Source organism: Oncorhynchus nerka, linkage group LG28 (assembly GCF_034236695.1).
Source record: "Oncorhynchus nerka isolate Pitt River linkage group LG28, Oner_Uvic_2.0, whole genome shotgun sequence".
NCBI classification, from domain to species: domain Eukaryota; kingdom Metazoa; phylum Chordata; class Actinopteri; order Salmoniformes; family Salmonidae; genus Oncorhynchus; species Oncorhynchus nerka.
In genome coordinates, this window is record NC_088423.1 from 37497761 (window position 1) to 37569849 (window position 72089).

Here is a 72089-nt window from a genome sequence, read left to right on the forward strand (position 1 = left end):
TTTTCAACCGTTCGCTGACCGTACCCGCACGCCCGACTAGCATCACCACCCTGGATGGTTTCGACCTAGAATATGTGGACATCTATAAGTACCTAGGTGTCTGGCTAGACTGTAAACTCTCCTTCCAGACTCATATCAAACATTTCCAGTCTAAAATCAAATCTAGAGTCGGCTTTCTATTCTGCAACAAAGCCTCCTTCAGTCACGCCGTCGAATTTACCCTAGTAAAACTGACTATCCTACCGATCCTCGACTTCGGCGATGTCATCTACAAAATAGCTTCCAATACTCTACTCAGCAAACTGGATGCAGTTCATCACAGTGCCATCCGTTTTGTTACTAAAGCACCTTATACCACCCACCACTGCGACCTGTATGCTCTTGCCGGCTGGCCCTCGCTACATATTCGTCGCCAGACCCACTGGCTCCAGGTCCACTACAAGTCCATGCTAGGTAAAGCTCCACCTTATCTCAGTTCACTGGTCACGATAGCAACACGCACGCGCTCCATCATGTGTATCTCACTGATCATCCCTAATGCCAACACCTCATTTGGCCGCCTTTCCTTCCAGTTCTCTGCTGCCTGTGACTGGAACGAATTGCAAAAATCGCTGAAGTTGGAGACTTTTATCTCCCTCACCAACTTTAAACATCTGCTATCTGAGCAGCTAACTGATCACTGCAGCTGTACATAGTCTATCGGTAAATAGCCCACCCAATATTCCTACCTCATCCCCATACTGTTTTTATTTATTTACTTTTCTGCTCTTTTGCACACCAGTATCTCTACCTGCACATGACCATCTGATCATTTATCACTCCAGTGTTAATCTGCAAAATAGTAATTATTCGCCTACCTTCTCATGCCTTTTGCACACAATGTATATAGACAGTTTTTTTCTGTTTTCTACTGTGTTATTGACTTGTTTATTGTTTACTCCATGTGTAACTCTGTGTTGTTGTCTGTTCACACTGCTATGCTTTATCTTGGCCAGGTCGCAGTTGTAAATGAGAACTTGTTCTCAACTAGCCTACCTGGTTAAATAAAGGTGAAATAAAAAAATAAAAAAATACTTTCTGAATGCACTGTATAAGTATGTGAATGGTGTGTATAGACATAGACATTATGACAGTATGTGAATAGAACAGGGAAGGGTGTAGGCCACCACAAGTTATAAGACCAGACTTTTCCTTTGTTCTCTCTCTTTTGTCCCGACAGTGCATGTTTAGTTGTTGCTGTTTCTTTAGGGTTTTGTTTGGCATGGGCCATGGCCTGTGAGAATTTGGTTCAATAAACCATTTTCATTCGAGAACTCAAGAACTGTTGTGGACATTCGCTCATTTATGATGTATCGAGGTCATTACAATAATATTGAAGCATCTGTGACGCTCCAGGTACAGATCTGGAAGAGACAGAGCTCTATTTACTCTCATATCTATGAACAGATAAGAGAGGCAAGGATAAAAGCTGTGCTGGCCATTATTTAGTTCTGAAGCCACTCTCAGGAATGGGCTTACTGAACCGTGAGTTTAGGTGTAGACTCCGTGACTGCCACATACCTGTTAAGACTGCCGTTGGGGATGGTCTGTGTTGATTGACAAAATACAATTGAAAGGCTCAAATGATTGACAAAATAAATTCAGAATCTGTTCCAAGATAGGTCGTTTTGACATGGACCCGCTACTCGTAACAGAGAAAGCTTTGCCATACTCTTAACTACAGTACAACAGTGTCACATGTGCTACTTTCCACACACAAACACTGCCCAAATTTACGTTTCACGAGATTACCATAATAGATTCTTGTATGACCACAGACACACTGAGAAATTCTGATTGTTCTTGCTGTCCTCTCCTGGCAGCGATATTCAAATGATTCAGTAGATAGGCTAGATTTAGCTCAGCCCCATTCAATATTTACAACAAAGCACGCAAATCACTGAGCGACTTAACTCAGGGGAGAGAATAGGCAGTCATGCGTCTCTGTTAATTCCCTTGCACCTGAAAGACCCCTTTAATGTCAACGTGCAGCACTTTAAAATGGCTCTGTGAATTGTTTTACAGCCCTTGCCAAGCCAATTAACCTCAATCGCTAACCATCTCTATTCATCTCGATTCCTCGCTCTCAGATTTTAACATGCACATATTATGCATCCTGAGGTACATGTACATGTGAGGGAAAATCCTGCTCCTACTCTTCCAGTTACAGTAGAGTAGGCTATTTAAGCACAGGCTTCTTGGAATCATGACATTGAGACTGTTTTACTGAGATCTGAGGGTATGTGGATCTCAACCCTGAGACAATTCTGATACTCCATATGCGACCTCTATCTGGACACTCAGATCGGATTTTATTGCCTTGAAGGTTTTTTTTTCTCGCAAGTGATCTGCTGTTACCATGACAACCACCCCAAAATGTAAAGAGGAACAGACAGAGTTTTAACTACTTTGCAGATATGAAACAAACAGACAATCATAACATCAGCAAAAATAAATACAGTTTATTCTACAAAACCAACTTCATGAGGTTTTTTAAAATAGGTTATATTTGACTGAAAATTCCATGTCGTATAGTAAGGCATTGTTGGCAGAATAGATGGATGCAGTTCAATGCATGGTTAATATAATTCACCAGTAAATGTCTTGGAAGTCAAACAAATATTGTTAGCAGGTTGTAAATCACAGCTGGCCTGGTACATGGTTTGCTTCCTCCAGTCATTCGGGATGCACTGTTTCAGTTTCAATGACTCAATATTTTGGACAACAATGGGCGGATGGAAATGTCCAATACAATGAACCAAGTCAGTGATAATGTGGCTAATATTCTAGCTCATATATTTATGAAGCTATTTATTTACCAAGCTAAAAACACAGAGCATAACGTTAGCTAGCTAGCTAGCTGCTGGGAGGATGTTATGTCATAGGACGAGTGGGTGAATGGCCGACTTTTCCCCCCATAGAGTTTTTCTGTGGCTACAGCTAGAGATGTGTAATTTGGTTAGCTAGCATGAAATGTGAATAACTTTGCTAGCTAGCTATATTGAACTTGAACAACTGTTATCCACAGCTAAAATATCTCTTAGTCTTCAATCAGATGTATTTGGCATTGCTCAAATGGGCAGACAGGCAGGCAGGCAAGTTCACATTCAGTTGTCAAAACGTGGTTTGGGACAAGCATGCGTTGTAGGCAGGCTGCAGACAGAAGAGCAGGCTACTATTCCCCATTGTTTATCAGTGCAATTTTGGTTGACAAGCTGAAACAGTTTGAGAGGGTTTATCTACTCTTCCCTCATTAGATTTTAGCCTATCTCCCTCTGGCTAACACTAATTGTTGATCTTGTTTTAGTGCATATACCGGACAGCCGAGTGTCCAAAACGTAGTTAGATTGTGTGACAGTATGAGCTGATTAAAATTAATGAGACTTTGGAAACATTTCTACTGTTAGAAAATTTGAATAGAGTTCATCTTTAAATTTTATTCAAAGTACATGTCATTTTTCTTATCAGAGTAAAAAAAAAATGAATGCAAAGAATGCCTGGCCATTCTTAAATCCTAAAAGCTTTGTGTAAATATTTGTCTGGAACTTGCGTCATTTCAACAAAGCTTAAAGCTAGAATCCTTAATTGAAACAATAACAAAGTGGGCAACCGCCTCTGTTTTGGTAAAAAGCTGAGGGATGGAGAAATGTAACCACTCTCAGATTCATAGACAGACCTATGGATGCAAGGATGCATGATATCAAAATTATAGTTTTAACCATGTTTTGAGGCTATACAGTGTTTAGTTACATTTGAATTGTTTACAAACATTGGAGTAAAACAAGCTTATATGTTGGAATCTGATGGGAAACGACAGTTGAACTAATCTCATGAGGAATTCATAAGTTATATTCTTTGAGAATCAATGGGTATATATAATGAATGTAGTAGTCCAAAACATGTACTGTATGTAGCAACTAACTAAGCAACAAAGGATTCTAGCTTTAAGATGAAGTGATTCTGGCTGAGCAACTATGACAGCTTCCACACGAGCCCCCCCCCCCCCCCCCCAAAAAAAAACTATGTGTATTCATACAATAAGGACATCTGCACTACCTGAATTTTTATGTTATGTGAGAACAGAATGAACACAGACCCAGCGCTGGGACTGGGGTCTGTTGTGCAGTCAAATTAAGAAGCACGATGGGATTCCTTTAGGCTGAAATTGAAGTCATACACACAGTTCAACCATGACAGATTACTTCTGCTCTGGCCCAGTGGAATACAAAGATTTATCTCTTTCTGTTTGTCCCTGATAATGAGAGATGCTGCCTTTTGATGAGAATATTGTTATTCAAGTTAATATTGTTAATATTGTCTTCAAGTCATGTGTGGTCGAGGCGGGTAATCAAAGCAAGCACAGACATAATTGGGACCAATCCTGTTTCCATACCTGACTGTCCTAATCAAAGGCTGTTCTGTTCCTGTCCTGGGTCTACCTGGGTCTATGGTTATAATTAAGCACCAGACCACTGGTTACTCAAGGGTCCCCAGTTTGACTGCACAAATAACTGATATCCCAAATACCTGACATGAATCTGTGATATATCATATAACTATGGTCACAAATCACAATTCTAATCACTTTTTTCAAAAAGTGACTACATTTTCCAATGCAAAGAATGGGACTTCCATATGTTTTGTAATAAACTAATGGCAATTGTCAAAATTAGTCAGATTCACGTCTGTCTCTCGCTCGCTCTTAGCCCTCTGGTGATGGGCCATACAATTTAATTAATAGGGCTGACTGCTATCTGAATCACTGAACCAGATAGAAACGTTGGGCTGTTCCCAGCAAGTATGACGTCATACTTAAAATGTTAGCAAAGAATTGTCTGAAATTAAATTTGAATTTGGTTGATGACTAACATAATATGCCTCCAAACCTTGTAAAAAGCCTTTTTGGCACACTGTTGTCATAGAGGTTTTTTTATTCTTATTTGTTGCTGATAATTATCATTGTCATAATTAATGTCAGCATAGCTGGGGAATAATCATCATCATCAACATTGTTGTCATTGTCATCATCACCATCATCATCATCATCGTTATATGTGTTTGGTGGCTTTCTCATCCTAAACCTAACTAGATAGAAACTCACTTTCATACACTTTTTCATGTGCAATTTAAAGTACTACTAATGTGGTTCTTTGTTTAGTTGGTAACAACTCTAAAACAAAAGGAAGCCTGATGTTTGATTAGCTGGATCAACTATGCTGGTTTTCCCCCCTCATTGTGTGGTTCCTATCCCCATGACAACATCTCTAGCCTGCTCTGTGCTACACCATATTTCTGATAGTGTTAACAAGTGGAATATCCACCTTTACATGATAATAGCCAGAGAAGACATGCTAAGCTGCTGCTTGGACTTGGATGGGCTGAAGGGATGCACTCATGTAACATGGAGGGCAGATGACTGGTCATAAAATATTAAACATGGTCTGATAAATATTTATTTAATAATTTTCCAAAATTCTGATTCACATTTATTGTGAATCTGTATTGTATGGTATTGTATTGTATGAAGTTTTCAAGTTTAATCTTTCTCTGTTCGCCACACATTACTCAGTTCTCTTGTTTCTCTGGATCTATTATAGGTCCTATATGTCTCTTTAAAATTGTCAGCAGCTATCAAGTAATCTTAAACATTTTGAAGAGTAGTATGAAGTTAGAAATTGTTCTTTAATGGCAGCCTAGACTTCCTATCAATTGATCTTCAGTGGCCTTCAAATTACTTGAACGATTTTCCTGTTCTTTAGGCACTTAATTGTATGTTTCAGTACACTACTGGATGAGACAGGATGGAGAGTAAGTGGTACTTTGAGAAATATAATTGTGTGACATTTGGGCAAGACAACTTTGAGTTGTCTCTCTTCAAGACATACAGTAACATTTACAGGTGAGTCCGAACATAGACACAACAATACAGACATTTGGTACTAAGGTACTTCCATACTTACTTGGGTAAATTAGAATGGGTATTTCTAGTGGATTAGAAAGAGGAAACAGGGCCTCCATTTTGTCCTGAGAAGGTACAGTACAGTCACCAATGCATGACATACCTCTATAAAAGGATTATTATTATTTTTATTTTTTTCCACCTTTATTTAACCAGGTAGGCTAGTTGAGACCAAGTTCTCATTTACAACTGCAACTTGGCCAGGATAAAGCAAAGCAGTGCGACACAAACAACAACACAGAGTTACACATGGAATAAACAAAACATACAGTCAATAATACAATAGAGAAAGTCTATATACAGTGTGTGCAAATGAGGTAGAATAAGGGGGGTGAGGCAATAAATAGGCCGTAGTGGAGAAATTATTACAGATGATTTATTATTAAACATTGGGGTGATAGATGTGCAGAAGATGAGTGTGCAAGAAGTGGTACTGGGGTGCAAAGGAGCTAAATAAATAAAAAAGAACAATATGGTGACGAGGTAGATGGATGGGCTATTTACAGATTGGCTATGAACAGGTGCAGTGATCTGTGAGGGAGATATGAGTTTCCAGCTTCAGTGATTTTTTGCAGTTCATTCCAGTCATTGGCAGCAGAGAACTGAAAAAAAAATCCACCAAAAAATCCACCTTTCCAGAAACAAGTCTCTCACCGTTGCCGCTTGCTATGGGCCACCCTCTGCCCCCAACTGTGCCCTGGACACCATATGTGAACTGATTGCCCCGCATCTTTCTTCAGAGCTCGTGCTGCTAGGTGACCTAAACTGGAACATGCTTAACACTCCGGCCATCCTACAATCTAAGCTTGATGCCATCAATCTCACACAAATTATCAATGAACCTAACAGGTACAACCCCAAATCTATAAATATAGGCACCCTCATAGATATCATCCTAACAAACTTGCCCTCCAAATACACCAAGATCCAAATTTCAACCAAGATCTCAGCGATCACTGCCTCATTGCCTGCATTCGTAATGGGTCTGCGGTCAAACGACCACCCCTCATCACTGTCAAAAGCTCACTAAAACACAAACTGTCAAACACTCACTACAGCAGGCCTTTCTAATCGACCTGGCCCGGGTATCCTAGAAGGATATTGACCTCATCCCGTCAGTAGAGGATGTCTGGTCATTCTTTAAAAGTGCCTTCCTCACCATCTTAAATAAGCATGCCCCTTTCACAAAATGTAGAAACAGGAACAGATTTAGCCATTGGTTCTCTCCAGACCTGACTGCCCTTGACCAGCACAAAAACATCCTTTGGCGTTCTGCATTAGCATCGAACAACCCCCGTGATATGTAACTTTAGAGGGAAGTCAGGAACCAATATACTCAGGCAGTTAGGAAAGCTAAGGCTAGCTTTTTCAAGCAGAAATGTGCATCCTGTAGCACAAACTCAAACAGTTCTGGGACTGTAAAGTTCATGGAGAATAAGAGCACCTCCTCCCAGCTGCCCACTGCACTTAGGCTAAGAAACACTGTCACCACCTATAAATCCACAATAATTGAGAATTTCAATAAGCATTTTTCTATGGCTGGCCATGCTTTCCACCTGGCTACCCCTACCCCCGCAGACTACCCTGCACTCCCCACAGCAACTCGCACAAAGGAGGCCGAAGGAGGAATTGACTTTGGGGGTGACCAGTGAAATATACCTGCTGGAGCGCGTGCTGCTATGGTGACCAGTGAGCTGAGATAAGGTGGGGCTTTACCTAGCAAAGACTTATAGATGACCTGGAGCCAGTGGATTTGGCGACGGATATGAAGCGAGGGCCAGCCAACGAGAGCATACAGGTTAGGTAGTATATGGGGCTTTGGTGACAAAACGGATGGCACTGTGATAGACTGCATCCAATTTGCTGAGTAGAGTGTTGGAGGCTATTTTGTAAATGACTTCGCCAATGTCGAGGATTGGTAGGATAGTCAGTTTTACGAGGGTATATTTGGCAGCATGAGTGAAGGATGCTTTGTTACGAAATAGGAAGCCAATTATAGATTTAATTTTGGATTGGAGATGCTTAATGTGAGTCTGGAAGGAGAGTTTACAGTCTAACCAGGCACCTAGGTATTTGTAGTTGTCCGCGTATTCTAAGTCAGAACCATCCATAGTGATGGATGGGTGGGTAGGTCTGGGCAGCGATCGGTTGAACTGCATGCATTTAGTTTTGCTTGAATTTAAGAGCAGTTGAAGGCCACGGAAGGAGAGTTGTATGGCATTGAAGCTTGTCTGGAGGTTAGTTAACACAGTGTCCAAAGAGGAACCAGAAGTATACAGAATGGTGTCGCCTGTGTAGAGGTGTATCAGAGAATCACCAGCAGCAAGAGCGACATCATTGATGTATACAAGGAAGAGAGTTGGCCCAAGGATGGAACCCTGTGTCACCCCCATAGGGTCTGCCAGAGGTCCGAACAACAGGCCCTCCAATTTGACACATTGAACTCTGTCAGATAAGTAGTTGGTGAACCAGGCGAGGCAATAATTTGAGAAACCAAGGCTATTGAGTCTGCCGATAAGAATGTGGTGATTGACAGTGTCACGATCGTCGTCGGGAGAAGGAGAGGAGGACCAAAGTGCAGCGTGGTACGTATCCATAATACTTTTAATCAAGAAAGAATACACGAACAAAAAACAACAAAATGATAAACGAAAGGTTCTGAAAGGTGGAACAAACACTAACCAGAAAATAACTACCCACCCACCCACATCAAATTAAATCAAATCAAATGTATTTATATAGCCCTTCGTACATCAGCTGATATCTCAAAGTGCTGTACAGAAACCCAGCATAAAACCCTAAACAGCAAGCAATGCAAGTGTAGAAGCACGGTGGCTAGGAAAAACTCCCTAGAAAGGCCAAAACCTAGGAAAAAACCTAGAGAGGAACCAGGCTGTGGTGTGGCCTGTCCTCTTCTGGCTGTGCCGGGTGGAGATTATAACAGAACATGGCCAAGATGTTCAAATGTTCATAAATGACCAGCATGGTCAAATAATAATAATCACAGGCAGAACAGTTGAAACTGGAGCAGCAGCACGGCCAGGTGGACTGGGGACAGCAAGGAGTCATCATGTCAGGTAGTCCTGAGGCAAGGTCCTCCGAGAGAGAGAAAGAAAGAGAGAAAGAGAGAATTAGAGAGAGCACACTTAAATTCACACAGGACACCGGATAGGACAGGAGAAGTACTCCAGATATAACATTTACATTTACATTTAAGTCATTTAGCAGACGCTCTTATCCAGAGCGACTTACAAATTGGTGCGTTCACCTTAAGACATCCAGTGGAACAGCCACTTTACAATAGTGCATCTAAATCTTTTAAGGGGGTGAGAATGATTACTTTATCCTATCCTAGGTATTCCTGAAAGAGGTGGGGTTTCAGGTGTCTCCGGAAGGTGGTGATTGACTCCGCTGTCCTGGCGTCGTGAGGGAGTTTGTTCCACCATTGGGGGGCCAGAGCAGCGAACAGTTTTGACTGGGCTGCGCGGGAACTGTACTTCCTCAGTGGTAGGGAGGCGAGCAGGCCAGAGGTGGATGAACGCAGTGCCCTTGTTTGGGTGTAGGGCCTGATCAGAGCCTGGAGGTACTGAGGTGCCGTTCCCCTCACAGCTCCGTAGGCAAGCACCATGGTCTTGTAGCGGATGCGAGCTTCAACTGGAAGCCAGTGGAGAGAGCGGAGGAGCGGGGTGACGTGAGAGAACTTGGGAAGGTTGAACACCAGACGGGCAGCGGCGTTCTGGATGAGTTGTAGGGGTTTAATGGCACAGGCAGGGAGCCCAGCCAACAGCGAGTTGCAGTAATCCAGACGGGAGATGACAAGTGCCTGGATTAGGACCTGCGCTGCTTCCTGTGTGAGGCAGGGTCGTACTCTGCGGATGTTGTAGAGCATGAACCTACAAGAACGGGCCACCGCCTTGATGTTAGTTGAGAACGACAGGGTGTTGTCCAGGATCACGCCAAGGTTCTTAGCGCTCTGGGAGGAGGACACAGTGGAGTTGTCAACTGTGATGGCGAGATCATGGAACGGGCAGTCCTTCCCGGGAGGAAGAGCAGCTCCGTCTTGCCGAGGTTCAGCTTGAGGTGGTGATCCGTCATCCACACTGATATGTCTGCCAGACATGCAGAGATGCGATTCGCCACCTGGTCATCAGAAGGGGAAAGGAGAAGATTAATTGTGTGTCGTCTGCATAGCAATGATAGGAGAGACCATGTGAGGTTATGACAGAGCCAAGTGACTTGGTGTATAGCGAGAATAGGAGAGGGCCTAGAACAGAGCCCTGGGGGACGCCAGTGGTGAGAGCGCGTGGTGAGGAGACAGATTCTCGCCACGCCACCTGGTAGGAGCGACCTGTCAGGTAGGACGCAATCCAAGCGTGGGCCGCGCCGGAGATGCCCAACTCGGAGAGGGTGGAGAGGAGGATCTGATGGTTCACAGTATCGAAGGCAGCCGATAGGTCTAGAAGGATGAGAGCAGAGGAGAGAGAGTTAGCTTTAGCAGTGCGGAGGGCCTCCGTGATACAGAGAAGAGCAGTCTCAGTTGAATGACTAGTCTTGAAACCTGACTGATTTGGATCAAGAAGGTCATTCTGAGAGAGATAGCGGGAGAGCTGGCCAAGGACGGCACGTTCAAGAGTTTTGGAGAGAAAAGAAAGAAGGGATACTGGTCTGTAGTTGTTGACATCGGAGGGATCGAGTGTAGGTTTTTTCAGAAGGGGTGCAACTCTCGCTCTCTTGAAGACAGAAGGGACATAGCCAGTGGTCAGGGATGAGTTGATGAGCGAGGTGAGGTAAGGAGAAGGTCTCCGGAAATGGTCTGGAGAAGAGAGGAGGGAATAGGGTCAAGCGGGCAGGTTGTTGGGCGGCCGGCCGTCACAAGACGCGAGATTTCATCTGGAGAGAGAGGGAGAAAGAGGTCAGAGCACAGGGTAGGGCAGTGTGAGCAGAACCAGCGGTGTCGTTTGACTTAGCAAACGAGGATCGGATGTCGTCGACCTTCTTTTCAAAATGGTTGACGAAGTGGGGGGGAGGAGGATTCAGGAGGGAGGAGAAGGTGGCAAAGAGCTTCCTAGGGTTAGAGGCAGATGCTTGGAATTTAGAGTGGTAGAAAGTGGGGGGGAGGAGGATTCAGGAGGGAGGAGAAGGTGGCAAAGAGCTTCCTAGGGTTAGAGGCAGATGCTTGGAATTTAGAGTGGTAGAAAGTGGCTTTAGCAGCAGAGACAGAAGAGGCAAATGTAGAGAGGAGGGAGTGAAAGGATGCCAGGTCCGCAGGGAGGCGAGTTTTCCTCCATTTCCGCTCGGCTGCCCGGAGCCCTGTTCTGTGAGCTTGCAATGAGTCGTCGAGCCACGGAGCAGGAGGGGAGGACCGAGCTGGCCTGGAGGATAGGGGACATAGAGAATCAAGGGATGCAGAAAGGGAGGAGAGGAGGGTTGAGGAGGCAGAATCAGGAGATAGGTTGGAGAAGGTTTGAGCAGAGGGAAGAGATGATAGGATGGAAGAGGAGAGAGTAGCGGGGGAGAGAGAGCGAAGATTGGGACGGCGCGATACCATCCGAGTAGGGGCAGTGTGGGAAGTGTTGGATGAGAGCAAGAGGGAAAAGGATACAAGGTAGTAACAAACTGACCCTAGCCCCCCGACACATAAACTACTGCAGCATAAATATGGCCCCATCCGATGACACCCCCAGACAGGACCAAACAGGAAGGATATAACCCCAACCACTTTGCCAAAGCACAGCCCCCACACCACTAGAGGTGTGTCTGTCACACCCTGACCAAACTAAAAACAGAAATATACAAAGCAATCTACGGTCAGGGCGTGACAGTAACCCCCAAAGGTGCGGACTCCGGTCGCAAAACCTAAACTCATAGGGGAGGGTCTGGGTGGGCATCTGTTTGCGGTGACGGCTCTGGCGCGGGACGTGTACCCCACTCCACCATAGTCTTGGCCCACTTAAGTGGCGCCTTTGGAACGGCGACCCTCGCCGCCGACCTCGGACTGGGGACCCTTGCAGCGGGCCCCAAATAGACGGGAGACTCTGGCATCTCCGGAGTGAAGGGCGACTCTGTTAGCTCCGGAGTGAAGGGCGACTCTGGCAGCTCCGGAGTGAAGGGCGGCTCTGGCAGCTCCTGACTGACGGGCGGCTCTGGCAGCTCCTGAGAACCGGGCGGCTCTGGCAGCTCCTGACTGACGGGCGGCTCTGGCAGTTCCTGACTGACGGGCGGCTCTGGCAGCTCCTGACTGACGTGCGGCTCTTGCGGCTCCTGACTGACGGGCGGCTCTGGCAGCTCCTGACTGACGTGCGGCTCTGGCAGCTCCTGACTGACGGGCGGCTTTGGCAGCTCCTGAATGACGGGCGGCTCTGGCAGCTCCTGACTGACGGGTGTCTCTGGCAGCTCCTGACTGGAGGGAGATTCTGGAAGCACCGGACAGGCGGGAGAACCTGGAGGGAGGAGACAGAGAGACAACCTGGTGCGTGGGGCTGCCACAGGACCCACCAGGCTGGGGAGACCTACAGGAGGCCTGGTGCGTGGAGGAGGCACCGGATGGACCGGGCTGTGGGGGAGCACTGGAGCCCTGGTGCGCAGCCTTGACACCACTCCTCCAGGCTGGATGACCACTTTAGCCCGGACCCTCCAGAGTGCAGGCTAAAATCGACGCCACTCAGCTTTCGCTGCCTCCAGCTCTTCCTTGGGGCGACAATATTCCCCAGCCTGTGCCCAGGGTCCCTTGCCGTCCAATATCTCCTCCCAAGTCTAGGAGTCCAGAACCCTCTGCTCCTGGTTACCACGCTGCTTGGTCCGGTTGTGGTGGGTGATTCTGTCACGATTGTTGTCGGAAGAAGGAGAAGAGGACCAAAGTGCAGCATGGTACGTATCCAGAATACAAGAACAAAAAACAACAAAACGATAAACAAACAGTTCTGACAGGTGCAACAAACACTAACCAGAAAATAACTACCCACCCACATCGCACCCTGACCAAACTAAAAATAGAAACATACAAAGCAATCTACGGTCAGGGCGTGACAGACAGGGTCGAAAGCCTTGGCCAGGTCGATGAATACAGCTGCACAGTATTGTCTCTTATCGATGGCAGTAATGTTATCGCTTAGGACCTAGAGCGTTTCTGAGGTGCACCCATGTCCAGCTCGGAAACCAGATTGCTTAGCGGAGAAGGTACGGTGGGTTTCGAAATGGTCGGTGATCTATTTGTTAACTTGGCTTTCGAAGTCCTTTGGTTGGCAGGGTAGGATAGATATAGGTCTGTAGCAGTTTGGGTCTAGATTGTCTCCCCCTTTGAAGAGGGGGATGACCGCGGCAGCTTTCCAATTTTTGAGGATATCAGACGATACGAAAGAGTTGTTGAACAAGCTAGTAATAGGGGTTGCAACAATTTCTGCAGATAATATTAGGAAGAGAGGGTCCAGATTGTCTAGCCCTGCTGATTTGTAGGGGTCCAGATTTTGCAGCTCTTTCAGAACATCAGCTCTCTGGATTTGGGTGAAGGAGAAATGGGAAGGCTTGGGCAAATTGCAGTGAGGGGTGCAGGGCTGATAGACTATGTATCTTTAAGAAACAAAATTATGTCCACGTTTTCCTTTACCAGCAAATGCAATTGACACATTGTGAAAAATTAAGTTTGCTTACCTTACTTTTTTTTTAGCTAAGTGGCAATGCAATGAATCATATACAATACACCATGGTTAATTCAGTGATGGGAATATAAACAATTTATTCAGCCTGGCTGCTATTTTTGTGCTGCGCTGCTGTTTGTGGTGAAATACATTTGCATAATTCTTCATGATATTATTTACCGAAAATGAGACCGAAAATGCAAAATAGTCTCTCTGAGCTAGACTTCTTGATTTGATCGTGGTGATCAAGGTCCCGCACCTCCTATAGAATATGAGGAATTCCTGCACCTACTGTAAATATAAATGATACCGGCACCCAAAATGCGTATCGGAACCTATTTCAGTCCAAGTCAAGCACTGATTATTATTTATGCTCCTTAACTTTTAAAGTCACTGTAAACTGACATAAATAGGCACAAGTCTTTGAAAACACTGTACAGCAAGGGTCCTAAGTAAGGATGCCATGGGACATTTAGAAGTGGAGCCATGATTTTTTATTGACCAAGTGACCTGACCAGGAAAAAATTCTGGCCCTATTTGTGGGCCTTGTCCCTATGATAAGCAAGACAATAAGTCCTTCAATTGCAGTGCATAATGTACCTGTCCCCTCCAAATACAGTGATGACTTTTTACATGACCAGCATAATGATGAGCAGTAATTGTGACTCCTCACCCTTGGTACGAGACATGAGTATTGTTTGACGACCTAATGACAACCTCATTTTATGACAACCACTAACATATGAATCACTCTTGCATTACAGTGTTATAGGAAAACATTTGGACTGATCATATAAAGGGGAGGATTACTGTCGAGAGGGCAATCAACCACGCTTCACTTCTGCTTCTTCACTCACCACTGTAGGAGGAGAGTTTTGAGGAAATGCCACCATCTATCCATGGTTTCTGGTTAGGATAGGTTTTAATAGTCACAGTGGGTACAACATCTCCTATACACTTCTTATAAACTCAGTCACCGAATTAGCATATACGATGATATTATTCTCTGAGGCTACCCGGAACATATCCCAGTCGGCATGATCAAAACTGCTGTTTATGTTGTGTTTGTGTCTAATTCATGTCTTTCAAGTTGGTGTATTGGGGTGACCTGTTCTGTCGTCTGTCGTCTGTATTTCAGACCAAAGCAAGACGATGTTTAAAGCTCACTATGGATCTACAAACAGGTTCGCCTCTATAAAGTCTTTGGGTGTATTTGCAGTGTGATTATTGTTTGTTCTGGTAGTCCGATGTCTTTGTATGTTCAAATACCAACTGAATGGTGAATTAATGTATTTACAGTCAATCAATCAATACAGCGTGATTATTGTGTGTTCTGTGTAATTCCTTTGTCTTTTCCAAAGCTAACTAAATGGTGAATGTCTGGTGTCAGTCTGTCTTATTTTTGTATGTGAGAAGAGAAGTTGTTTCTTAAAAGGGAAAGGAAATGTTTCTTTTCCATTCTGTATTATTTGAACAAAATGCAACTCCAGTTTAAGAACTGGGATAAATTACAAATATCATTGTGGGGTAGGCCACATGTTATAAAGATGGCTAAACTCCTAAACTGAATTATGTCATCAGCATGTTTCCACTGTCCATACCTGCCTACTACACCTGTAACACCATCGTCAAAATGATTACTCAGTTTACTTGGACTATTAAAAGGGCAAGGAATAACCTAGCTAGATTACAGGCAAAGACATAGAAGGGAGGATTAACATAATAATTATATCAAGAAGCCTTTATAACTGCCCAAATAGGCTCTCTTTATTGAGAACTCTTGTATGCCAATTTGGGTTGACATGGAATAAGAACTTAATGCCCCATTTGGAGCATCAAAATATCTGAGTCAACACTTAAATGTGTGACTTCAGAATCCCATAATGTCCCATACTAAGATATATGGGGTCAGATAAATAAGAGAGAGAGACATCTTCACCTTTCCTGACCAGTTCTGCTTCATTATGGAACAACCAAAAATACAAATCAGAAGGACAGGTGGTTGTCTGGAAAGAGTGGTATCAGGTTTTGTTTAGCCTCAACACTAAGAAATCTCACTTCAACATGGATTTGAGTGTGGCTGTGGAAGACTGGTCCCTAGATGATGTCTGCAAGTGGCTGAGAAAGTATGTTTGTTGCAAAGTGGACAGTTGAATAGAGTTGCCCGTCTGCAGACAGATTTTTGTTGTTACTCAGTGTCCAGACTACTCACACATAGCTGTATTGGCCTCAATCACCAGCATGAACCACATTTTCTAATTACCTGTGGACTTAATGGGTGTGGGAAAACAAAATAGATTTTTCAGCACCTATCGGCCACACATCTACCAGAACCACAGTGCTTTTAAGCTCCAGCTTAGGTGAGAATTGCCCTGATGATGAATTTGAGACTGGGACTGATTCCATTGAAGATGACGTGAGCGATGTAGAGAGTCTGCCAGAGGCTGAACATGTTAAGCCACAGAGAGCAACACTGAGCAGCTAATTGAAGTTCTCAAACAGAATATGTCTTTGTATTTTGAAAATCAGGGAAGGTCAGCACGGTACAGAATAGCATTGTTGAGGACCTCAGAACCATTTTTTATGCATTTATGACACACTACAGTGATGCCACAGGTTTCACTTTCACTTTAAATGTGGATGAAGATGACAATCTCAGGGACTTGCTTAACGACTCAGCCGTATTTGAGGAATGACTTAGATGCATAAGCTCTGAGTAGATGCTGGAGTATTACTGTGTGAAATAATTGGGCATGTTCAGGCCAACTGAAGTACCCCTGAGCAACAAAAAAGGTTATACAACAAGGTCATTTCAATACATCCCATTGGTCAGCATACTGCAAAAAAAATGCCAAGTAATGAAGAAGTCTGGGCCACCTTGAATCAAAGACCAAAAGCCACATAATGATGAAATTATGGAAGACTTTACTGGCGGTGAATTGTTCAAATCAAATCCCAACCTAACAAAGCATAGCCTGTCTGCAGTTCTATGTAAATTAATTTGAAGTTGTCAATCCAATGGATTCTAAAAAAGGCAAGCACAAATTGACCACAGTGTACTTTAGAAGGAGATGTTGACTACAAGGGTACTTCCCATCTCCAAACTATATACCTCTCCACACTGGTTAATCAACAACAAGTCACCACTTATAAAGAGGTATTCAAGCCTTTGATTTGTGATATCCAGGAATTTGAATTTCACCAGGCGTGACCCAGACAACTGCAAGTACCATCTGCAGACTGTGGAAGAAAATCCTGACAACACATCAATGTATGGCATCAAAAAAAGCCTGTTGCTTCTTTCTGCTGAATCATGTGCCATCTCCAATTACCTATCTGTTTCTACCAGACGTCATGCATGACCTTCATAAGGGCACCATACCCAGAGTGCTCCGACTAGTCCTGCAACAACTGGTTCAAGAGACGCAAATGACTCTTACCCAGATTAACTATGAGATTGAGAACTTGTGTTATGGCAAACGAGATATGTCTTCTAAACCTATGCCACTATCTGAGAGAGTCCTAAGGAAGAATGGCCATCAGAAAAATGTACACTTTTACGTTTACTCCCCCAAAACAACTGCTCTGGAAACACAACAACACACTGTGCAGACACAAGAGACGTCCCACTGCATGCGCTTCCAAACTCTGCCCTTGCAGTACTAAGTGTCAGATTCGGAGAAGCTATCAGAGGAAGTCCATTGCAGTGAACAACACGCAATACAATGTAGGAGACTATCTGGTCATCGACACTGCTCATTCTGAAGAGATCCCTGTGTTCATGGAAGTGTGTGGAAGTGTGTGGAATATTACAGATTCCTTGGTATTTACTGTGTATCTATAGAATGTACTGTATATCTGTCCATATTGTCTTTTTAAACGTGTCATAACTTATTGAGTATCTATAGAATGTATATCTGTCTATATTGTCTTTTTAAAAGTGTGATAACTTTAGAAGTTTCAACAGCCATTTCAACAGCCATCACCATGCATACATGGTTCAACACAGTCAACAATGGATTGCTATAAGGCCTGGTTGGTGAGGAGATGGATTTCCATGAGATAGAGGGAAACGGGGTGGCCAGCGGGAAGAGTGTCCATTCCACTCCACCACTGGATTGCTATAAGGCCTGGTTGGTGAGGAGATGGATTTCCATGAGATAGAGGGATACGGGGTGGCCAGCGGGAAGAGTGTCCATTACACTCCACCACTGGATTGCAGTTAGTGGAAATTGATTTATTAAGCACAACACACTTTTGTTTTCACATTTTCAAATGTGTTTCCTGTTCTGATATGCACTGACTAGAACACTGATCTTTTTTGGACACATTGATGGAGAGACGTTGATGTCATTGGACCAAAGAATGCTAGAGCAACTCGTTCCAAAGTTGAAAAAAATTCACAAAATAAATTGAGAATCTAAAAGCTATAAATTGTTAAGTCAATATATGATTGTTATCATCATTCATTCTATCACATTGATCCTATTCCAATTTTCGGCTATTTAATTTTTTCTGAAGATGAAACCACAAAATAAAACGATGTTATTGTTACTTCACAGATGCAGCAAACAGCCCAGCAAAATGACTAAGCACCTGTCCGTCAAAATGACACACCAAATGGCCTTCAGCATGACATCTCACACGGCCAGCAACAAGAAACATCAGTCAGCCAAAGAATCTGGCCATCTGTGTTTAGACTTCCACAATTTCCAGCCGTATTAAAATAAAAACTTGAGGGACAAAAATGCATGCTCTCCATTGTGCTACTGTGCACTCGAAGTGGAAGTCTCCGATTGTGCAGGTGTTGGTCGACTTCATGTGTACCTACACTTGGTAAGTATAGTTTTGTATATATACAGGTATATAGTTATATACTGATCTTAGCTTCATGTTAATATTAGAAGTTCCTCAATTATGAATCACAATGTGTGTGCGTCACCCTGAGCCCTTCTCCTGTCCCTGTCCTCCATGCTGTTGATATAATCACTGCAGCTGATAGAATAGCACATGCTCAACTTTTACATGATGATAATCAACGTAATCAATCAATGTCGCTTGTATTACAAACAGAATTGTTAGTCTAAATGTAATGTTTTATGTTTCTCGTTTGCTTTAGGTACCGCACTACGTGGCATTAAATGGATGTGTGCACAGCGCTCATTCAAACGTACCCCTCATTGAGAGACCAGAACGGGAAGGGATACAGTGTGTAAGAACTCTTCAGTTTTCCTACTCACATTATTGCACACTAATAATCTTTTTTTTGCACCATTTTGCCTACCCAGACCCATTGTTAAACCTTCACATTTCTAGCAGCATAACAAGACTCTAGTCTGCTCCTCTGACCTCAGTCCCAATAATCTGTCATGACATTTCTCCTCTCCACATGTCATTTTTTAAGGAGTCATGGCACGGCATGATACAGAATAAATACAAAAAAGAATGGCAGCCTCTTGCTCACGTTGCACACATACAGGAAATGCAGAAGAGGTTTGGGAGGCAAGAGATAAAAAATAAGCCCAGATGACACCAAAAATGAAGACCCGACCAAAATGGCCAATGTAAATGCATAAAAAATGATGGCCCATATTCAGTGTTGAACCGCTGTTGAACCGCTGACCCCGGATCCGTTTTTAAGATCATAAATAAGATTGGGGACCTGGGGACCTGATCCTATATAATTTTGCCTTTTTCAATAGACTTTGATCGTGTTTAATGCTGTATGTATCAATATTTAATCATATTTATATTCGCTTTTCAGATTGAGACGGATGCGGATTCCTTCAGTCAGAAATTACACGTTGAATAGATGAAGGTGGAGTGCCAAGAAATGAGACCGAACATATGTTCCTTACAACACAAAATGAAAAGGACTGAAAAAGAGAGACAACAAGGCACAACTGTTACATAGCCAAGTACTGTCATCTGAGTCCAAGATATACTGATGATGCATTATGAACAAATTGATTGTCAGATATTCTCCGATATGATAAGCAAATTCGGTATGGATGTGGACAGAAAAGGGAGTGGTATGGCCATGGAGTTGCTGAATCTTTACAAGATGGCACTTCTCTCACACACGGAGGAGGCTCACAAAAGTAGTTTTTTTTAATCAATGTCACTGCATGTAAAATGTACCCTTAACAGAATGGAGCTGTTCTCATCCAGCATTTTTATTACACATCGTCCAATTTAAGGTCTGAAGATCACTGCAGCCAGTTTGCTCCTCCCCTACTTCCTCAAAGAAGATCCAAGTGGGCTGTACATTACAGACAGGGTATGTATTTCCCAGTATGGCGAATAAATAAATGCAAAGTTAGTAGTACTATGTAAGGAGTGCTCAGTCGTTAACTTACTGTTTGAAATATGACTTGAGTAACCTTAAAAAATGTATTTACAGTGTTTAAAGTTCTCCTCATCGACCATAAGAATAGAGGCGAATCCCTTTGCAGATCAGAGCCACATCCAACTCTTCCTGGATGGAGAGGAGCTACATCTCCATGCGATTGGGAGTAGCAATGGGGGGTCCATTTCCTTTTTAATATTGAGTATGCAGCATCAGCATCATTGGGAATTGATGAGGGGGTGTAAATGACCAACAAATGTACAAATGCCAAACCTTTTCTGTAGAGAGGGACCAGATATTTCTGTGACTTTTAAAGTCAATAAAATGAATGTGACTTGAAGTTTGCCACTCAATATTATTTTGTATTATTATTGTCAATATTATTATTATTATTCATAGTGGACTACATCGGACATAAAAGGTTCCTACAGGAACCTTAAAACCCTAAACTGTCATTTGAAAGGTTCCTGGAAGCACCTTTAGGGGTTCCGCCGGTGTTGCAATATGAGTAACCCCTAAAGGTGCCTCTAGGAACCTTTTCTTTTTAGAGTGTGGCACAGAAACCCATTACTGTAATTATAAATATGGCATCAAAATGTTTAAAATCTGATTTCCCCCTAGCTGATCGTTGTCTGCACCTGGCTCTGATCATAGTGTAGGCCTAATGAAACAGGAGGGGGAGTGAGGTCGTCCGTGGTGGTCAGCTAACCCTTAACCTACTGGCCCGTAATCATGCGTGGCATTGACTGTGCCACAAAAGTATGCTGAAGCAGCAGTCAATATCCACGTTTATAAACACAGGGTCACTACATTTGTTGTTATTTGTGGCCGTAAACATTATTTTGAGTTAATTCTATGAGTGGCGTGTACATTTCTAACTGTTCCTAAGCATTAAGTCGAGTACTCTAGTACGACAATGAACACTTCAAAAACACTTCAACGCCTGTGCTGAGACATTCAACATTGACTAGAGATTGTAGTGGGTGGCTGGTAAGCTAGGCTTAATGCTTGATTTTATGTCAAATGTGTCCACGTACAGAGTGTGTAAAAACATTGAAAATACTGGAAAATATCAGTTAGAAACAAACAGGCCAGACTTTGGTAAGGAGATAGGTTAACATGATGTTGGGAAATGATAGATTCCATACTGAGTCTTTGTGGTTCTGCTGCCCTCTGGTGTGAGGACGTGTACCAATGTGTGTCTAGGGCAGTATAGAATGGCATCTATGCTCAAACACAAATTTCATGTGAAAAAAAGCAGCTCATGACCATTTGTTTACGTCTTTAACATTTAATACATTTAATATAGTTAAAATGAACATTGTATGGCCGTAGAAACAGGGTGTTTCATGTTTGTTTTTAAAGGTTAATAGAATAGAATAAAACTTTATTGCCCATCCAGGATGGAAATGTTTCTTTGGCATCACCTTCCATTACTTGAAGGCAACGTCATCTGATAAAATCCATTGTGCTGTTTGCTCCAATATTGTTTCTTACAGAATTATTTCACAATGACTGCAATTGAAATGCCCAGTGGCATACAGCAGTATTTTCAACTCCAGTCCTCGAGTACCCCCAACTGCACGTTTTTTGTAGCCCTGGACAAGCCCACCTGATTCAACTTGTCTATTAATCATCAAGCCCGCAATGATTTGAATCAGGTGAGTTTGCCGAGGGCAACAACAAAAAGGTGTGCTGTTGGGGGTACTCGAGGACTGGAGATGGAAACACTTGCATACAGTATATAAAAATGATCCATCATTAGCATTGTGAAGGCTCTCCTTTCACTCTCAGTATGTGTCATATGGAAAGCTTCCCCACTAGAGGGAGTAGTCCACCAGGTTCTATCCCAGTCATTTTCCTGGAGTCTCCAACAAAAAGCGAACTCTTCACCAACATGAAAGGGCACCGCCGTGAAACCACACAAAAAATGATATCCTCCCGAGTGGCGCAAAGGTCTACGGCACTGCATCTTAGTGCTAGAGGTGTCACTACAGGCCCTGGTTCAATTCCAGGCTGTATCACAACCGGCCGTGATTGGGAGTCTTGTAGGGTAGCGCACAATTGGCCCAGTGTCACCCGCATTAGGCTTTGGCCAGGGTAGGCTGTCATTGTAAAATAATATTTTTTTCTTAACAGACCTGCCTAATTAAATAGAGGTTATTTAAAAAAGTACTAGACAGATGCATTGTTCAGTACCTCAGCCATTTTAATGTCTATACATTCACCCATTGTGACATGTAATGTCCATGGTTTATTCCACTTGACAGTTCATCTCATAGGACTCATAGGACCATGGGGGACTTACTCCTCAGGATTGTATCCATCTCTGATTGAGACATTCCTCATGTCTCTGTCCAGTGGAAGGCCTTGTTGTCCAGGACTGTGGCCAGTTTGTGGTTGAATGGCCGGTGGAACACCCTGAGGAGGTCCCTGGTGCTGGGCAACATGGGGCCCAAGATCCTGTCTGCTGCCCTCCGTGTGTTGGACATGGGCCTTTTGGTGAGTACTGCCTCAATCTGCTCAGATAAAGGCCCTATGCAAAAGACAAATTGTTGTTCAATATTTTGTTTATAAATAGATGATTGTGTTTCTATCGTCTGCCTTGGTATAGGCTCTGAGATTAAATGGGCTACGATGTCACGCTCCTAATCCTATCGCACAGCAATACTGTAGTATAATCATACTGTCACATACTGTCAACGCTACCGGTCTATTTACTTTCAAGCATGCTTGATTGATAAATGGTAGCCTACTATTTGTTGTGTAGCAGGAATAATTTAAACCAATTATGTCAGAAAAGGACCGACTTGGAACCGGAATCTAGTTTTGATTTACATCCAATCAGCGTTGATTCAATGTCATCACATTGAATGTTTTGATTGAAATGACATGGAAACAACATTGATTCAACCAGTTTTTTCCCAGTAGGTAGAAACATGTACTGCAATATGATTATGATTCAGGCCTAGTAAAATAAACATATTAGACAACATGCTGCAATGCAATCTCCTTACCAACGGCAGATGCGTCTGTTTTAATATTTTTATTTGCTTACCATTATAATAATTCTCAAGCATCAAACACCTCCCCATTTCCCCCAAATGAACAATAAAGCTTATTTTCTTGCAATTCAGTTGATCAACCTTCTAGAAGTTGTGCACACACATCATTTGAGATTTGTGTGGAGATCGGCACACTTTCCCATCATGTTCAACATTAATACATACAAATCTTTGTGGCGCATTCAAGGTATAGAGTCTTTTTTATGCACACACACCTTTGATAAATGAGGCCCCAGATGTTGAAATGCACACAGAGGAAGAAGCAGACATGTACATGCATCCACAATATTGTGTCCCAGCTCTGAACAAACCTAGGATGTTGATGTAGAATTTGAGCTGATAACTGTGTTTTTCCAGTACGTACCCACGTTTAGGAAGTCAAAGACTTTATTTATGGTGAGTCTCAGATTGGCAGCGTAGTCTTCTAACTGCAGAATCAGGATCTGATTCCTGTGGAAGACAGTCAACCAGTCCAGCAGGAAGACAATATATAGTCCCAGGTTCAGTCTGACCTGGAGAGGACCACAACAAACACTGAACATTAGACTATCATCACATTTACATAACTATTCTACCAAGGCTTCATTGTTAAGGTGGAGAACAAGGTACATGCTATAAGAATACTGGTGATAAAGAGTTACAGCATGACTCGTACCCAAGCTTCCCTGCAGAGAGTGCTGGAGAACAACCGACAAAAGTAATTATACTTCTGTAGATACAGCAGAGAGAGAGGAGGGACTATTTTTTAAACGATCATAAGCTCAACAGCATGGATTCAGAAGTCAAATGTAAACAGGGAGCTACTTTAGGTCGACATCCATGACGCTGCTGTATGTCAAATAACTTATACTTTGTTCATATTTATTTACCTTAATAGGTACACACGGATCTCCAAAGGTACATTACTACCACAAATCAGGCTGAGAGGTATGTAGAACAGTGTGAACAGTAGTGTTTATCTCTGGCTGTGGGTATCGTGATTTGTGCTTTTCCTATGTAAACTAGCTGTGCCCCAGGCTGTGACAGCTGCAGCCAACCTGGTATGCTACTGTGTGACGAGGGTACAGACAGAGCTAACTCAGCTCAACCCCGCGGAAATGCTGCTCGGTACATTACAGCATCTGGACGGTTTACAATTTACAGAGGGCATTTGGCAAGCCTTTACTTAGCTTTGCTGAACTCTGTCCAATAAGGAAATGTTTACAGCATTAAAGCTTGTGGACCCAAGAAAGGGTAGCTGCTGCATGTGCAACAGCTAATGGGGATCATCATAAACTAAACAAAGCACACATACCTGTATAAAACGGAGCCAATGTCAATGTAGTAAAATAGTTCAAACAGCAAGAAAATGTATTTTCTGAAAATAAATGACAATATTTCTAGAGACTACTTCCTAAATAACTTCCAGTAAGTGCATCTCAGTTCAATCAGTTCTGAAAGGAAACTTCACAGTTCCTCACTAATCAAATCAGTGGCATATGTCACAACACATTTTCACCAGCCTCAAGGAAGTAGCTGTGATTTTAATAAAATATCCCATTAGACATGGAAATAAAGGCCTGAGTTATGGATCACAAGTTGGCATGGAATCAATCTAGCTAAGACATGGAAACTGTATCACAATTTGGCATAGACAAAGCCATCTCTGAATAACTTAGTATGTACTTTGATGACATGCCACTGGGCAAAAAGTGTTTAAATCCAGTGTTCCCATGTCATTTCAACAAAACAAAAAAATGGGATGATGCTGAATCAACGAGGATTTGTAAAAAGTCATCAACATAATAATGGGGATTTCGCACTTTTTTCACCCACATTTTAACCCAACGACATACTGACATTTTGGGTTGATTTCACATTGAATTCAGGTTATCTGACAGCTCAACCAAGCGTAAATCAAACTAGACATTGAACTGCCCTCTGTGCCCTGTGGGATAATGCTCTTTCAATAAATGCGGTCAAAATGAGTGTTTCTTCTTGCTCTTGCACATTAATTCTCATCTAGACAATACACTATCCACCAAAGATAGTGACACAATAAACATAATAATGGAGACCATCGCTGGAGGCTCTGGACTGGAGACCGTCGCTGGAGGCTCTGGACTGAAGGCCGTCGTTGGAGGCTTCGTGCCATGGAACATCACTCGAGGCTTCTTGCCATGGATCATCACTGGAGGCTTCTTATCATGGACCATCACTGGAGGCTTCGTGCCATGGATCATCACTGGAGGCTTCGTGCCATGGATCATCACTGGAGGCTTCGTGTCATAGATCATCACTGGAGGCTTCGTGCCATGGATCATCACTGGAGGCTTCGTGTCATGGATCATCACTGGAGGCTTCGTGCCATGGATCATCACTGGAGGCTTCGTGCCATGGATCATCACTGGAGCGGAGAGACACACAGGAGGTCTGGCTCTGGGAGCAGGCACCGGACTCACCAGGCTGGGGAGACATACAGGAGGCTTAGTGCGTAGAGCTGGCACAGGGCTTACCGGGCTGGGCAGATGTACAGGAGACCGGGTGCGTGGAGCTGGCACAGGATATACTGGGCCGTGGAGACGCACCGGAGGTCTGGAGCGCAGAGCTGGCACAACCCAACCTGGCTGGATGTTTACCCTAGCCCGGCAACTGCGGAGTGCTGGCACAGGATGCACAGGGCTGTGGATGCGTACCAGCGACACAGTATGTGTAACCTCAAAGCATGGTGCCTGAAGGGTCACATGCTCCTCAAAGCGACTGTCTTGCTCCACACTCCAACCCCTCCAAACTCTTTCGTCCCTCTCCACTGCCAACCACTCCTCACTCAAACGGTCCAAGAATTCCTCCTCAGTCTCGGACTCAACCCTCAGCACCCCCCGTCTCTCAGGTTTCCGTCGTGTCCTCTCATCCTGACCACGCTGCTTGGCCCCTTGGTGGTGGGAAGTTCTGTCACGGGCATTGAAAGAAGAGGACCAAGGGGCAGCGTGAGCGTACATTTTCTTTTTATTTGAAAAGACGCCAAACAAAACAATAAACACTACAAAACAAACCGTGAAGCTAACGGTTATGTGCCATAAACAAGTCAACTTCCGACAAAGACAGGTGGAAAAAGGGCTAACTAAGTATGGTTCTCAATCAGAGACAACGATAGACAGCTGTCCCCGATTGAGAACCCTACCCTGCCTAAACATAGAAATACAAATATTAGAACATAGAATACCCATCCCAAATCACACCCTGACCAAACCAAAATAGAGACATAAACAGGATCTCTAAGGTCAGGGCGTGACATGTACATTTCCAATGCCAGGACTAAAAATATGCATGCATGACTGTAAAAGTGTTCTGCTAAATGGCATATGTATTATTATTTTATTTATTTATATGTTCCACTCACCGGCATGGCATTGGAAAGTCTAGTATTGTAGACACAGGAACGCATGGAGCTCTCTGCTAAACAAGCCTCAAACAGCTGTAAGGATTCTGAGACCCTCTGGTCAAAATCCTCCACTGACTTGTTAGCCATGTTGAAGTACAGATAGTCTGAATACAACCTAAACCACACGGAGACAAAAACCAGAAAACATACTTTCATTAGATACATTGACCAAATGCACTATAGTGAAAACTATGTCGGACTTAATTTGATCACCCTGGTGTGTGAGAATAGTGTATTCAATGTTTAAAAAGGATTCTAAGGTTTGTAATTTCCACTTGAATATTTCAGACTTGATTTGCAAAAACACAAAAATGGATCAACCCCGAAGAAAATGTCCATTAATTATAATCCACATGATAATGTACTGCAGTTGCTGCAGGATTGTTTCCTGCTGTGAGAAACTGGTCAAATTACGATCCCACATCTGTACCTCTCTACTGGGTCTCTGAGCATGACGATGATTTTAGCGTTGGGCTGAACAGTGTGGATGAAGTCCTGGGCCAGGAAAGGAGGCTCCCCATCCACCCGGTTGTCATAGAGATAGCTCCAGGCTTGGTTGTCCCACATTGTGGATGCGCTTGCTTCACCTGTCAATCCAACAGAAGTGTGATGCCCATTTAAGTGATAATGCCAGAGAAGCTGGTGTTTGGAGGCAAACTGTGCCAATATATCCTCCAGACACCGGATTTGAGGGAATTATCACTTTCATACAACGGGTTACCAACATATTACATTTACATTACATTTAAGTCATTTAGCAGACGCTCTTATCCAGAGCGACTTACAAATTGGTGCTTTCACCTTATGACATCCAGTGGAACAGCCACTTTACAATAGTGCATCTAGGTCTTTTAAGGGGGGGGTGAGAAGGATTACTTTATCCTATCCTAGGTATTCCTTAAAGAGGTGGGGTTTCAGGTGTCTCCGGAAGGTGGTGATTGACTCCGCTGTCCTGGCGTCGTGAGGGAATTAAATTAATGATTGACCTATTTTCATTAAAAACTTAATTTTTATGAATTTATTCATACTATTTCATCCTTCTACGAGATATAGTCCCGACAAAAATGTAGGGTTGCTAACCAAGCCAACTGGTTGTTCATTCTATCGGTTAGGTTGCCAGAGACGCAACCCAGTTGTGAAGTCTTTTTGTTGTACGTCTTTGGATGTGACCCAGTAAATTGTTCTAAATGTTCAGCATGGCAACGTTCTTATCCCTTGCTTGCTAGCTAGCCAACTTCAGCTAACACAGTCACATCGAACAGTGCAGCCAGAATAACAGCAAAGTAGCTGCATTAGCATTTCTTGAAGGTTTTTTCAGGTGACATTTATTTGGATATATCCATAACAGTATCTACGTTTCCATCCAATTAGCGGAAGATTTTCATGCAAATATTCAAAAATCTGAATGAAGACAACATGCACATTTTTCCACCGAACTGACTTGTTGCGTTAAAAAAGATCTGTGCGTGATGATGTAGTGCACACAAAATGTACTTTTTTACTTAAAGATGCACTATGCAGAAATTACTCCGGGATTTCCTGTTTGCTAAAATTCTAATAGATAAATTCTAATAGATTCTAATAATCTGCCTAATGTCAGATTATGTGACAACACAAACAAGCGTAGTGTAAGGAATCATTGTACATTCAAAATAAAATAAAATTCTATTTGTCACAACAGTTGTAGACCTTACCGTGAAATGCTTATTTTCAAGCCCTTAACCAACCAGTTCAAGAAATAGAGCGAATAAAATATTTCCTAAATAAACGAAAGTAAAAAAATCCTAAATAAAATCCCAAAGTAACAGGTCAATGTAAATAGTCCGGGGGCCAATTGATTAATTGTTCAGCAGTCTTATGGCTTGGGGGTAGAAGCTGTTAAGGAACCTTTTGGTCCTAGACTTGGCACTCTAGTACAACTTGCCATGCACTAGCAGAGAGAACAGTCTATGACTTGGGTGACTGGAGTCTTGAAAGATTATATAGGTCCTGGATGTCAGGAAGTTTGGCCCCAGTGAAGTATTGGGCTGTACGCACTACCCTCTGTAGCGCCTTACAGTCAGATGCCGAGCAGTTGCCATACCAGGCGGTGATGCAACCGGTCAGGATGCTCTTGATGGTGTAGCTGTGGAACTTTTTGAGGGTCTGAGTACCCATACCAAATCTTTTAAGTATCCTGTGGGGGAAAAGGTGTTGTCGTGCCCTCTTCACAACTGTCTTGGTGTATTTGGACCATGATAGTTTGTTGGTGATGTGGACACCAAAGAACTTGAAACTCTAGACTGGCTCCACTTCAGCCCTGTCGATGTTAATGGGGGCCTGTTCGGTCCTCCTTTTCCTATAGTCCACGATCAGCCTCTTTGTCTTGCTCACATTAAAGGAGAGGTTGTTGTCCTTGCACCACACTGCCAAGTCTCTGACCTCCTCCTTATAGGCTGTCTCATCGTTGTTGGTGGTCAGGCATGCCACTGTTGTGTCGTCAGCTAACTTAATGATGGTGTTGGAGTTGTGCTTGGCTACGCAGTCATGGGTGAATAGGCACTAAGCACGCACCCCTGAGGGGCCCCCGTGTTGAGGATCAGCGTGGAAGGTGTGTTGTTGTCTACCATTACCACCTGGGGGCGGCCCGTCAAGAAGTCAAGGATCCAGTTGCAGAGGGAGGTGTTTAGTCCCAGGGTCCTTAGCTTACTGATCAGCGTTGTGGGCACTATGGTGTTGAACGTTGAGCTATAGTTAATGAACAGCATTCTCACATATGTGTTCCTTTTGTCCAGGTGGGAAAGGGCAGTATGGAGTGCAATTGAGATTTCATCATCTGTGGATCTGTTGGGGCAGTATGCAAATTGGAGTGGGTCTAGGGTTTCCAGCATGATGGTGTTGATGTGAGCCATGACCAGCCTTTCAAAGCACTTCATCCCTACCAACGTGAGTGCTACGGGGTGGTAGTAATTTAGGCCGGTTACCTTCGCTTTCTTGGGCACAGGGACTATGGTGGTCTGTTTGAAACATGTAGGTATTACAGACATGGTCAGGGAGAGGTTGAACATGTCAGTGAAGACACATGCCAGTTGGTCCACTCATGCTTTGAATACACGTCCTGGTAATCCATCTGGCCCTGAAGCTTTGTGAATGTTGACCGGTTTAAAGGTCATGCTCACATCAGCTACAGAGAGCATATGCTTCAGTGTTGCTTACCTCGAAGCGAGCATAAAAGGCACTTAACTCGTCTGGTAGGCTCGCGTCACTAGGCAGCTCACGGCTGGGTTTCCCTTTGTCATCCGTAATATTTTTCAAGCCCTGCCACATCCGACGAGCGTCAGAACCAGTGTAGGATACAATCTTAGTCCTGTATTGACGCTTAGCTTGTTTGATGGTTCGTCTGAGGGCATAAGTGGATTAGTGTGCAACAGCTCCAGCCTTTAACTCGATGCGGATGTTGCCTGTAATCCATGGCTTCTGGTTGGGAAATGTACGTATGGTCACTGTGGAGACGACGTCGCCGATGCACTTATTTTTTAAGCCGGTGACTGAGGTGGTATACTCCTCAAAGCAATTGGGTGAATCTCGTAAATGTTTGATTTGTTCGATAATGTCCATCATTTTTGCCAAAGAGCTACTCTTGTTAGCACGTTTGGTAAACAAATCCAAAGTCATGAAAGTTCCGACATGTCAAAAAGTTCCGTTACTGTCCGTAGAAACATGTCAAACGATGTATAGAATCAATCTTTAGGATGTTTTTAACATAAAACTTCAATAATATTCCAACCGGAGAATTCCTTTGTCTTCAGAAAAGCAAAGGAACGCAGCTACCTCTCATGTGAAATGCGTGTGACCAGCGTGTGACTGCTGGCAGACCTCTGGCTCATTCCTCTCTCATTCGGTCCCACTTCACAGTAGAATCCTCAAACAAGTTTCTAAAGGTGGTTGACATCTAGTGGAAGCCTTAGGAAGTGCAACATAACCAATATCCCACTGTGTATTCAATAGGGGCTGGGTTGAAAATCGACCAACCTCAGATTTCCCACTTCCTGTTTGGATTTCTTCTCAGGTTTTTGCCTGCCATATGTGTTCTGTTATACTCACAGACATCATTCAAACAGTTTTAGAAACTTCAGAGTGTTTGGTATCCAATACTAATAATAATATGCATATATTAGCAACTGGGACTGAGGAGCAGGTAGTTTACTCTGGGCACCTCTGGGCACCTTTCATCCAAGCTACTCAATACTACCCCTTCAGGCATAAGAAGTTTTAACCAACCATGCTATTTTGTTTGTCTTTTCGTGTTGTTCATAACTTGTTTTGTACATAATGTTGCTGCTACCGTCTCTTATGACTGAAAAGACATCCTGGACATCAGAATTGGGATTACTCACCTCAAATTGGATGAGGAGTTCTTCTTCAATGAGTCGAACGCAAGGGATATACTACGGACGCCCTACCAGGCCCAGATCCCCGTGATTCGCTGGAAAAGGAAACGTAGGTTTCGCGAAAAGAGATTGGGATGCCTTGTGAGGATCAGGCAACGAGGGGCTAATCTGCTCTTGCTCACATTCAATCGCTGGAAAATAAATGGGATAAACTGAAAGCACGTATATCCTACCAAAAGGACATTAATTATCTTATGTTTCACCAAGTCATGGCTGAACAAAGACATTAAGAACATACAGCTGGCAGGTTATACACTATATCGACAGGACAGAACAGCAGCCTCTGGTAAGACACGGGGCGGGAGCCTATGCATTTATGTAAACAACAGCTGGTGCATGATATCTATGGAAGTCACAAGGTTTTGTTCGCCTGAGGTAGAGTATCTCATGATAATATGTAGACCACACTATCTACCGAGAGAGTTTTCATCTGTATTTTTCGTAGCTGTCTACATACCACCACAGACCGAGGCTGGTACTAAAACCGCACTCAATGAGCTGTATTCTGCCATAAGCAAACAGAAAAACGCTCATCCAGAGGCAGCACTCCTAGAAGCAGGGGACATTAATGCAGGGAAACTTAAATCCGTTTTACCTCATTTCTATCAACATGTTAAATGTTGCAAGTAGAGGGGAAAAAATTCTAGACCACCTTTACTCCACGCACAGAGACACGTACAGAGCTCTCCCTCTTCCTCCATTTGGCAAATCTGACCATAAATCTATCCTCCTGATTCCTATTTACAAGCAAGAATTAAAGCAGGAAGCACCAGTGACTCGGTCTATAAAAAAAGTGGTCAGATGAAGCAGATGCTAAACTACAGGACTGTTTTGCTAGCACAGGGTGGAATACGTTCCGGGATTCTTCCGATGGCATTAAGAAGTACACCACATCAGTCACTGGCTTTATCAACAAGTGCATCGAGGACGTTGTCCCCACAGTGACTGTACATACATACCCCAACCAGTAGCCATGGATTACAGGCAACATTCGCACTGAGCTAAAGGGTAGGGTAGAGTTGCCGCTTTCAAGGAGCTGGACTCTAACCCGAAAGCTGATAAGAAATCCCACTATGCTCTCCAACAAACCATCAAACAGGCAAAGCGTCAATACTGGAATAAGATTGACTCGTAGTACACCGGCTCTGACTCTTGTTGGATGTGGCAGGGCTTGAAAACTATTACAGACCACAAAGGCAAGCACAGCTGTGAGCTGCCCAGTGACACGAGCATACCAGATGAGATACATAACTTCTTTGCTCGCTTCGAGGCAAGTAACACGGAAACATGCATGACAGCATCAGCTGTTCCAGACGACTGTGTGATCACGCTCTCCGTGGCCGATGTGAGTAAGGCCTTTAAACAGGTCAACATTCACAAGGCCGCTGGGCCAGACGGATTACCAGGGTGTGTACTCCGAGCATGCACTGACCAACTGGCAATGTTTTCACTGACATTTTCAACCTCTCCCTGTCTGTGTCTGTAATACCAACATGTTTCAAGCAGACCACCATTGTCCCTGTGCCCAAGAACACTAAGATAACCTACCTAAATGACTACCGACCCGCAGCACTCACGTCTGTAGCCATGAAATGCTTTGAAAGGCTGGTCATGATTCACATCAACACCATTATCCCAGAAACCCTAGACCCACTCAAATGTGCATACCGCCCCAACAGATACACAGATGATGCAATCTCTATTGCACTGCACACTGCCCTTTCCCACCTGGACAAAGGGAACACCTATGTGAAAATATTATTCATTGACTGCAGCTCAGCTTTCCACACCATAGTGCCCTCAAAGCTCATCACTAAGCTAAGGAGCCTGGGACTAAACACCTCCCTCTGCAACTGGAACCCTGGATTTCCTGACGGGCCGTCCACAGGTGGTAAGGGTAGGTAACAACACATCCACCACGCTGATTCTCAACACGGGGGCCCCATTCTCAGTCCCTCCTGTACTCCCTGTTCACTCAAGACTGCACGGCCAGGCACGACTCCAACACCATCATTAACTTTGCTGACGACACAAGAGTGGTAGGCCTGATCATCGACATCAATGAGACAGCCTATAGGGAGGAGGTGGTGCAAAGACAATAACTTCTCCCTCAATGTGATCAAGACAAAGGAGATGATTGTGGACTACAGGAAAAGGACAACTGAGCACGACCCAATTCTCATTGACGGGGCTGCAGTGGAGTAGGTTGAGAACATCAAGTTCCTTGGCGTCCACATCACCAACAAACTAACATGGGTAATCAGATCCTCAAAAGGTTTTACAGCTGCACCATCGAGAGCATCCTGACGGGTTGCATCACTGCCTGGTGTGGCAACTGCTCGGCCTCCGACCGCAAGACACTACAGAGGGTAGTGTGTACAGCCCAGTACACATCACCATGGCCAAGGTTTCTGCCATCAGGACCTCTATAGCAGGCAGTGTCAGAGGAAGGCCCTAAAAATGGTAAAATACTCCAGCAACCCTAGTCATAGACTGTTCTCTCTGCTACCGGAGCACCAAGTCTAGGTCCAAGAGGCTTCTAAACAGTGTCTACCCCCAAGCCATAAGACTCCTCCTGAACAGCTAATCAAATGGCTACCCAGACTATTTGCATAGACTGGGTAGCCATTTGCATAGTCTGGGTAGCCCCCCTGCCCACGCTGCTGCTACTCTCTGTTATTATCTATGCATAGGCACTTGAATAACTCTACCTACATGTACATAATTACCTCAACACCGGTGCCACCGCACATTGACACATTGACTCTGTACCGGTACCCCCTGTATATAGCCCCGCTATTGTTATGTACTGCTGCTCTTTAATTATTTGTTATTCTTACCTCTTACTTTTTTGAGTTTTTTCTTAAAATTGTATTGTTGGTTAATTAAGGGCTTGTAAGTAAGCATTTCACTGTAAGGTCAACGCCTGTTGTATTTGGGGCATGTGACAAATAATTTGATTTGAATCACACATTACCTCCTCCTCACATAAACATATACATAATACACACACACACACACACACACACACACACACACACACACACACACACACACACACGGCATCCTCCATGACTTTCTTGAAAAGAGTGAAGAAGCCAGCCTCTATGACTAACTTTGTGGAGTGCAACCCAAGAGTTTATAAAGACTTTCAAATGACCTAAATGATTATTGAAGATGTGTCCTGTATACATAAATGACCTACAGTACATATATGACAACCTGTATGTTACCTGTGATGAGGTGTCGCTGGCTGTCATCTCCAGAGGTATTCCCCAGTATTCCCTGCTGGATGTGGTAGGCAGCCAGGTCAAAAAGGTCCAGGTAGTCCTCCACTGGGAAGCGCTCCAGGAGGCCGTCTTTAAGATGGATGATACCTACACCACAAGGGAAAACAACATCATGGTCAACGACTTCATCATTCAATCTCATTTTACTACCACTTCCATCTATGATCTATCATAACTCTAGACCCTTTCAAAAGCAAATCATATTTTTCAACAAAACTTCTCTGCCAGCTTAAGGTGAGAGAATTTTGACTGTAAGTTCCTTCCATATTTTCACACCTGTCAGAGCTCAGAGAAGATTAAGACCTCCGACTACGTCGCCACAGGAGACCCGATGTAGCTGCCTTTCTGATCCATTGTCAGCAGAAAGATCAACATCTTCAACCATTTCCCCCACTGCTTTGAACGCCCACAAATCCACTTGGCGATGGAGTCGGCAATCAATGCACTCTGTGTGCTCTACAGTATGGCTCTCCTCAGAGTGTGATCCGACACCTACGCTGCCTCTCAGACTACCATGAAGCATTCCATTCAATTAAAGGAATTACAACAGACACTAGGCTGGAGGGGCTGGACCTGGTCTCGTCTATCACCCGCACACTACAGTAGAGGTCTAGAACAACACTTACTCACTCTGTACAAAGGTTTTGAAAAATAACTGTAGGGGGAATTATAAGCGGAGATGATCAAAACAGAGGCAACTCTTTGGGTTTTCATTCAGTTATATATACTGTTATACTGTTACTGTTAGATTCCGGCATAGTCATTGGAAAAAGAGGCACACTGTATTACCTCAAAATATATGCCATATGAATATGAATAGAAATAAGTTCATCCACACATTACTGGTGGTTCCCCCTGGAAATGTATTTTGGCAGGGGGAAAAGTCTGTTGAAGCCAACGTAAAGGTTTTCCATCCAAAATCAAGGGAAGTCAAATTCTTTGGGCAGTTATAACAAAGTGAAGACAGGAGGACTAGGGCTTACCAAACCTTTTCCTTGTCCACCAGTGGGGCTCTTTCATGGTGGTGAACTTGACCTCCGGGTGTAGCAGCAGTCGGTGAAACAGGTCCGTTGTGCCACATTTGGGCTGGCCAATGATGTAGAAATATGGCAGACAGCGCAGGCGGTATTGCTTGTCGTCGACGCTGTGGGACAAGTGTTCCTGGAAATGATTCCTCAGGTAGTCACGGACCGTCCGGAAGGTCTTGGAGCGAACTGCATACAAGTTTTTCCTGTAAGGATCCACTTTGGTTTTCCCAGAGAGCTCCTCATACCAGCATGGACTCTTGATATTGGGGAGGAACTGACGAGGAATAATGGAAAACAACTGGGAAGTGCAAAACAGATACAATGTCAAACAGTCCTAGGCAATTTATCTTAATTGATATTATGATTGACAGAATTTTCGCCCTGAAACAAAATAGCACACATGAAGCAACAGGCCAGACACATACTCACATGAGAGTCACTATTGACAACGTCCTTCAGAAGAGGCAGCTTCCTTGGGCTGAACTCAAGTTTAGCTGTAATGCACTTCACCAGGAGGTTAATGTTGACATAGTCCTTGGTAGAGGACAGGTTAGGGGAGATGGTGCTGCTGTGGTTGACTATAGTACTGAGGTGGAACGGTGGCGGTGTCAGCATCAGACCCTTTTTATCCAAGGTCAAGACGTAAGAAGCCATAATGAGGAAGGTCAACGTCAGTCCGAGAAGGAAGCTGATAACCTTGACCTTTGTGACACTCCCCAGGGGGCCCAATGGCCACAGAGGAACCCGCCTCACCTCCAGGACACTGGGCAGGATTATGTGACCGTCATCCACATCGTCCAAACAAGGCATTGTGGGTCTTTTCCTGTAGTTCTTAACTTCCATGGGGCAGAGTTGGCCATATGTGTAATGTGTTTGAGAAATGGCACCATTTTTGTAGTCTGTACGAGACATTATGTAGACAGGATGGAACAGGGCTGTGGAGAGGGGGATGCAGATGTCAGAGGGGAGGGACTGGGGCCGTCAAGGCACATCTATTGTGGGATGGGAGGTGTGTGGAGGAGCAGTAGAGGGTTTATCCATCATAGCTGCTCCAAATGTTGCTGTAGACACAGCAGGTACTGTAGCACCACAGTCTGGCCTTCAGTAGTGTTCTCCTGTCAAACAAGATAATTATATTTATTTTTGAACTGTTTTTAAAAAAGAGGAACATTTTGAACACTACAATGGTCAATGAATCTGTGATTGGTTTTCCCCTTCAATGGTGTAGTGTTTTGTGGACTTTGTCATATACAGCTCACAGCTATTTCCTGACCAGGTGCTAAGTATTATTCCAGGATTAGGGTTCAGTCAGAGGCAATCTAACATGTGAGACATGTAACATTAATTATGCTTCCTCCACTAGCAAGTCTGACCACTCCAATTACATATCACGACCTCTCAGGAAGCTCATATCAGAGAGTGTGTTCTTGTCAGGCAATGCTTCCCTGCTTTAGGTATAAGGATCAAAACAGTGGGTACAATGTGATATTTGACTCTTTGCAAACTGGAATCCATATATCCGGAGGCTGCATTCATTGTAGCTGGGGATTTTAACAAGGCTAATCTGAAAACAAGACTCCCTAAATTTTATCAGCATATCGATTGCGCAACCAGGGCTGGAAAAACCTTGGATCATTGCTATTCCAACTTCCGCGACGCATATAAGGCTCTGCCCCGCTCTCCTTTCGGAAAAGCTGACCACGACTCCATTTTGTTGATCCCTGCCTACAGACAGAAACTTAAACAAGAAGCTCCCGCGCTGAGGTCTGTTCAACGCTGGTCCGACCAATCTGATTCCACACTCCAAGACTGCTTCGATCAAGTGGACTGGGATATGTTTCGTATTGCGTCAGACAACAACATTGACGAATACGCTGATTCGGTGAGCGAGTTCATTAGAACGTGCATTGAAGATGTCGTTCCCATAGCAACGATTAAAACATTCCCAAACCAGAAACCGTGGATTGATGGCAGCATTCGCGTGAAACTGAAAGCGCGAACCACTGCTTTTAATCAGGGCAAGGTGACCGGAAACATGACCGAATACAAACAGTGTAAATATTCCCTCCGCAAGGCAATCAAACAAGCTAAGCGTCAGTATAGAGACAAAGTAGTATCTTAATTCAACGGCTCAGACACAAGAGGTATGTGGCAGGATCTACAGTCAATCACGGATTACAAAAAGAAAACCAGCCCCGTCACGGACCAGGATGTCTTGCTCCCAGGCAGAGTAAATAACTTTTTTGCCCGCTTTCAGGACAATACAGTGCCACTGACACGGCCCGCAACTAAAACATGCGGACTCTCCTTCACTGCAGCCGACGTGAGGAAAACATTTAAACGTGTCAACCCTCGCAAGGCTGCAGGCCCAGATGGCATCCCAGCCGCGCCCTCAAGGCATGCACAGACCAGCTGGCTGGTGTGTTTACGGACATATTCAATCAATCCCTATCCCAGTCTGTTGTTCCCACATGCTTCAAGAGGGCCACCATTGTTCCTGTTCCCAAGAAAGCTAAGGTAACTGAGCTAAACGACTACCGCCCCGTAGCACTCACTTCCGTCATCATGAAGTGCTTTGAGAGACTAGTCAAGGACCATATCACCTCCACCCTACCTGACACCCTAGACCCACTCCAATTTGCTTACCGCCCAAATAGGTCCACAGACGATGCAATCTCAACCACACTGCACACTGCCCTAACCCATCTGGACAAGAGGAATACCTATGTGAGAATGCTGTTCACCCTGGGTCTCGACCCCGCCCTGTGCAACTGGGTACTGGACTTCCTGACGGGCCGCCCCCAGGTGGTGAGGGTAGGCAACAACATCTCCACCCCGCTGATCCTCGACACTGGGGCCCCACAAGGGTGCGTTCTGAGCCCTCTCCTGTACTCCCTGTTCGCCCACGACTGCGTGGCCACGCATGCCTCCAACTCAATCATCAAGTTTGCGGACGACACAACAGTGGTAGGCTTGATTACCAACAACGACGAGACGGCCTACAGGGAGGAGGTGAGGGCCCTCGGAGTGTGGTGTCAGGAAAATAACCTCACACTCAAGGTCAACAAAACTAAGGAGATGAATGTGGACTTCAGGAAACAGCAGAGGGAACACCCCCCTATCCATATCGATGGAACAGTAGTGGAGAGGGTAGTAAGTTTTAAGTTCCTTGGCGTACACATCACAGACAAACTGAATTGGTCCACCCACACAGACAGCATCGTGAAGAAGGTGCAGCAGCGCCTCTTCAACCTCAGGGGGCTGAAGAAATTCGGCTTGTCACCAAAAGCACTCACAAACTTCTACAGATGCACAATCGAGAGCATCCTGTCGGGTTGTATCACCGCCTGGTACGGCAACTGCTCCGCCCACAACCGTAAGGCTCTCCAGAGGGTAGTGAGGTCTGCACAACGCATCACCGGGGGCAAACTACCTGCCCTCCAGGACACCTACACCACCCGATGTCACAGGAAGGCCATAAAGATCATCAAGGACAACAACCACCCGAGCCACTGCCTGTTCACCCAGCTATCATCCAGAAGGCGAGGTCAGTACAGGTGCATCAAAGCTGGGACCGAGAGACTGAAAAACAGCTTCTATCTCAAGGCCATCAGACTGTTAAACAGCCACCACTAACATTGAGTGGCTGCTGCCAACATACGGACTCAACTCCAGCTCACTTTAATAATGGAATTGATGGGAAATGATGTAAAATATATCACTAGCCACTTTAAACAATGCTACCTAATATAATGTTTACATACCCTACATTATCCATCTCATATGTATACGTATATACTGTACACTATATCATCTACTGCATCTTTATGTAATACATGTTTCACTAGCCACTTTAACTATGCCACTTTGTTTACTTACATACTCATCTCATATGTATATACTGCACTCAATACCAACTACTGTATCTTGCCTATGCCGCTCTGTACCATCACTCATTCATATATCTTTATGTACATATTCTTTATCCCCTTACACTTGTGTCTATAAGGTAGTAGTTTTGGAATTGTTAGCTAGATTACTTGTTGGTTATTACTGCATTGTCGGAACTAGAAGCACAAGCATTTCGCTACACTCGCATTAACATCTGCTAACCATGTGTATGTGACAAATAAAATTGGATTTGATTTGATTTGAAAGCAAAAGGGTCTGTCTGTACCTTCATCTTCTGAATTTAGGGCTTATAAAAGTCCTCTGCCTATAGGATAAAATAAACCTTAACATTTTAGAACACATTTCCCTCTTTTCTACAGGGGAATGAAAGGTTGATCCACGAAAATGTTATGATTTGGAGATGAAAGGTTTTCTTGTGACATCAACAGTACTATTGATACAGGTGGACAACCAGCGCGGCAGTCTTTTAGATAGAGAAAGCAAGTATTATTTCTGGACCTGTGTGCTGAATAATTCCAGACAGAGGACTGACAAAATTCTTGAAAAACACTTCCATCACACTTCCTGGAACCATAATTCATTCGGTTTTCTTTTCTTTCCAGAGTTTATACGAATGAACAATCCCTCTGGATGTTGAAATGAAATCCCAGCCCAGTTACAGTGAATTACACTTGGTACATTCAATGAATTTACAGTGTTATTCCTCATTGCATTATGGTTGTTCTATTCACACTGGGGCCTCATTAAACAGAGGCCACTGAACACTTCAGTGATTTTAAATAGTCACATCATATTTCTAGCACTGGCTGTCATAAATGTTAGGTTACACTCTACTTGAGCGATGTGTCATCATACAACCTATAACATTCAGCAATTAAAAATAGATTTAGTTAAAAGACATATTCAATGTGGGGTAGAGTGGGGTAAGTTGAGTAATTTTTTACATCCAGCATCACTCCCTCAAGGGAAATATAGTGTCCTTTCTAACAAAGATTTCTACATATATTTCAGGATGTTGTGCATCCCTCGAAATAATCCAAATGTGTGTGAATATTAGTTTTGAGAACATATCTTGTCCAAAAAAAGAGGTCACTTGGCACAATTCACCCCAGGTATGGTGTAAATTGAGCCATGGGGCAGGGTAAGTTATTAGGCCACCTACAAATCTGTACAGAATAAAATATGGCCATCACCTTTATAAAACAATGCCTGTCTTTATTTCCCCAAAACAAGTCAGCACAACCACAATCACATTTTTGTCTTTTAATAATTTTAAGCATCTTTTAACACAGGCGTAACACCTAACAAACACTTTATTTTTTTACACCTTTAACTCCAGGCCTTTTTGTTATCACATATCCCAAGGATAATGCCTTGCATTACACCATGGAAGAAAACAATTTGTTCGACCATTGGCTCAACTTACCCCAAGCAATCACACAGCCACAATAATGCACTTTCATGCTAGGTTCAGAACCTCATATTGAGACCCCAAATGATGTTTAGAAAAGTCTTAAAATGATCTACTTTGGTTTAGATACAGTATCATGAAACCTCTAACATCATTTGAGTTGGATGAAAATCCATTTTTTAACCCAACTTGCTTACCATTTTTTCTATGTGGTTTCTTCCTTCACAGACTCCATGAAATGATGACCTCTTCCTAAATATTTGGTCAAATGATTCATTCTGTGCATGGTTTCCTAGAAACAAGGGTGGCTCAACTTACCCCTTTCACTCAGCTCACCTCTTTGGCTCAACATAACCCTTTGGCTCAACTTACCCCATTGGCTCAACTTACCCCACTCTCCCCTATCATTATGTGATGGTATATAGCCTATAAAGGTTTGTATCCTACTTTCAAGGTCTCAGCTGAATGTGTTCTTCTCCTGGTCCTGCTGTTGCTGATAAAGGGAGGGGGTCTCCTGTCCTCTCTTTAAAACTCATGGAAGGTTATTGTCTGCCAGAGCCAGCAGCCAACAAGATGAGGGGGGCAAGACCAGCATTATTAACCCCATGGGAATAAAAACGTCTAGAATCGATCTGTGATGGAACTTGTGTGGGAAACAGGCAGAGTGTGGAATGGAACGATTTATAAAGTAACACGCACCCCCAGTGATTTCTACCATAACCTAAAATCCTTGTGAATATCCTAACATATGTTTGTATCCCCCATGAGTGCTCAATGTTCCAAAGATTTATGTGAGTCAATATTCCATTTGAATTACTCACAATGTCTACATGCTTTTGAGCTGAGTTAAAAATTCAATGACTCAAAAAATGCTATGTGTTTGAGGTCATCTCCACAAGGTGTAGGTCCAGTATGCAATATCCAGCACGCAAACAGAGCATACAAAAACTGTGTCTATGGGATGAGAGGACAGTGCTGGTACTGGTACTGATGGGGATGGTGGAGGGAGAGGAGATTTAAAGATGAAAGCTGGTATATTCAACCCTGCTTGGTTCTGTCTTTGGCAGACATCTGGGTCAGAGTGAGTCTTTTGGTGAGGGGATGATTTGGCATGCCTCCTTTGCAGGGATTTAAGGGAGTCAAAACCAAGAGTTTGTTTAGTCTACACACACATACACAGCTTGAGAGCTGGCACTCACCAACTGCTCTCTTATGTATGTTTTTGTTGTTGGAGGGTTGAGGGTCAGTGTGGGGTGGCATACTCCGTGGCATCTCATTCATAGTTTGCTGGGTGCTGCTGTCCTGATTCTAAGATCCTAGATTCTACTAAAATATCATCAACTGGGGCACATGAAGGCTTGAGCACTAAACGTGAGCACTATTTGTTTAACATAACAAGGCGTGGTTTCTGGTGCACTTGTTAACTGACACTTACAAAATGTGTAGCCTAAGACCTGTGCAAGGCCACCAGTATGCACGTATTACAGTTTTGATAGTCATCACTGCATCCTGTATCAAAAGGTTGGCTGGACTTCGCTAATGACCCGTAGATCTTTACATTACTCCCTTTTTGTTTTCAAGGTTAATTTTTATTGCACCGTATTGCTTTAACTGTCAAGTCTACACTCGTTCCGGCGCTCCGCGTCGCCGGTTTACCAACCACCGGTCCTGACAACCCTCATTACGCACACCTGCGCCCCATCACTACCGTGATTACTTCTCCTTTATCTAGCACTCCCTAGCATCACCGTTCAGGCAGTATTGGTTCTGTGTTTATGTCCAGATGAGTCCCTTGTTTTGTATCGCTCTATGTTCTTCATTAAACTCGCCAACTGCACCTGCTTCCTGTTTCCAGGTGTCATTGTTACAGAATACTGCCTCAACAAATGGAAGCAGCAGGGAATCATGGTCGGCACACAGGGATATCTACTTCGTCAACACCACGACCAGCTGGAGTATCTGGGGACGGCTTTGGATGAGGTCCTCCGCGTTCCTCAACATCTCAACATTACCCGTGGGGCGTCACCTCCAACAAGCGGAGGATTCTCTACCACGAGTCGACCCAGCGAACCAGCACCCTAGCTGATCCAGTAGTCCACGCAGATCAGCGATGCCCGTTTGTCCCTCCCGGACAAATATGACAAGACTCAATCCAAATGCCGCGGCTTCCTACAGCGGGGATCCCTCTATTTTGCTCATCAGATGGGAGTCCTCACCACCAAGAGGTCCAAGGTTGCCATGGTTGTTTCCCTGCTGACCGAACACGTGTTGGAGTGAGCTACGGCCGCCTGGGAGAGAGGAGGAGTTGGGTTCCTATGAGGGGTTCATGGCTATGTTCAAACTAGTCTTCAATCATCCACCAGAGGGCAGAGAGGGGAGTGAGCGCCTACTCAAACTACGGCAGGATGGCCAGACCGCTCCTTCAGTGTTCCAGGCATTCGTTAACCAGGTGTTGGTGTGGGATGTGGGATGTGCTCGGATGCCAGGTGTTCGTTTATATAGACGACATCCTGGTCTACTGAGCTACCTGGATTACCTCCTGGCTAACCACTTATATGTCGAAGCGGAGAAGTGCCAATTCCATCAAGAGGCTGTCTCCTTTCTGGGTTACCAGATCAGCCTGCAAGGAGTGATGATGAATGGTAAGAAAGTAGATGCTGCCAGGTCATGGCCAGTCCCAACCAAAATAAAGGGGTTACAATGGTCTTTGGGGTTTGCCAACTTCTACCGCCACTTCATCAAGAACTTTAGCGCTCTCCTCTCACCTCTCTCCTCAAGGGTGGTGCCTGTAAGTTGGGGTGAAGTTCTGCAGCCGGCAAAGCCTTCCGCCTACTGAAGGGACATTTCACCTGCACCCCGTTGCTCAAACATACAGATCCTACGCTGCCCTTTGTGGTGAAGGTGGATGCTTCAGAAGTGGGTGTGGGGAATTTCCTGTCCCAACGACAAGGTAATCCACATAAATTGTTTCCATGTGCATATTACTCAAAGAAACTGTCCCCTGCAGAGAGGAACTATGATGGGGATGGGAGCTCCAGGCGGTGAAGTTGGCATTAGATAAGTGGAGACACTGGCTTGAGGATGCCAAGGACAAATTTCTCATGCTCACTGACCATCGGAACCTGGAGTAAATACAGACAGCGAGGCGGCTGAACCCACGCCAAGCAAGGTGAGCCCTTTTTTCCACTAGATTTGACTTCACTCTGACATATCGCCCAGGTTCAAAGAACACCAAAGCTGATATCCCGTCTCTACGATTCGGGAGAGGTTCCTGCCCTGAGTGCACCCATAATTCTCCTCTCTTGTGTCCTGTCACGACTTCTGCCGAAGTCGCCTTCTCTCCTTGTTCGGGTGGCGTTCAGCGGTCGACGTCACCGGTCTTCTAGCCATCGCCGCTCCACTTGTCATTGTTCCATTTGTTTTATCTTGTTTCCCCACACACCTGGTTTACATACCCTAATCACACTACATATATATCCCCTCTGTTTCCCATATGTCTTTGTGTGGAATTGTTTTGTTACATGTTTCATGTTACGCGCCACATTGTGACTGTTGTCACGCTTTGCACTTTTGCCATTTGGCTGGAGGGTTTTGACTCTGTTGCGTCCGTCTGTTGTTACTTATGCCAATTAAAGTGTGCGCCTGATCACAACTCTCCGCTCTCCTCCACCTGACTTCTTACCAGTAGCGCACAACCTGACAAGCCCCTGTGGTCTGGTACATAGATGTGGACATTCGCCAGGCCCTGGAGAGGGAACCCGCACCCGCTACCTGTCCTCCTGAGGAAATATATGTTCTTACGGAGATAAGGGATCGGCTGCTGACCTGGTCTCACACAGCTGTCATCGCTGGCCATCCAGGTATCACCCGCACTATTCAATCTATCTCCGAAAGGTACTGGTGGCCTACCTTGGCGCAAGACGTCACACGCTATGTCAACTCCTGTTCCGTGTGTGCACAAACTAAATCTCCCCGGCACGCTCCAGTAGGGAAACTCCTTGCTTGCTCCTCCTCAGCGTCTATGGTCTCATCTGTTCATTGATTTTGTCACTGATCTCCCTTCTCATGGTTTCACCACCATTTTGGTGGTTGTGTACAAATTCTCTAAATCCTGACATTTTATCCCTATCTCTCTCAGTCTAACTGGCAGGTGGAAAGGATTAAACAGGAGCTGGGTAGGTTCCTGAGAAGTCACTGCCACGACTGGCAGGAGGAGTGGGCCCAATTCCTTCTCTGGGCGGAGTACGCTCAGAATTTATGGTGTCACTCCTCCATGACTCCCAGCGTCATTGTTACAATAACAACATTCTAGATACATTTCATCTTAATGTTCTGGTGCCGTTCGGGCAGTTTAGAGTATTGATTTGGGAATTATTTGTGGAGGAATGTTAGTTTTTCTGAGTGATTTGTGATGTTTTACATGTGCTTCCCATTATTGAATTTTGTATTGTGTATATTTGTAATGAGCAGGGAACACTTGAAAAAGAGACCTAGATCTCAATATCTTCCCTGGTAAAATCACACACACACACACACACACACACACACACACACACACACACACACACACACACACACACACACACGCACACACACAGAGAGATTGTTGCCACTCGATATTGCAAGTGTGATTAATGGGATGTGGACAGGCATCCCTATGTTCCACTCCATCTAGGTTAGAGTTCAACCCTGCTGCTAATGTAAAACCCACCTGACCCACCACACAAAGGAGGGCACATAATGGACCTGAATACACAACCGAAAACTGAAAAAATAGCTCAGCCATGAGGGATGCAGCAGATCTCCACCTTTTAATGATATGCAGTTACAAGCCAGATGCCTAGAGACTCAGGGCCACGGAAACCCTGCAGCCCCAAATCTCATGTTTTAATTTCTCAGCCTCCAGGATCCCATTAGAGCAGGTCTCTCTCCCTGTGCCACTGCCCACACACATTTTTCCACCAAGGTACACACATACACGCACACCACTCCCTACTCCATTCCTTCACATATTCCAACTGTCAGTGTTTGCCCCTCTGACTGTTTCCCCTGGTCTCTCTCCATGCCCAATCCACAGAATTGCCAGTGGTGGGGGTGTTTTTTCCCACATTCCTGTAAAGATTAGACAGGAACTCATGTTAAATACTGTTGAAGTAATATGGCCACAGGTTCATCTGCCTCACCTAAAGCCCATTCTAGTGGGAAGCTGCTGTAGACCACCAAGTGCTAACAGTCAGTATCTAGATAATGTGTGAAATGCTTGATAATGTATGTGATATCAACAGAGAGGTATATTTTCTGGGTGATTTAAATATTGACTGGCTTTCATCAAGCTGCCCACTCAAGAAATAGCTTCAAACAGTAACCAGTGCCTGAAACATGGTTCAGGTTATCAGTCAACCTACCATGGTAGTTAGAAACAGCACAGGAATGAAATCAACATCATGTATTGTCACATCTGTATTAATGCTGCAGACATCCAGACCCATCGGATGTACTGATCACAATATAGTAGCCATATCTTTGGAAAACCAAAGTTCCAAAGGCTGGGCATAATATACTGTGTAAGAGGTAATAAAATATGTTTTGTAGTGATTCCTATGTTGATGATGTAAATAATACTTGTTGGTCCGTGGTGTGTATTGAGGAGCAAACAGATGTTGCACTTGACATATTTATGGAATTTCTTATCCCAGTTACTAATAAGCTTGCACCCATGAAGAAAATTACTGAAAAAAGTGTTAAATCCCTGTGGCTTGATAAGGAATTGAAACATTTTATAGTTGAGAGGGATGAGGCAAAAGGAAATCTGGCTGCACAACCGATTGGCAAACTGTGAAATCGTGTGACTAAACTGAATAAAAAGAAGAAGAAACTACACTATGAAACAAAGATAAATTACGTAAAGAATGAAAGTAAAACACTTTGGAGCAGCTTCAGTGAAATTTTAGGAAAACAGGCAAAATCAGCTCCATCATTAATCTCACAACCAAATGGTATTGCCAACTGCTTTAATGATTTTTTCATTGGCAAATTTAGGCATGACATGCCAGAAACAAATGCTGACACTACACATCCAAGTATATCTGACCAAATCATGAACGGCAAGAATTGTAATTTTGAATTCCGTAATGTCAGTTTGGAAGAGGTGAAAAAATTATTGTTGTCAATCAACAATGACAAGCCACCGGGGTCTGACAACTTGGGTAGAAAATTACTGAGCATAATAGCGGTCAATATTGGCAATCCTATATAGCAAAAGTAATTTCGCTACCTAAGAATAGTAAAGCCCTCTACTGGCTCAAATACCCAACCAATCGTTCTGTTACCAACCTTTAGAAACTTTTGGGAAAATGGTGTTTCACCAGATACAATGCTATTTTACAATAAACAAATTGCCAAACATTCAGGACGATTATAGAGAAGGATATTCAATAAGCACAGCACTAACACAAATGGCTGATGATTGGCTGAGAGAAATTTATGATAAAAATATTGTGGGGGCTGTTTTGTTGACTTCAGTGTGGCTTTTGACATTACCAATCATAGTCTGCTGCTGGAAAAAAAATTGTGTAATGGTTTTACAACCCCTGCAAAATTGTGGATAAAGAGTTACAGTTGAAGTTACACTTATATCCTTCCTGTTTGGCCCTGTCCGGAGGTGTCATCGGATGGGGCCACAGTGTCTCCTGACCCCTCCTGTCTCAGCCTCCAGTATTTATGCTGCAATAGTTTATGTGTCGGGGGGCTAGGGTCAGTTTGTTATATCTGGAGTACTTCTCCTGTCCTATCCGGTGTCCTGTGTGAATTTAAGTATGCTCTCTCTAATTCTCTCTTTCTTTCTTTCTCTCGGAGGACCTGAGCCCTAGGACCATAGGACCATTGCATTGCCTTTAAAAAATATATTTAATCTTGGGTCAAACGTTTCGGGTAGCCTTCCACAAGCTTCCCACATTAAGAAGGGGGACGTTTGGCCCATTCCTCCTGGCAGAGCTGGTGTAACTGAGTCAGGGTTGTATAGGCCTCCTTGCTCGCACACGCTTTTTCAGTTCTATCCACAAATGTTCTATAGGATTGAGGTCAGGGCTTTGTGCTGGCCACTACAATACCTTGACTTAGTTGTCCCTAAGCCATTTTGCCACAACTTTGGAAGTATGGTTGGGGTCATTGTCCATTTGGAAGACCCATTTGTGACCAAGCTTTAACTTCCTGACTGACGTAGGGCGGCAGGGTAGCATAGTGGTTAGAGTGTTGGACTAGTAACCAGAAGGTTGCATTGTAATGTCTTGAGATGTTGCGTCAATATATCCGCAGAATTTTCCTTCCTCATGATGCTATCTATTTTGTGAAGTGCACCAGTCCCTCCTGCAGCAAAAGCACCCCCACAACAAGATGCTGCCACCCCCGTAATTCACATTTGGGATGGTGTTCTTCGGCTTGCAAGCCTCCCCGTTTTTCCTCCAAACATACCTATGGTCATTATGGCCAAGCAGTTCTATTTTTGTTTCATCAGACGAGAGGACATTTCTCCAAAAATGTGCAGTTGCAAACCGTAGTCTGGCATTTTTATGGCGGTTTTGGAGCAGTGGCTTCTTCCTTGCTGAGCGGCCTTTCAGGTTATGTCGATATAGGACTCGTTTTACTGTGGATAAAGATACTTTTGTACCTGTTTCCTCCAGCATCTTTCACAAGGTCCTTTGCTGTTGTTCTGGGAATGATTTGCACTTTTTGCACCAAAGTACGTTCATCTCTAGGAGACAGAACGAGTCTCCTTTCTGAGCGGTATGATGGTTGCGTGGTCCCATGGTGTTTATACTTGCGTACCATTGTTTGTACAGATGAACATGGTGCCTTCAGGCATTTGGAAATTGCTCCCAAGGATGAACCAGACTTGTGGAGGTCTACAATTGTTTACTGAGGTCTTGGCTGATTAATTTTGATTTTCCCATGATGTCAAGCAAAGAGGCACTGAGTTTGAAGTTAGGCCTTGAAGTACATCCACAGGTACACCTCCAATTGACTCAAATGATGTCAATTAGCCTATCAGAAGCTTCTAAATCCATGACATCATTTTCTGGAATATCCAATGCTGTTTAATGTCATAGTCAATTTAGTGTATGTAAACTTCTGACACACTGGAATTGTGATACAGTGAATTATAAGTGAAATAATCTGTCTGTAAACAATTGTTGGAAAGATTATTTTTGTCATTCACAGAGTAAATGTCCTAACCGACTTGCCTAAGCTATAGTTTGTTAACAATAAATTTGTGGAGTGGTTTAAAAACAAGTTTTAATGACTCCAACCTAAGTGTATGTAAACTTCCGACTTCAACTGTACCTGTCTAACAGGACACAGAGGGTGTTCTTTAATGGAAGCCTCTCCAATGTAATCCAGATAGAATCAGGAATTGCCAGGGCAGCTGTCTAGGCCCCTTAATTTTTTCAATATTTACTAACGACATACCATTAGCTTTGAGTAATGCCAATGTGTCTATTTACACTGAGGAATCAACACTATACATGTCAGCTACCACAGCAACTTAAATTACTGCAAAACTTAACAAAGAGCTGCAGTTAGTTTCAGAATGGGTGGCAAGGAATAAGTTAGTCCTAAATATTTCAAATACAAAAAGCATTGTATTTGGGACAAATAATTCACTAAACCCTAAACCAACTAAATCTTGTAATATATAATGTGAAAATTGAGCAAGTTGAGGTGACTAAACTGCTTGGAGTAACCCTGGATTGTAAACTGTCATGGTCAAAACATATTGATACAACTGTAGCTCAGATGGGGAGAAGTCTGTCCATAATAAAGTGCTACTCTACTTTCCTCACAGCACTATCAACAATGCAGGTCCTGCAGGCTCTAGTTTTGTAGCACCTAGAGTACTGTTCAGTCGTGTGGTCAGGTACCACAAAGAGTGACACAGGAAAATTGCAATTGGCTCAGAACAGGGCAGCACGGCTGGCCCTTGGATGTAGACAGAGAGCAAATATGAATAATATGCAAATCTCTCCTGGCTCAAACTTGACTTGTCCTTGTGAGAGTTATTGAGCTGTTGAAAGCACTGAGCTGTCTGTTCTTATTAAGTATAGACCCTTTAATTCAATTTTACATTTTTAAGGTCAACATTTGCAAAACAACCAGTTTTCATAACTCTGAATATCCTTGTAATTTTTGTCCAAAATGAAAAGGCATGCTGTCATACAAGGTTAGAAGCTACATTTTACGACATATATATGGTTTCCAGATACTCCCATAAATCCCAGCTCATTGGCTGTCTAGCTAGCTTTATTTGACCCAGATTGGTGCTTATTTGACAAAGATACAGTTGTTCAAGTGATGGCCGCCCGAGTCATCGGTGTGCCATGAAGGCGTCGCTCTCTGACCAAATATGGTGTCCTATGGTGTCCTATAGGATATACTACACGCCTAATGAAATAGTGAAGTCTTGTTACATTCTAGGACCTCTGAGGAATAGATTAGATAGGAATGTGATTTGACTCGTTCCATCAATGTTTAGGGTGAGATTTTCCCAGATTCCTTTTCTTAGCTAATTGAACGAGTGTAAATACAAAAGCGATCGTGAGTGCTATATGGACCTTTATAGGACATGAAACAGGATTTTATCTAACAAAACAACACCACATGTTATCTCTGGGACTCTTTAGATGATAAATCAGAGCAAGATTTCAGAAAGTAAGTACACATTTCACCTTCAGAGGGGAATTCATCAAAACTATCGAGTTGAAACAAGTTTTTTGTTGTTAGGAGCTATCCTCAAACAATAGCATGTCCTGTTTTTCGCAGTAATAGCTACTGTAATTTGGACAGTGCAGTTATATTAACAAGAGTTGAAGCTTTCAGATGATATAAGTCACTTCTATGTACCGACATTTGTTGTTACTCTAAAATCTGCAATCTTGATATAACGCACTGCATGATTTACAACTGTCCTGTTGACGGAACGCCGATCCTTAAGAAGTTTTTAAACAACTAGCACACAGCTCAGATACCAATGCATACCCCACAAGACATACCACCAGAGATCTCTTCACAATCCCCAAGTCCAGAACAGACAATGGGAGACGCACAGTACTACATTGAGTCATGACTACATGGAACTCTATTCCACATAACTGATAAACAGATTTTAAAAAACTGTGGAGAGAGAACCTTCCAGAATGACAACCATCACTGCAACACTCTACAAATCAGGCCTGTATGGTAGAGTGGCCAGACGCAAGCCACCCCTCAGTAGAAAGCACAGGACAGCCTGTTTGGAGTTTGCCAAAAGGCACCTAGAGGACTCCCAGACTATGACAAATAAGATTCTCTGGTCTGATGAAACCAAGATTGAACTCTTTGGCCTGAAAGCCAAGCATCACATCTGGAGGAAACCTGGCACCATCACTACGGTGAAGCATGGTGGGGGCAGCATCACGCTGTGGAGATGTTTTTCAGTGGCAGGGACTAGTAGACTAGTCAGGATCGAGGGAAAGATAAACGGAGCAAAGTACAGAGAGATCCTTGATGAAAACCTTCTCCAGAACGCTCAGGACCTCAGACTGGGGTGAAGGCTCACCTTCCAACAGGATAACGACCCTAAGCACATAGCCAAGACAACGCAGGAGTAGCTTCGGGACAAGTCTCAGAATGTCCTTGAGTGGCCCAGCCAGAGCTTGAGTGGCCCTGACAGAGCTTGAGAGAATCTGGAGTGAAGAATGGGAGAAATTCCCCAAATACACGTGTGCCAAGCTTGTAGCGTCATACCCAAGAAGACTCGAGGCTGTAATAGCTGCCAAATCTGCTTCAACAAAATACTGAGTAAAGGGTCTGAATACTTATGTAAATGTGATATTTCCGTTTTTTTTTTTTTTTTACAAATTTGCAAAAATTTTAAAATGAATTGTTTTAGCTTATTATGGGGTATTGTATGTAAGTTGATGGGGGGAGGGGACTATGTAATCCATTTTAGAATAAGGATGTAACATAACAAAATCTCAAAAAAGTCAAGGATACTTTCCGAATGCACTGTATTTCACCCCCCCCCCCCCACTCATTCAAATCCATCCATACACAAACACACACACACACACACACACACACATAAACACACACACACACACACACAAACACACACACACACACATAAACACACACACACACACACACACATAAACACACACACATAAACACACACACACACACACACACATACACACATACACACACACACACTCACCAAGCAATCAGACCCCTCTTCACCCCCTCTCTGTGCTGTGGGAGAATGTGACAGGCAGCAGCCCAGTGGGATTCCTAGGTAGGCTTTCAAAGACTAAATGTGCTGTCATAGTGGATGTCTACTTCCTTTATTAAAGTATTCGACTTCATCCATCTCCGTGTTCTGAAATGGGAGTGTGAAAAATGTGATATATTCAGTATTCACAGCCTTCACAAAGATCTGCTTTGAGGAGGATTGACTTCTAAAAGAATGTAGGAGATAAAATGTTACAGAAAGTAGGTTATCAATAATGTCATTATTTCAGATATAATATTAAATGAAAAACATAAAAAATATTGCCTCCAATATCTAGCAGTCTTCTCTTTTCCACCACAAAGCCCAGGCCAAGGTGATTCCCTCTCCCCCTTATACCCCATATACTGTACCCCTTCTACATTTCTCCTTCCTCTCCCATTGACTGACTGTAGATCACTCTTGTCTGACTGTTGTGCAGTCCATCTATCTGTTAATACTCTGTTGTTCCAGGGACATAGCAGAGCAGTCAGACAGAAGAGTTATATAGCTATCTACATGTTTACCACTTCCAGAGGAATGTCTTGGTACAGTAGACTCTGTGAGGGGCTATTGGCAGGAGACCATGTAGTTTTCTTCTCTGGAAATGGGGAAGATACAGCATAAAAACACTGAACCATTGCACAAGAGCAAAACCATAAGTAAAAACTATGCACAGTGGTAATAAGGCATGAAGTGCTTTGGAATAACAGCATTCATCATCCTCCATTGAGAATAAGTGCATCCAGGTAGAGTACTTAGCTGTAGGCCTGGCCCACAGCCAGTCTGACAAGATGTTGGCAGGGAAATTAAAATGTGTTCTTAGAGGAACACAGAGATCTTTAAGTCTGATTAATTTACCTCATTGGGTCAGATTTCGTTACCTTTTCCCACCATTATTTTAGTTACAGAAAAAAAGAGTGATTATCTACTGAAATATGGGTTTCACTGTCATGTCTGATAATTGAAGGAAGATAATCCTCAATATTTGAACTCCTGACATGTGCAGTATGATTTTTGTGTCTGTAAATTAATTAAGGATTGGACATTTTTTTCCAATTTTCGCCTAAAATGACATACCCAAATCTAACTGCCAGTAGCTCAGGACCTGAAGCAAGGATATGCATATTATTGATACCATTTGAAAGGAAACACTATGAAGTTTGTGGAAATGTGAAATTAATGTAAGAGAATATAACACATTAGATCCGGTAAAAGATAAAAAAATAAAAAATGTTTTCTTTATTTGATTTGTTCCATGATCTTTGAAATGCAAGAGAAAGACAGCAGGGGTTCGAACTGTAGAACCCAGTTCCTACATTTGAATATAAAAATGGATTTTATCAAACAAAACTATGCTACATTTTATCACTGGGATAATTTTATCCCTCATAATGACAAATCAGAGCAAGATTACTGAATGTAAGTATATTATTTACCTTCAGAGGTGAATGTATCAAACCAGTTGCCGTGATAAAACGCTTTCGTTGTTGTGCACTCTCCTCAAACAGTAGTATGCTATTTTTCACTGTAATAGCTACTGCTTTCTGCCCATATAAGACATGTCTATGTCCTGGAAAGTTTGCTGTTAATTACAATGTCATTCTAGTTACATTAACGCACGTTAGCAACAACCGTCCAGGTATAGGGACCCTGATCCCGTAGATCCTTGAGAGGTTAATGAACTCACAACCCCATTGATATGGCTTGAATATCTATTCAACTAAAGACTCTTACCGGTAGCAACTATTACATAACATATGACACAACAAAGAACTTGGGGGCTTGAAAGGAGACTAAAGAGCCATATTGTTTTCCATTTCCCATAACTTGAGAGATAAGGAGAATTAGCCTAGTGTAATTGGAGTAATTCCCAACAGACACTATTTTCATCTATGAGGTCTTGACTAGTTCAGGACCAGTCATTGCAGTCCAGTACTGAGACATCTGGCACCCAGCTGTGGCTTTGAGCAGAGCTTTATGTTTCTGTTGAAGTGTGGGACCGTGACACATCATAACAAGCAACGAAATGTTGAAAGGTTCCTACTGCTGTTTAACATGTGCATTTCCAGTGAAGGGCGAAGAGGACAAGGGGAAGAAGACAGGGGGAAGAGGACAGATGGGGACAGGGGGCATCCAGAAGCAGTGAAAGTACGACTGAGTGTGGAAAGCATAAGAAGGCAACAGACAATCCATTGGGGCAATTCCACGATAACAGAATTATGCTTTGAGATCTATTTTTTTTACTCTAAAATGTATGCCAAACAAAAAACACTGATTTCAAAGCTTAACAAATACAACTCTTTGCACGAGGTCTACTTTTAACAATTTCCACTGAAAAATGGACAAAAGCGAATTTAGTGGAAGAACTGTCCAAGTCCAAACTTCGGTAACTGGATTACAGTAAAATCTCCCTCAGGTTTTTATGTGACCACATTTTCCAAAAACTGTTAAAAATCTGCCCGGAATTAAGATTCAAAAATGTCTGCAGAAAGAATGTGGTGTCAATTATAACATGGCACCTTGAGGTTGAAAAAATATATTTTGGTTATTGAACTACAGTAAGGGAAGTGGATTTTCACCCGGTAACGGAATTACGCATAGAAATAATTATGGATATGAATGTCATTATCCACAAATTTGGACATCACAGCGCAGCAAAAGGAAATCACAGTAGAGTACAGTGCAGTACAATGCAGTGCAGCAGTGTAGAGCAGAGTAAACTTCACTGCATTGCAATAGAGTACAGTCGAGTACAGTACAGTTGTCACGCCTACTCCCTCCCGCCGGAGCTAGATGTTGCCGGTCTACTAACCACCGGTCCTAGAACACAGATTACTCTCCCTTCATATAGCCCAGTGGAATATGCCCAGAACTCACTTCGTCACTCCTCCACAGGGATGACTCCCTTCCAGTGCATCCTGGGATATCAGCCGGTCCTGGCTTCGTGGACTCCGAGCCAGACCGAGGCCCCTGCAGTTGACGAGTGATTCTGGCATGCAGAGAAGGTGTGGAATGCCGCCCACGTGAGGCTCCAGTGTGCCGTCCTGGTGATCGCGTCTGCCTCTCGACCAGGAACTTCAAGGTACTCCGGAGGGTCAATGAGGTAACCTATCATTTAGAATTCCCCACCAACTACCGTATCTCACCCTCCTTTCGTGTATCCCTCCTCAGGCAGGTGGTTCCTGGTCCCCTGGCTGATGCAGTCTCCCTCCGCCTCCCCTGGACATTGAGGGGACCCCTGCCTATGCTGTTAGGTCCCTCCTGGACTCACAACATCGTGGGGTCGGCTCCAATACCTGGTGTATTGGGAGGGGTGTGGTCCTAAGGTGTGTTTTTGGGTCCCGGCGGATATCTTGGACCCCAACCTCATCCGGGATTTCTTATCTCCGCCGTCCAGACCGGCCCGCTCCTCGCACTCGGGGCCGTCCTCCTGGCCGGCGTTGTCTTTCGGCCGAAGCTGCGTGTCGGGGGGATACTGTCACGCCTACTCCTACATCTTCCCTCCAGCTCTCGACATCGCCTATCTTCATTAAGCACACCTGGACTTTTTTTTACTTTCTACGTTTGTTATTATTAAACTCACCACCTGCTTCCTGACTGCCTGCGTTGTCATTACAACAGTAGAGTTCAGTACAGTACAGACGTGTGTTTTGTCTTGTCCCGTGTAAATAATCAGAAATAATGGTTTTCCTCTGGGGTTTTTTGTATATATTTCGTATATATTTTAATCTCTCTTTCCATCTACGGACTGAATATACTCTCCTGCAACCCTTTTGGAACTCTTTTTTTCTAAGAGTGAATCAATCCCCGGATGTAGCTACAGTACATGGAGGATTGAAAATAGCAGAAGCTTTCCAAGGAGGTCTACTGTACTACTGTACTAGATGAAGGTGGCACTGTGTAGATGCAAAGTCTCACACTGCTGACATAAAGTCACAGTGATGTTGAAGCTTCTATCAGATAGTCTATCTATCATTCCAACTGGCACCTCCTCCTCGCTGGACTGGTGTCAGCGGTGTGGTTGGCTGGTCTCACTGTGAAACTGCTTAGAGACACACACTGTCATCACCACTGCTGCTATGGTTCTGAGTGTGGTCCTCCAAGAATAACTGTCGGGCGCACACAAATAAAAGCTATTCCTAAAATGGCTGGAAGTATTTTCCCCCAATTTGCCCTGGATGGCAGGGTAAGCTTCACCATAGCAATCTTTCTTTGCATGCTATCAACAAGTGTCCAAAATAGTGCCAAGAGAAGCATAGCCTTGACATCTCAAAAGCTCCAGACCTTTGCTCACCCTATGGGCGACCACGAAACCTCTAGTATAGTGAGTCAGCCTCCAGGGTATGACACATACTGGGAAAAACAGGGTCTGGGGAGACAGAGTTAAGGTGATGTCCACCAACTTCCCCACCCCCCTCTCGGCAGGTAGTCTAGCAGTTAGAGCATTGGGGCTGGTTTAAATACCCGAATTGACAAGGTGGACAACTCTGTGGATGCGCACTTGAGCAAGACACTTACAACTTTTTGTATTTTTTGCTCAAAGGTACTTTAAGTGTATGTCAACATGAGTCAACAGAGACAGGTTTATCCAAAGGTCATCTGTCTATCTGCCATGGCCTCATGTCAGTGCCCTGAGCAATAGTCTACCACAGCTCCCGAACAAGAGGGGAGAGGAAGTGTACAAAATGTCAGAAGTACATTTTGCTCTGACATCTGGCAGATCATACCCCTGCTTCAGACATCAAACACCCCTGGATACTGGTGGGTGATTACTGTAATACGATATGGTATTGCCATCTTGCCTAGCAGCCTGACAGAGCAGTGTGTGTGTGTGTGTGTGTGTGTGTGTGTGTGTGTGCGCGCGTTTACCCTAAGCCTGTGCAGTCAGATATGAAGTAAACAATTATTGTGAGAAAGAAGAAACCTGGTTTCAGATTTGCTGAGGACAATAAGGACATTCTAAACTGTTTCTTAGTTAACTTGTTAATTCCGCCTCATGAAATAGCATTTTGTAGTTTGGTGTCTGGTGGACTAGGAGTGGATTCAATCCCAAGGAATGGCACTGAGAGATATTCTGCAGCTGTTCACTGAGGAGAAAATAAATCTGCCTCAGGAGAAGAGCTTAGAAACAACTCCGACACAGCTCCTATCTGACCAGGCACCACTGTAATATATCATGGTTGTGGAGGTAAAAGTGCAATTTGTCAATGAATCTGTATACTTTTAGTTCAACCTGAGTGCAGCGATTTGTCTTTAGATGTCTTCTAATGCAATCTCTTGTTGGAGTACATACACAAATCCTTAAACTAACTAGCTCCTGTTCATGTGCTGAAACTCTAGTTCGATTCCAAGAAAATTACTTTAAAATGTTAATAGCTCACCAAATTGGTCACTGTCACTAAATTATCAATATTGGCAGTATAAGCAAATTCATAAAAATTGAATTTCTGCAAAATCCTTGGTTCTCAGAAACAAGTGCAGGTTCCATTATATTTTTTATAAAATACATCACAAGTTGGAGTGAAAGCTATAGTACAACCTCTGAATAGGGTTCATATTTCTAGGTGGAATAGCAGTAGCCTACAAGAGAATGCTGTCATTGTTATGCCACAGTAAGACCACAAACATAGTTTGGTTAACACATCTGGGTAAAAACTGTTAAATGTACTCATGCAAGTAATAAATTATATTGCTGTTACTCACATTCAAGATCCGATGAATCAATCAATGCAACTCCTTTGCGCGCTCTTCATGACCATTCCATATCCATTCGGGTAATAAAATATTTACTAAGTTTTATCTCCAGGAGGTAAGGTACCGGTACACACGTTTAAACTGGCACATTATAATGAATTCACAACTGTGTTGTTTTTGATAGCTCTCAACCATCATAATCTACCACTGGATTGATCGCAAACGTTCAGAGACTATCCATCTCGTCTCTCGCGCTGCAACCGAGTCAGGGAGACTGAAGAGAGGGAGGGACCAAGGGGAAGAAATGAAGTATACTGGACAGCCACAATAATCAGAGCAATACAATGAACATCCCCACCTAGCACAGACGTCAGTTCAACATCTAGTTTTGATTTACATTTGGTTAAATTGTCAACTAACATGAATTCAAGGTGAAACACAAAAAAGATGGTTACAAGTTGGGTGGAAAACCCCTGAAATGCCCTTACATTAGTTACTTTTTGTTAACCCAATCAGATTTCCACATTGATTCAACATCATCACATAGATTTTTTGGGTTGAAATGATGTGGAAACAATGTTGGTTTAACCAGTTTTTGCCTAGTGAGTCCCTCCTGTAGGTCCCTACACTAGTGTCTACATGGCTTGCCCCCTATTATCCATTGAAAAGGTGCACACTGTTTAAATCTAGTCGTGAGACAAAGTTAGGTTTATCAATTGATAAGTGATACAAAATGAAGGTTGGCAAACATATTTTGGAACACTTTCAAAAAGACAAACAAAAAACCCTGAAAGAGTCAAAAATAAAAAGGATTAGGCCTAAACAGCTTTTCCTGCCAACTGCCAATATACTGTATTCTAGCATACTTGGTTGGCAAGCAATTCCAAAGCTGGCAAAAGTTACAGGACATATTTAGACTGCGTTCATAACCAAGTGTGAAGGTGGCAATTAACAGTTGTGAAGTCGTAAATACGAGTTAGTGCTTGAACTGGGAAATATCATCAAACATCACGGGCATTAGAAATCTCTTTTTTGACCACACATAAAAAGCAAACATTTTACCATTCAAGATTAGGCCTAAACAGCTTTTCCTGCCAACTGCCAATATACTGTATTCTAGCATACTTGGTTGGCACAGGTGCAGGGTCTATCAGGCTCTGACCAGCCTCCCCATGAGCAATTCCAAAGCTGGCAAAAGTTACAGGACATATTTAGACTGCGTTCATAGATGTTGGGCACTTAAATAGCATGCCATTTACAATATAGATTTGGTTCAAATAAAGTGAACGTCTCCTTTAAGACAGAAACAATAGGAGGTTGGTCGGGGAGGATGGGTGGTCGTAATGTTCCTGTCTCCTAAAATCTAAATTCAGAGCTTGGCTACCCCCTGACCGAATCATGGTGACAGGCAGGAACACCCACAACCAAAACAAACTGATTATATTCAAGTCCAGAACTGAACAGTACATGAGGTCACCAGTCCCATATTTCTGCTCATAGACTAATGAGTCGCTTTAAGACTTCATTGATTAGGACATTATTGATGTAATTATTTTTTACTCTTATTTTTGTATTGTGATGATCTTATCCTTTAATATGTTATATGCTCATGGGTTTCAGTTTATATTGACTGCTACATGCTCTCTCTCTCTCTATATATATATATATATATATATACAGTATATATATATATATATATATAAACTCCCAGTAATTTATTGTGTAAACCACCAATGTTTAGACATCACTGTGCCTTCTTCACGGTGATATCATGAATGCTTGAAACAGGTTGTTGACAAACAGTGCAATTAGTGCAACCAATGACAATAGTGAGGGTTGTGTCATAGTTATTAGGTTGATTAGATTAGAATGTTGCAACAAACAACCTGGTCTAAGATAAAGACTATTTCCTCCAAGGACGTTCCTCCAAGATCCTGTGTGGCACTGCCACGCCTGGGATGTAGGTTCATTTCCAAAGGTGGACCAATATGAAAATGTATTAACTCTGGATAAGAGTGTCTACTAAATGACTTAAATGTATGATAAGTTACTTTATCCAATTTGTATTGTACCACCGTGTAAGACTTATGATACTGTACGTTCTCTAATCCTTATGATATTGTATGACCGTAATGTATCATTACTAAATGAAGGAACATATTTACTTACCAAATCTTATGAATTCCCCTGAGGCCAGGTTGTGGAGGGAGATGGCAGATGCTAAATGACCATCTAAGTCTGAGAAACTGAGATTGTAAAGGCCAGGGAAGATTTTTACTTAAATTTGGTTGTCAAATTCTTTATTGGTCAAGACTAATACAGCATTATTGTCCTTACAACTTCAGTCCGAGATAAGTTGTGATTTATGTTGAAGTAGCAAAGGCTGCTATAATTTTTTCTTTAATAACTTACATATCACATATTCACCTAAATTCCAAAGGCAAACTCTTGATACAGTGCAACTCCATTGTTGATGTCAGTAATGTAAATTGTCCTTGGACTTCAAAGAAACACTTTTGAGTCCATTTATCGTTATTAAGGTGTTGTTGTAAGTGCTGATATTGAAAAGTTATTCAAATGGTCAGTGTTCAGTGTACCACTATGGCACATTCATAGACTAACCACAAACATTTGATCTTCAGGCAAAACAATTACACTTGAGCCGTACAGTAGCCTAAATTACAGACAGTCTCTTAGAAAATGAGTCAGTAATTCAACATAGCAATTCACATAGAACAAAAGGAGCCATATCACAGCAATTGATTTTCATTACATGACAAGCAGCTACCAGACAAGAGATTATAATGAAATCTCTTCAGATGTCAATGTAGTCTTGCACAGATGATGGAAGACATGCGTATGAATCTGTATCAAGCCAATAATATATTTTAGAGGGCTCAGTGAAGCTGGTGTCCGTTTGGATACAGTCATGTTCCCGTAATGGTCATCTGTTAGGATCCCCACTGACTGAAAAATGACAAACAAACTTCAACCGTCATATGAAGTGTACTTCACATCACATTGCAGCTATTTGAAACAGACTGTGATTTTCAGGGAACAAAAGATAAAATTCACTACCCACACATTTCCTCTACTGCTTAGAATGTCTACATGATTACAGAAGACATGGGGATATCTACTCAATTATGAACTGTATCATACATATGTGATTAGGACCCTTTTAATGATATGATTAGCATTATATTCCATCATTAGATGTCAAAAAACTCTAGTGTGCAAAGAAGCAATGAGCGAAATATCACCAACTGTAAAGCACAACTAGCTGAATAGAACTCAATGTAAAGAATGCATTGGCTTGTAACGAAGACAGGTTCAATTTTTTAACCGGCAGGGTTTACTGAGCAGGGGTGTAATTGAGATCGGGGCCTGAAATGTACATAGAGAGCATGTTATGGTCCCTTGCATAACATGCTAAATCTCTCACATTCTTGGAAATGACACATCTACGAGACTAAATCAGGGGAATAGAGACATTAGAGGAGGAAGTGGCAATGACCTTTGACCACAAGAGGACCATCATCATCATCTGTGTTTTGAATTCCATTAGAACTCTAACCGATTCTTTAATAGTGTTGTCTTTTTTGTCAGGACTCATTCATAGCCCGTATGAAGTGAATAGGGAAGTCCCATGCTGCTTTGTGGAGAGAAAGAACTAGTAAAATGGCTAATAAGATTGAAAATAGCCAACGACTCCCCTGGTTTTTAATGGAATCAGAGACCACTTCACATAGTTTTTCCAGAATTACATAGTAGTAGTGTAAAAAAGTATTTGCCCCCTTTTTCTGATTTTCTCTATTTTTGCTAATTTTTGATAGAATGTTATCAGATATTCAACCACAATCTAATATTAGATAAAGGGAACATACATTTTCAAATTTAAAAAATTACATGCTTATTTTATTGTCCAATTAACACATTTTTGCAACACCCAATTCCCCGGTATGAAAAAGTAATTGCCCCCTTACACTCAATAACTGGTTGTGCCACCTTTAACTGCAATGACCGCAACCAACCCCTTCCTGTAGTTGTTCATCAGTCTCATGTTGCTGTGGAATAATTTTGCCCCACTCTTCCATGCAGAGCTGCTTTAACTCAGCAACATTTGTGGGTTTTCAAGCATGAACTGCTCGTTTCAAGTCCTGCCACAACATCTGAATTGGGACTTTGACTAAGCCATTCCAAAACTTCAAATTTGTTGCTTTTTAGCCATTTTCATGTAGACTTGATTGTGTTTTGGATCATTGTCTTGCTGCATGACCCAGCTGCACTTCAGCTTCAGCTCACAGACGGATGGACTGACATTCTCCTGTAGAATTATCTGATACAGGACAGAATTCATGGTTCCTTCTATTAAGGCAAGTCGTCCAGGTCCTGATGCAGCAAAGCATCCCCAAATCATCACACTACCACCACCATGCTTGACCGTTGATATGAGGTTCTTACTGTGGAATGCAGTGTTTGATTTTCTCCAGACCCATTTCATCCAAAAACGTTTTTTTTCTCCAAAAAGCACCTGGAAGAACCTGGATGATCATCAAGACTCTTGGAAGATTGTTCTATGGACAGATGAGTCAAAAGTATAACTTCTTGGATGACAAAATGTTGAAATGGCCAAGTCAAAGTCCAGACTATATCCCAATTCAGATGTTGTGGCAGGATTTGAAATTCCTCCACAGCGATGTGAGAGACAGACCAAGAGACTGGTTGGAGTCACCACAGCTGAAGATGCCACAACCAGTTATTGAGTGTAAGAGGGCAAGTACTTTTTCACACAGGTGCATTGGTGGTTGCATTGTTTACACAATAAATGAAATAATATGTAATTGTGTTATTTGTTCACTCAGGTTCACTTTATCTAATATTAGGTTTTAGTTGAAGATCTGACAACATTTTATATCAAAAATATGCAAAAGTGGAGAAAATTAGAAAGGGGGAAAATTACTTTTTCACGGCACTATACTCTATCAAGGACAATCCTCTTGACATAATGTTACATTCTCTAACAACCAAGGTTAGGTAGAAGTGGATGATTGTAGGGTAAATGACCGAGTGTTGTTGTTAAAAGACTGCTAATATTAACCGTGGTGAGTCATTGTGATGATAGGGAGAACTGCTCTATTATGCCGGGTTGGGAGTTAATAGACTGAGATGTGGAATACAACATTTTCGGATACGTTTTCTCTACTTTGGAGGGGGGAGAAAATGTATTCTGTTGTCGAGATCGAGCTCTCACCTCATCCATTACAACATCTGTTTCTTGAGCTGAAAACTAAATTATATGTTGAAGGCTGTTATTTTTTTTCCAAAACTTTTTTAACAAGTGAAAAAGCCCACCTGAGGAGATCCATGGCACTGCGTACAGAAATAAAGACTCATTTGAATAAATCACATCCCCCCCAGAGCAAATCCATATTCATGAGAGGCTGTGTATAATTGCTGATAATTCCCTACTTGAGTGATACAGATTTATACACATCTCCCTGTGGGAGGCTAGGTCTGCATGCCGATGGGATCACATAATCTGCCAGCTCTCTCAGGCTCTCAAGCCTCCAAGTCCTACAAACTGGACAATCAGTTCTGATCAATGTTTAATTGGTTTGTTACTGAATCTGTTTTTGAGACAGGGGTTGATGCACTCATGCACACAAAATTAAATTACTATCCACACAAACATCTGGATCGGCTCAAGATAGATCGGCTCCATTTTCACATGGATACCCATTGCACTTTTTCATTAAGAGCTCAAGTAACATTTCAGATTATTCATGACATCATACAAGGAACATAAATCCATCTCACTCTGAATGAAAATGGTTTTCAAACTGGAGCGTTACTGTAAAAAATATACATGCCTGTTTGCTCCTCAAGACATAACATAACTAATACCTGGGTTTATCCTACCCCTTCAAGTAACCTTACCACCTCTGAGATAAGACTATTTAATAAAGAACAGAATGTGTGTGAAGTGATATTTAGATTATGTTGTGAGGGTCCCTATATGTCTTGGAAAGATTGTGCTGGGAGAGCATGTTGCTTTAATGCTCTCTACACAGCACAAACACTGTGATTAGTATTTTCCTTTCTACATGTAATCAATCACAAAACAATCTGGATTTCTGCTCATTTCACACTTTCATCTCTAGCACTCATTGTCAGTATTTCATATTTGAAACCATGCCTCTGAATTCTGGGAACCCTTTGGTTCAGAGGATGCTGCTAGTGCTACACTCTTCGAGAGGAAATGAGCTAGCCTGTTGCATCTCCAGTCCCCATTGGGCCTCTAAGAATAACACGGTATCCCATTTGTTTATTGGTAAAGCCATTCTGAAGTCATGTCTACAAAGGATTGTGTTAGAAATGTGCGGCACTGAGGTCTTTGACTCTGACAGTATGTAATTAACACTGTTGTGTTCTGTTGAGTGTTATCTGTGCAGTTAACCTTTGATTAGATTAAACCAAAAACAACTAAATGCATTGAAGGAAAAACATGACAGCATTGTTGCTATTGTGAGTGGAGAAATGAGGAGAATATGTAGCCTAATATACAGAGGAAGTTCATGTTTCAACCTGATGAATATTGTGGGGGGATTGAGGTTGTATTTGTCTTTCCTGGAGAGGACGTGCCAAAAGTGTCTCACTTTTTTATTATGAGGGTCTTCCCAGAGGGTACATGCCAAAGGAAATACAGAATGTGTCCAATGACCAGAATCTCTCAGAGTGGCTGTACTCAGACAGTAGGATGTGTTTAAATAGAGAGGGCCTATGCATAGCCAGTTTTTGGCCAGGTCCCCATTATGAGTAGTGAGAAACATATTCCTCTCAACTTTGCCTGGGTTCAGGCTGAATGTCAGGTTTAAGGGGAATTTCACCCTGGGGGAATCTGGGCTTGTTTTCATTCAGTTAACTAAGTTAAGAACAAATTCTTATTTACAATGACGGCCTATCCCGGCCAAACCCTAACCCAGACGACGCTAGGCCAATTATGCACCGCCCGATGGGACTCCCAATCACGGCCAGTTGTGATACAGCCTGGGATTAAACCAGGGTCTGTAGTGACGCCTCTAGCACTGAGATGCAGTCCCTTAGAATGCTGCACCACATACACTGTAATTGCCCAGAAGGAAGACAGGTCTGGGCTTTGTGCGCAGAATGATACACCCTATGATAGCGGTGTGTGTATATATTTGGTTGTCCTTGTTCGATAGAGCCATTGGACGTCTTTCAGCGATGTTCCTATCAGCAGGTCATTGCTAAATATACAAGTTGACACATTTTTCCAGTGTCAAATGTGGGGTGGTGCTTCGTGCTCTGGCCTTGTCCCTCCCGCAAGGCAGGCTTTTAAAAAAGGAGGACACTAACAGCACAATCCGTTCAAAGTTCAGTTTGAATTTAGAAAAACGCTCAGTTATTAAAATAAAAAATGTTTTTGCTCGATGAAGTAATCCAACAATGTGTACGCTGCCATTTTGTCTAATTAAAGTCTTCTCTCATTGATCGAGACAGGTGTCTGTCATCATGACACGCAGCACTTTGGGGTCAACATTCTCAATGAGAGAAGACTTGAAATAGATAAGATTACAGTGTATACTGTTGGATTACTTCATGGAGAATGGAGAATTTTCTAGTCTTTGAGACTACTGTTCCACGAATGGAGGAAAAAGACAGCATCGCCAAGCTAAGGTTGATCAAATATTCTCTGTGCTACACCAAACGGTACCTATCCTGTAACTCACAGTAATGGATACCAAAAATATTTTGTTAAATCAAATTATCTGTTGTAACAATCTGTAGCTACAGTTCTCTGCACTTTACTACACATGAGACACTGAAATGTACTACACTATTCATACTCTATTTTCTTGTTATTGGACCATGTAACATTCTTGTTGAATACCCAGTTCTCTTTTTGAGTGATCATAAACTATTGTGCACTCCCCTTTATTTTTGTCACGACTTCCACCGAAGTCGGTTCCTTTCCCTTTTTGGGCGGCGTTTGGCGGTCGGCGTCACCGATCTTCTAGCCATCGTCGATCCACTTTTCATTTTCCATTTATTTTGTCTGGTTTTCCTACACATCTGGTTTTCATTTCCCTCATTTATTGTTGTGTATTTAACCCTCTGTTCCCCCCATGTCTTTGTGCGGTATTGTTTGTTATAAGTGCTTGTGCACATGTTTACTGGTGCGCGTCGAGTTTTGTACCCATGTTGGTTATTTCTTTATGCCGTTGGTTTTGAAATTAAACTGCTCCGGCTATTACATAGTTCTGCTCTCCTGCGTCTGACTTCCCTGCCACCAGTTACGCACCCATTACAATTTCTGATTTTGACAAATAAACATTATTTATTTTAATGCCTCACATATGTTTGCTACAGAGCCCTGTACAGATTATATAAATATATTCTGTGTATCAATAAAGGCAGACATATTTTGAGATTTGATCGAAAATATTGATATTTACTTTATGGTCCTGTATCTGGCTTCGGTACACTGGCAATGGTGTTTGGTATAGTGGAAGCAGAGTGCTTGTGGTGAATGGTCTTGTCCCGCCTGCGTTGTATGGCCAGCTGGATAAGACTGTTGGAAGTGGTGTAGGGCTAATGGACCTTAACCACCAACTGTTTGGACTTCTTGCAGAAGATTTGCTGGTACTATACATCTCCTGGAAATACATGGTTGTAGTGTTACCATTTTAGACTTTGTGTGGAACGTACGTAGGGCAATACGCCATTGTTTGTAAAGGTGTCAACCGATTGGGACCTAAGTGTTTAGAGACAGACTAGTGTATTGTTTAGGGACAATGAGGGACATTGGGAGTTGCTTTTGAGAGGAAATATCAGTTAACAAAGTGAATGGGCTGGGGGGCCTGCAGAAGGTGTCAAAAGTCTTAGGAGGGCAGTTCTTACACAGTATATATTGTTGTGTACGGGAGGCTGAGGAGAAATGCTACCTTTCAATCGTTCTCATACACAACAATACATTTACTGTCTCTAAGCACAACCAAAACCCCTTCCCTCTTCTCAAAGACCTATCTGTAAACCTCCCTCGGGCCATTGACTTTGATAGATCACTCATGTCAATAGTAGCAGGGGATTTTTGTAGACGTGTCTTTGTATTGTGTTTTGAGAATCCACAAAGCGAAGAATGAGGTGGTTGTGTCATTACTGTTGTCTCGATTTGATACCTTTCAGTGTTTCTTGCTCATTTTTGTCCCACAATCTTGTTGTGCTCCATAACCGCAAGGTGTGTCTCATCCCTCATGCTTGTGTACCCAAAATGTTCCCGCTTTGGGGTATTTTTCAGCGAGGCCTGTGGAAGGAATACAGAAAACCCGAGTTTTATAAAGAGCCAAGAGAAAAAGGGGAGACTAAATTGATTACATGGTCTGGAAGGTACTCTGTGGTCCACAGGCTACATCTAATCACCTCTAATCCCATAACACAAACACAAACCCATACAAACGCCACACAATTCATGTTTAATGCATGCTTACTGTAAATTGAGCTATCTTAGTCATCAGCTTATAAATATTTTTGCCAATTTACCTTCACCTTGTTTAGAGCTGGGGGTTGAAAACACATGCTAGTGTAATCAGATTATGTACCACCTACAAAAAAACACACAACAATACACAATTTAATCACCCCACAAATTGTATTGATCTCTATTAGACTGGCTAATTTAGCACACCTAATATGGACGTTTTAATATTGTCAGCTTGCTGTTGGCTTTTTAGTGTCACTAAATTGGTAGAATGAGTGCTAGCCAGTTGGGAACCAACTAACCAATCATAGACAATGTATAAACATTCATCATTACTATCAACTCACCAAAAGTGAACAGGGAAAAAGGCTGCCTAAGTATGATTCCCAATCAGAGACAACGATAGACAGCTGTCCATGATTGAGAACCATGCCAGGCCAAAACATAGAAATACACAAACCTAGAAAACAGAACATAGAATGCCCACCCAAATCACACCCTGACCAAACCAAATAGAGACATAAACAGGCTCTCTAAGGTCAGGACAGTACCCCCCCCCCAAGGTGCAGACTCTGGCCACAAAACCTGAATCTATAGGGGAGGGTCCGGGTGGGCATCTATCCGCGGTGGCGGCTCTGGTGCGGGATGTAGACCCCGCTCCACCTCTGGCTCACCCCACTTTGGTGGCGCCTCTGGTGCAGGGGACCCTCGTCGCCGTCCCTGGACTAGGGACCCTCGTTGCGGACCCCGGACTGGGAACCCTCATTGCGGGCCAAAACATAGAAATAAAGAAACATAGAAAACAACACATAGAATACCCATCCCACATCACACCCTGACCTAACCAAATAGAGAAATAAAACGTCTCTAAGGTCAGGGTGTGACAAATGTGTTATTTGGCCACTTTTGTTGTGATACAAACCTTATTATAACATATAGTGTTATGAGTTAGGCTGCATAAGGTGTGAGACTATGATTTGTTAAAGTTATTTTTTGATAATGTATATTAAGTGATAATATATCATTTACAAGTGTTAGGCTAATATTGTCACCCATCATCTTGATATAATCTTGTCTTTACGTATACTAAATAATATATACATTTGTTTTGATTTAGAATGGACAATTATCATGCATCTTTATCGAAAAAGGGTCTGCGGGAAAAAATACATGTAATCTATGCCCTTAAATAGCAAATGGGGGACGCTTTTCCCCATGGTTTATTTTCATGCCAGCCAGATAGGCTATACTCCTGTTGTAAATGTAACCAATGTGCTTCATATTAGGAAAGTTGATAAATAAATATAGTAAGCATTAAAGCTGATTCTCCTCTTTTTAGTTGAGGCCACCCCCCCACCTTGTCACAGCACAACTGATTGGATCAAACTCATTAAGGAAATAAATTCCACAAATTAACATTTAACAAGGCACACCTGTTAAAGGATAAGCCCCTTTTTTCAAGTTTTGCCTAAATTAACATACCCAAATCTAACTGCCTGTAGCTCAGGCCCTGAAGCAAGGATATGCATATTCTTGGTACCATTTGAAAGGAAACACTTTGAAGTTTTTGGAAATGTGAAAGGAATGTAAGAGAATACAACACATTAGATCTGGTAAAATATAATACAAAGAACAAACCAACCGTTTTTTTGTATTTTTTGGGACCATCATCTTTGAAATGCAAGAGAAAGGCCATAATGTATTATTCTAGCCCAGGTGCAATTTAGATATTGGCCACTAGATGGCAGCAAGGTATGTGCAAAGTTTTTAGTCTGATCCAATGAACCATTGCATTTCTGTTCAAAATGTTGTATCAAGACTGCCCAAATGTGCCTAATTTGTTTATTAATAACTTGTCATGTTAAAATGCTGCTCAGAGATTCCTCATTCCAGTTATTTATACAGAGACAGCTGTGGCAGGAAGCTCAATGCATGACAGGCCATGGGCTCATACAAGGGAGTATTTGAGCTGTTGTGACCATGGCACCCTTTTCACCTTAATGACACTCACAGTATCAGGCTAATTTGGGGTTAGGGTACACTCTAATGTAAGTGGATGGAGAGAGATACAGTATGTCAACAAGTAACAGAGAACCATATGGGGTCTATGATTATATACTGTATAGACCTTCACTCTAAGATAGTCTTTCTATAGCACAGCATTATGTGTATAGCATCTGAGGATATAGTCAACATTTAGACATTTCTACTTTTTTAAAATTAAGTTGAGAGCTGGTCTGTGTCACACTCAAGTTTATCCCTTAGTCATCAGAGCCTCAATCACCTTTTCTAAACACGTCAGACTACAGTCTACTCAATACTTGAAAAACAAATGAATATACCTCATTTCAAGCACATCTTTACTTCCAGGGAAGGTACTGTAACTCCCTAGCTGATGAAAATAGATTGCACTTTCTCTTTGAACCGGGCTGGCTGCTGTCTGGTTTTGGGGAACAAGTGTTGATCTTCTCATGCTAAGATGAGAGGTCCTTCTGTGTTGAGGATGAAGCAGAATCAGAGATACTGTAACGGAGAACTGGAACAATGCAAAGAGATGGAATTGGGATGCCTGAATGCATGCTGTAGCCACAAGGTGTCATTTGTTGGTGGCTTTAAAACATGTTATTGATTTATAAACGCTTGCTATATTCTTTACTGTAAGCAACCAGACATGATCATAATACTTCCGCAAGTTGAAAGACAAAACATATTTGCAACATGTTATATATGCAGTGGTAAGGTGACATGAATTGAGTGGTAAGGTGACATGAATTGCCACAGTATGGATTTTCAAGGGACTCAAATACTACCACCCCATACTCCTTGTGCTGGAATAAGCTGTAGTAGATCATGTGATAACTGTAGGATTGCAGGCTTGCGTGGGTGTGATATAATGACCTGGGGTGTGATGAACGCTGTTTGTAATCTGTTCACAGTGCCTTGTGATCGCAGAAAAACCAGGGGGAATTTCACAGCTTCTCAGACAGAGGCATATTAAATAATATATTTTATTTTGAGCGTTTTTCACGACACCCCAAGTCACTTAACATACACAAGAAAATCAGCAGGATAAAAAGCTATAAAATCACATATTAATAAATAAGTAAGTATATAAAAGTACACTAAACATGATGACAGACTAACCATGGAGAACACTAAACATGATGACAGACTAACCATGGAGAACACTAAACATGATGACAGACTAACCATGGAGAACACTAAACATGATGACAGACTAACCATGGAGAACACTAAACATGATGACAGACTAACCATGGAGAACACTAAACATGATGACAGACTAACCATGGAGAACACTAAACATGATGACAGACTAACCATGGAGAACACTAAACATGATGACAGACTAACCATGGAGAACACTAAGCATGATGACAGACTAACCATGGAGAACACTAAACATGATGACAGACTAACCATGGAGAACACTAAACATGATGACAGACTAACCATGGAGAACACTAAACATGATGACAGACTAACCATGGAGAACACTAAGATGATGACAGACTAACCATGGAGAACACTAAACATGATGACAGACTAACCATGGAGAACACTAACCATGGAGAACATGATGACAGACTAACCATGGAGAACACTAAACATGATGACAGACTAACCATGGAGAACACTAAACATGATGACAGACTAACCATGGAGAACACTAAACATGATGACAGACTAACCATGGAGAACACTAAACATGATGACAGACTAACCATGGAGAACACTAAACATGATGACAGACTAACCATGGAGAACACTAAAAAGGATGACAGGGAAGTGAACTAGACGGAGGAGAAAAGCTAAGACAACAGAGAATCTGGGTAAGCCTGTTTGAAGTGATGTGTCTATAGTGTGGATTTGAATATGTGTATGGATTGGGAGGTTTTGACATGGAGGGGGAGGGAGTTCCAGAGGTGGGGACCTGCACTGCTAAAAGCACGGTCTCCCATGGAGTCGAAGCCTTATGCGAGGGATGGTGAGGAGGCCAGTGTCAGAGGAGTGTAATGAACAGTTGGGAGTGTAGAGGTGCAGGAGGTCAGTAAGGTATGTGCGCACCAAACCATTGACTGCTTAGTATGTGAATTTAAAGATAATATTGTATTAAACCTGGAGCTAGAGTTTGTGGGTGGGGGTGATGTGGTCCCAAGGTTTGGTGTGTGTGAGGACTTGTGCAGCTAAATTATTACTGTTGTAGTCTGTCCAGTGTTTAAAGAAAAATATATATATTTTATTTAACTAGGCAAGTCAGTTAAGAACAAATTCTTATTTTCAATGATGGCCTAGGAACAGTGGGTTAACTGCCTGTTCAGGGGCAGAACGACAGATTTGTACCTTGTCAGCTCGTTTTGGCGGGGAGTCTGTAGAGATTGGCGTTGCAGTAGTTCATGCCTTATAAAGAAAAAGGTGTGAATGAGGGTTTCAGCAGTGGGGTCAGTGAGAGAGGGTTGGAGTCGTGAGATATTTTTGAGATGAATGAAGGTGTGACGTAGTGTAACTACCTCTCTCAGATCAGTGCCTGATTGGTAAAGCGCTAGACACACTGGGATTGGTCTAAAGGAGAGCACAACCAGCCGTGATCAGGAGTCACATAGGGTGGTGCACAATTGGCCCAGCGTTAGGGGAGGATTTGGCCGGGGGGTCTATACTTGGCTCATCACGCTCTAGCGACTCCTTGTGGCAGGCCGGGCGCCTGCAGGCTGACCTTGGTTGTCAGGTGAACATTGTTTTCTCCGACACATTGGTGCAGCTGGCTTCCGGCTTAAGCGGGTGGGTGTTAAGATGCGTGGTTTGGAGTGTCATGTTTCAGTGGACGCATGACTCGACCTTTGCATCCCGAGCCTGTTGGGGAGTTGCAGCGATGAGACAAGATCGAAATTGCGGAGAAAAAGGGGGTAAAATAATTTAAATAAACTACTATTTTCATTTGGCTGTGTTAGATTGGTAAGGAATTCGAGTTGGTCAAACCATTTTAGGTTTTTGGGGAGGAGGAATGTCTACCCTTGAGTCTACTGCAAAT

The 72089-nt window shown here is 42.9% G+C and overlaps 1 protein-coding gene across 4 annotated transcripts; it reads right to left on the bottom strand.

Annotated features, from left to right (window-relative positions):
• Positions 1 to 21258: 21258 nt before the first annotated feature.
• On the bottom strand, positions 21259 to 57813 carry LOC115113200 (carbohydrate sulfotransferase 15-like). Of its 4 annotated transcripts, none has more exons than XM_029640572.2 (8): positions 57547 to 57810; positions 35645 to 36330; positions 35171 to 35489; positions 34131 to 34274; positions 26898 to 27054; positions 26426 to 26582; positions 23411 to 23558; positions 21259 to 22517 (listed from the first exon to the last, which is right to left on the bottom strand). In XM_029640572.2, exons 2-8 carry the CDS (start codon positions 36125 to 36127, stop codon positions 22327 to 22329), a joined length of 1599 nt encoding a protein of 532 aa, XP_029496432.1. In that variant the 5' UTR covers positions 36128 to 36330; positions 57547 to 57810; the 3' UTR covers positions 21259 to 22326. The 4 variants fall into 4 exon arrangements, with proteins under 4 accessions (XP_029496432.1, XP_029496431.1, XP_064868860.1 ...); XM_029640571.2 differs by having other exon boundaries at positions 35171 to 35513; XM_065012788.1 differs by lacking the exons at positions 21259 to 22517; positions 23411 to 23558 and adding an exon at positions 25276 to 25491 and having other exon boundaries at positions 35171 to 35513; positions 57547 to 57813.
• Between the last annotated feature and the right edge of the window lie 14276 nt (positions 57814 to 72089).

Excerpts from the sequence above, each read along its gene's own strand:
- LOC115113200 (XM_029640571.2), bottom strand. The coding sequence starts at position 36,127 with ATGTCTCGTACAGACTACAAAAATGGTGCCATTTCTCAAACACATTAC. Across the intron at positions 34,275-35,170 it reads GTGGACAAGGAAAAGGTTTG|GTATCATCCATCTTAAAGAC; the intron begins GTAAGCCCTAGT and ends CTTGTGGTGTAG. Across the intron at positions 22,518-23,410 it reads CTTTGACTTCCTAAACGTGG|GGCCTTTATCTGAGCAGATT; the intron begins GTACGTACTGGA and ends TCTTTTGCATAG.